Source organism: Physcomitrium patens, chromosome 4, assembly GCF_059467195.1.
Source record: "Physcomitrium patens ecotype Gransden chromosome 4, ASM5946719v1, whole genome shotgun sequence".
Taxonomy (NCBI): domain Eukaryota; kingdom Viridiplantae; phylum Streptophyta; class Bryopsida; order Funariales; family Funariaceae; genus Physcomitrium; species Physcomitrium patens.
This window is the reverse complement of record NC_143413.1, coordinates 11,944,790-12,016,759: the sequence shown is the minus strand read 5'-3', so window position 1 is coordinate 12,016,759 and position 71,970 is coordinate 11,944,790. Positions and strand designations below refer to the sequence as shown.

The 71,970-nt window shown below is 32.3% G+C and overlaps 7 protein-coding genes across 18 annotated transcripts; 4 read left to right on the top strand and 3 right to left on the bottom strand.

Moving 5' to 3' along the window:
• Positions 1-15,171: 15,171 nt before the first annotated feature.
• Positions 15,172-21,149, top strand: LOC112281285 (putative protein phosphatase 2C 11). 8 transcript variants are annotated; one of them, XM_090249778.1, is made up of 13 exons: positions 15,208-15,634; positions 16,233-16,380; positions 16,549-16,838; positions 17,061-17,181; positions 17,746-17,815; positions 18,112-18,220; positions 18,409-18,592; positions 19,059-19,184; positions 19,524-19,647; positions 19,794-19,870; positions 20,030-20,082; positions 20,359-20,413; positions 20,633-21,149. In XM_090249778.1, exons 3-13 carry the CDS (start codon positions 16,828-16,830, stop codon positions 20,777-20,779), a joined length of 1,077 nt encoding a protein of 358 aa, XP_090105904.1. In that variant the 5' UTR covers positions 15,208-15,634; positions 16,233-16,380; positions 16,549-16,827; the 3' UTR covers positions 20,780-21,149. The 8 variants fall into 8 exon arrangements, with proteins under 8 accessions (XP_090105905.1, XP_090105907.1, XP_090105904.1 ...); XM_090249782.1 differs by having other exon boundaries at positions 15,241-15,634; positions 16,692-16,838; positions 17,063-17,181; positions 18,409-18,491; positions 19,072-19,184; XM_090249777.1 differs by having other exon boundaries at positions 15,450-15,634; positions 16,692-16,838.
• Positions 21,150-25,063: 3,914 nt separating this feature from the next.
• LOC112281284 (E3 ubiquitin-protein ligase At1g12760) lies at positions 25,064-27,446 on the bottom strand. Its single transcript, XM_024517617.3, has one exon. The coding sequence runs from the start codon at positions 27,005-27,007 to the stop codon at positions 25,847-25,849; it is 1,161 nt and encodes a 386-aa protein (XP_024373385.1). The 5' UTR covers positions 27,008-27,446; the 3' UTR covers positions 25,064-25,846.
• Positions 27,447-46,447: 19,001 nt separating this feature from the next.
• Positions 46,448-51,229, top strand: LOC112281541 (outer dynein arm protein 1). The gene is made up of 9 exons (XM_024518192.3): positions 46,448-47,489; positions 47,806-47,955; positions 48,295-48,453; positions 48,563-48,784; positions 49,000-49,207; positions 49,426-49,589; positions 49,723-49,953; positions 50,118-50,256; positions 50,419-51,229. The coding sequence occupies exons 1-9, from the start codon at positions 47,301-47,303 to the stop codon at positions 50,646-50,648; spliced, it is 1,692 nt and encodes a 563-aa protein (XP_024373960.1). The 5' UTR covers positions 46,448-47,300; the 3' UTR covers positions 50,649-51,229.
• On the bottom strand, positions 51,044-54,093 carry LOC112281542 (putative glucuronosyltransferase Os03g0107900). Its single transcript, XM_024518193.3, has 4 exons — positions 53,391-54,093; positions 52,787-53,178; positions 52,349-52,599; positions 51,044-52,053 (listed from the first exon to the last, which is right to left on the bottom strand). Exons 1-4 carry the CDS (start codon positions 53,764-53,766, stop codon positions 51,603-51,605), a joined length of 1,470 nt encoding a protein of 489 aa, XP_024373961.1. The 5' UTR covers positions 53,767-54,093; the 3' UTR covers positions 51,044-51,602.
• Positions 54,094-58,096: 4,003 nt separating this feature from the next.
• Positions 58,097-58,942, top strand: LOC112281048 (uncharacterized). Its single transcript, XM_024517202.3, has 2 exons — positions 58,097-58,353; positions 58,478-58,942. Exons 1-2 carry the CDS (start codon positions 58,192-58,194, stop codon positions 58,691-58,693), a joined length of 378 nt encoding a protein of 125 aa, XP_024372970.1. The 5' UTR covers positions 58,097-58,191; the 3' UTR covers positions 58,694-58,942.
• A 3,973-nt stretch (positions 58,943-62,915) lies between these two features.
• Positions 62,916-66,752, bottom strand: LOC112281681 (plant UBX domain-containing protein 10). 5 transcript variants are annotated; one of them, XM_024518477.3, is made up of 7 exons: positions 66,582-66,713; positions 65,562-66,241; positions 64,980-65,425; positions 64,612-64,782; positions 64,077-64,280; positions 63,587-63,824; positions 62,916-63,204 (listed from the first exon to the last, which is right to left on the bottom strand). In XM_024518477.3, the coding sequence occupies exons 2-6, from the start codon at positions 66,091-66,093 to the stop codon at positions 63,591-63,593; spliced, it is 1,587 nt and encodes a 528-aa protein (XP_024374245.1). In that variant the 5' UTR covers positions 66,094-66,241; positions 66,582-66,713; the 3' UTR covers positions 62,916-63,204; positions 63,587-63,590. The 5 variants fall into 5 exon arrangements, with proteins under 5 accessions (XP_024374245.1, XP_090105897.1, XP_090105896.1 ...); XM_090249771.1 differs by having other exon boundaries at positions 65,562-66,152; positions 66,582-66,703; XM_090249770.1 differs by lacking the exon at positions 66,582-66,713 and having other exon boundaries at positions 65,562-66,524.
• A 2,026-nt stretch (positions 66,753-68,778) lies between these two features.
• Positions 68,779-70,297, top strand: LOC112281682 (plant UBX domain-containing protein 10-like). Its single transcript, XM_073533519.1, has 4 exons — positions 68,779-68,784; positions 69,086-69,238; positions 69,457-69,627; positions 69,915-70,297. The coding sequence occupies exons 1-4, from the start codon at positions 68,779-68,781 to the stop codon at positions 70,149-70,151; spliced, it is 567 nt and encodes a 188-aa protein (XP_073389620.1). The 3' UTR covers positions 70,152-70,297.
• The last annotated feature ends 1,673 nt before the right edge of the window (positions 70,298-71,970 follow it).

Sequence of the window (71,970 nt, the reverse complement as noted above, 5' to 3'; positions counted from 1 at the left end):
AGGAAAAAATACTCTTAGTTTATATGCATTTTTCATTTTATTTTATTATTATATAGGATTTAACAAATGCTTTGTTATTAATGAATTTTTTTTTTTAAAAGATGGTTTCTATCCTACAATTTTATGATAAAAAAATATATAGATTAGAAGTATTAATTTGAATATAATTTTTTTTTAACAAATCTAAAAAAGATTTAAAATTTAACTGTAAGATAATAGACAAGGAAAGCTATAAGACTGTAAGTATCTAATAACATATTATAAAAATGGTGTTTTTAGTAGCAATGCTATAATTAATAGTAAAAAATCATATCCATAATATATTTGATAATGAATCATTTAGTAGTTAGATATAAAGACTTCAAACTTATGCAAAGACAAGAACCACCAATTATTTATGGAAATGAATTTTACAACACCAAAACTAATTGTAGATAACAAATCATATAATTAAGTCTAATTTACAATTGAATTTCTTGTAGTTGTCAGATCAATCAAGTAATCTTTTGAAGGACTTGAATATAATTACAAATATTCTTATTTTAACATGAAAAAATTAAATAGGAATATTTTAGGTATATAATAAGTTTCATTTAGATAAATAAGAAAGAAAGATTAAAAAATTAAACATAATAAATATAATTAAAAAACATAATTATAATCTTAGATAAAATAAAAAATCTTAATAAAGTTGTGACTAATTTGACACCAAAGTTTTATAAGATGGAGTAGTAACTAACATAATTAATTTATTTTAATTAAAATTTAGAATAAATTTAAAAGAAATTAAAGAAAAAATTTATACATAAAAATATTTAAATATTTCTAAAAATATATTAAGGTAGAAATAGCATGAGAAGCTATTACTATAAAGAATTTTATCCAAAAGAAATAATAGAAATAATTCAATTAAATATATTTCTGTTTCAACAAAAAATAAATCTAAAATATTTTAGTAGTAGAAATAAATCAGTAATAAAGATTAAGCTATACATAAACAATTCTAGGACTTGTAATGTCGTCATGTCATGATTAATAGACATTGCTAAGCTGGTATATAGTTGCAATTGTCAACTTTTTTTTATCTAGCTAGAATAATTCAAGTTTTTAATATTAAAATTATATTAATGGTAAAAAGTAAAATTTTATTATATATATATATATATTTAAAGATGTAACTAGTTAAAATCAATATAAATGATAGAAGAGCATATACTAAATTACAATAAAAGAAGACATACATACTTAAAAGATTTTTTCTTCAACAATTGAAACAAATATAATAACTCTTACTAAAAATTAATTTTTTTCTTAAATATCTAAATTAAATGAGCTTCTTATTTTCATAAATTTTGATAAAATGTAAAAAAAGAGAGACATCTTCCATCATTGTAAGAAAATTAGGTCTCTAAAGAGACAATCACTAAAAGATTTAAGGTTTTTTAATATTTGACTTTTACATTGATGTGATTAAATATTATTTCTTATATTATTTTTAGATTAAATATTTAATCTAAAATATTCAAGTTCGAAAACTATATCCATAGTATTATTCATGAATGTAATATTTTACTTGAAAACAATATACACTCTATTATATTAAAATATAAGATTAAAAATTATTTTATAGAGCAATGTTGATTTTGAACATATGTAAAGTTGCATCTAGATATGTTAATAATCTTAATGTTATAAAAGAGAATAGAGTACATATTTAATTTTTATCCTATATTAAAAATTTAATAAATATTCTATGATTATTTTAATAAGATGATTTGAATCATGTTTAAAGAAATTTTAGAACTTTAGAATATGAAGACATAACAACTAAAACTAATTAGTTTCTATAATCTATATTTAAAACGTCTTTAAATATTTTGATAGATAACAACTGAAGATTATTTTAGTATAATCAATTAAATACTAGATAGAAGAAGATTTATGCTAAAAAAAGAAGAAATATAATCATTTTCTTCACAAGAGCATAAAAATAAGAGTGCTGGATAATTGGAGATTAATTATCTTATTTAATGTATTATATAAAATATATGGTAATACCATTTAAAAATGACTTTAATTGAAATTGATAGCATAAATATATAAGATAAATTCTATGTAAAATATTTATTAATTAATATTATATTGATTGAAAAAAATCTCCAATTTTTATCTTATTCTATTCTTTTTAAGTTAGATTTTCCTACAACATAGAAAAAATTCCTTAGAGTATTTTTCTTCTTTGTATTGAAAACTTGGAATTTTCATTACCAATTTTTTACACAATAAAGATCACATTTAATATAATATTTTATACTATATAAAGACTAGTTTTGAAATGAATCTAACTATATATATATATATATATATATAACTATCTTAAAACATAAAAAAAATTCTTCAACAATCTAATCTTTTTTGATTATCCTAAATATTGTATCTTATGAATTTTAGAACATAAATCGTTTCAAATTTTAAACCTTATTATTAAAAAATCTAGAAATTTTATAAAATACTAATTAGTACAATATAAATTGATACAAATTTGATTAGCCATTAGAATAGCTTCAATATTTATATAGTGTTATCTCTTTAAAATATTTATTTACTTACAAAATTTAATAATGATATCCAACCTAAAAATTAATAGTTATTGCAGTAAAACTCTCACTTGATTTTATTTAGCTTCGTACTCTTCATATGATAATGATTTCTAGTAATTAATTTTTCTATTTCAATCAATAATTTTTTTTCAAACTCAATATAAAATATTTTTGTAGTATTTTTTATCTATATTTAAAGTCTCAATTTTATCCAAAATTTTAATCTTTTAATATCTAAAAAATTACGAGTAATCTTTAAGTATTTAATATAATAATTTTTTATAAATATAAACATATATCTACCAATTTTAGAATAAAAAAACACAGAAATGAACTCAAAATTTATTCTTATCTTTATTACCTTTTAAACTTTGTTGTCTATTAAATCATAATTTAATTTTTTAACTAAAAAAATACAAAGAAATCATAATTTAACTTTAAAGAAATATATAAAATAAATAAATCCTAAAAAAATATTCAAAATAGAAATCCTAATTGATTCCTAATCAAATCTTAATCAAATCCTAAATTCTATTCTTGGACCAAATTCTAATAAAATCTTCAACCAATCCTAAAAAAATCCATTTTAAATCTTAATTCCTAATTCTAGACCTAATTCTAATAAAACTTAAAATCAACCTTAGTCATATCTTGATCAAATTTTAGTCAAATCCTAATCAATCTTAATCAAATCTTAATCAAATTCTAGTCAAATTCTAATCAAATCTTAATTGAATTTTATTTCAATCAAACTAGAAGATGTTGCAAGTTTGTAAAAACCATCATTGATTCTAAATTTCAATTATCTAAGATCATAATCTACAAAAACTTTCACAATCTTTAATTTAACTACTTGATTGATATCAAATTTTTCACACATTTACAACAATCACAATAAAAAATTGACAAATGTTTACCTATAAATATTATATGACACTTATAAAATCATTAAATTTGTGAACTTCTTTTCACTTCTTAATATCCAAATCCACTGAATACACCTTTTACTTTGAAAATCTCTCAAAACCTCAATATACCTTCAAATCACATAAAATCAAATTTTAAATCTTTTTATAAGTTTGCTCTCAAATCCTACTCTTTGATCAAATCAAAGAATCCCAAAATTGCTATAGGTGCATGGTTTTATATCTCAAGATCTGATATCAACTTTAATTCACAATTGGTCTTCTTTGGATATCAATTATTGATATTTTGAGATAAATTTTGCTAAAACCTATGCTTAATTTTATTCTAAAGATGCCTTTATTAATTATTTATTTCATTTATTTTGTTTTGGCTAATTTATTTTCTTTTAAAGTAAGGAGAAGTTTCTTCTAAAAGAAGGCAATATTAGCACTTATTAATTTTTACTACTTCCTTGTCTATTATCTATATTTTTAAAAATAATTTATTAAAATAATTTTATTTAAGCTCTTCTATAATAAAATATTTTCTTTCTTCTTTCACCTAATGGCTATGTTACTTTTCAATATTAAAAGACACAATAAGGTTGATAAATACTTAAGAGCCAAGAAAAAATACTTAAGAAATAGTCAAGAAATAACACAATATGTAGCCGATCTTGCACAATATCACCACAAGTCAAATTAGTATTAGCAAAAGGCTTTGTACTTTTTTAATTAAATAGTAAATTATCCCTTGTCTCTTTTTTGATCATTGTATGTATTGAGTCTAATTTCACAAGGTCATATTCCATGCTTGCTAGTAATCTTGAGAGTCCAAGCAACATTTGGCAATTATGTTGATAGTATTACATGACAAAACCTTAAGAGACCTAAAAAAGAATGAATATGTGATCTACAAGCAAAATGAGCAAAAGAACTAGAGCAAAAGGAGACAGATGAAGATTTTTTAATCAATTTAAGCTCACCAAGCCAAATCTTGGAAAAACCATTAATAATCTCAAAAGAGCTGGAGACTTACAAAGTTGATTATAACAATATACTATGACAATGGAAGATTGTATAAATATACTTTTATAAGAAATGTCGTAATATTACAAGGACCTTACATAATTAGTTTGGAATTCATAACTTGGGATCCAAACATCCTAAGTATGACAATCAAGTATAGAAATGGAAGAGAGCGACGGCCAAATTCCATAGAAAAATCCACTAAAAACATCTATTTTAACCTAGGTGATGGTAGTAAATTTGAAACAACTCAACGTCAAATATCTCATGTATGATTGTATAGGTGATCTCAATAAACACATCAAAGGACATTTAATGGTAGTGGAGATTAATAAGATCACATCATTAAAAATATTAAAATAAATATCTAGAATAATATTATGAGAAGTAGATATTAAGTGGTTTTTTATCTTTTATTTGTAGACATGCTGAGGCAATATAAAAGGAATTTAAACGTAACTTGGTGAAATGGTTTAGGTGCATGAAAACTAATGACAATATTGTATTGAGGTTGTCAAAAATTAGATAAGCCAACCACAAGATAATAGAAGATTATTTATATTTGTTCACCAATTGTGTGGAAAAACTTGATGTTATTTTTGGTAACTCTATTTAAACCTCATGGTTCAAATATGACTTATTAATGAACAACAAACAAGGCATGATGTACAAGAAATCCAAAAGCAAAGAAAAAATGTTCAAAGCTACTCTTAAGATTAGACATATATTATCATTTGTACAAGAACTCAAGCAAAAGAACTAGGGTGGAATGTTGACAATATATAAATGTTGCCACAAAATATACACTAATTATTCTTGATAGAATCCCTTGAATCCAAATACTTAGTTAAATAATATTCAAGAAAATTCAACATTACAACTATAGAATTGGAGGAGGGAATTGAATGCAAGACATTATATCCGCAATGCAATGAAAGACCAAGCAACCAGCCTTTGCAATTATGTCCATGTTTTAAATGTGGAAGAAATTACCAAATTAGTGATTGAACTCATGCATGTCAATAGTAGGCAAAATATCAAAATTAGCAAAATTTGTATTATGAAGAGGTAACCATCACCAATTACTTATCAAGACTTATTTGGCATCTATTATTGAAATTGTCAATATCTGCAACTCTTTGGTGATAAGTACTTAAGTTAATTAGTGCTAGCTTGAAGTATCTACAAAAATAGAACAAGAACCTTGTCTCTTATATATTATAGAGCATCGGACTTATTTGAAAAGATTTGCAAATACATACAATAAGATCTATGTATAAATAAGACCTCAAATTTAATTGATGCTACTATCAAAGAAATTGCAATAAGAAATATATTCAATAATATTGTAGTTATAAGTTTATTTATTTAGTTATTCAAATTAAACCTCAAGATACCAACATATTTAAAACGTAAAGTATAATCCAAACTATTGCCACAAGTGGTTGTAGACCTAAATGTTGCAATCATAGATCTTAATTTGGTAATTATTAAGCTTTGCATTGAAAAGCAAAAATTAACTAATGTACTCATGGAAGGAGGATTTGGCATTAATATCATAGAAAATCATATATGTAAGTTCATCAAACTTTCTATGTTAAAAAACTACATCAATTATACTCTACATGGCATACTAGGATTAGGTACTTTGAAATATTATAGAACATAATTATTGCCACCTAATCTATTTTCATATTAATTATCCTTTTAATAATTAGGATGCTTGACAAGAGTCATTTTTTGGTCATTTTAAGGAAATTGTAGTTACGAAATATGAATGTGTTTCACAATTGATTTGGTTATTAGCAAGTCACTAGATATATAGCTTCATCAACTATTTCTTGAGATATTACTAAGTCGCTATGGTATTAGAGAATAATAACAAAATTACTTTTTCTAAATAATAGAAATCATTTTAGTTTGAATAAATGTTGTTTGGTGAAAAAAATTCATCCATGATATTTCAAATTTTTATGAAATTTTCATTTAAACCATATCTCTAGAAATTCTTACAAATGTATTTCAATAATGGAACCATCTACAAGCTCAAGATTAAATACATCCAATATCTACAACAAATCTTTGAAGCTTATCAAAAGTACAATATCAGCCTCAACACAGATAAATACATGTTTTTATTCTTTTTCATACTCATACTTAGATATATTATTTTTCATTTGAATAAGCTACCAAATCTCAGGAAAATCAAATAAATATAGAATATGTTGTGATCAAAAGGTCATACAAAGACTTCTCAATATTGGATAATTCAATAAATTATTTATAAAAAAAACTTGATATGCTTAAATTCATACATATTTAAATTCAACAAATTCAAATATAAATATAAGCTATATTGATATACAACAATTATTAAAGCTTTTGAAAATTAATTAATAACTTTTATTTTATATATACACAAACACATTAAACATTATCATTGAAATAATGCTTGTATAGAATCAATAAGAAAAAATAGATCAATCCATATTTTATGTTAGTCAAAGATTAAACTTAGCAAAATAAAATTATTTCACCAAAAAATGCAAGACCCTAGTAATGGTCTATATTGTGAAAAAAAACAAGAATTATTAGTTTAGAAATAGATTTCAATTTGTTATTGATCATCACACATTATTTCACTTAGTAAATAAATTTTTGATTATTGGCCATATAGCTTGATGAATAATGCTATTCATAGAATATGACTTCAAAATTGTGCATATCTCAAGAAATAAAATGTGATTCTCAATTACTTCTTGAGAGCCCTCCATATGATACTAGACTTGGATATCAATGAATCAATTTTGGATCTATACTTATACAATATTGATATAAATATAATCTTGCTTGCATAAAATTAAATACATGATATTATTGCATATCTAATTATCAAATATACCTTGTATATATTCACAAGATTGCATTGACTCAATTTTGATTGTTGAGCATTATTCTATATGTATGTTAATGATAAGCTATATATACTTGGAATGCATTATATTACTTGATTACATGTTCTAGCAACATAACATGAGTTGATGTAAGTATTCTATGATGGTTCGACATGAGGACACTAAGTAGTTGACACCAATATTAAGAAACTTCTTACTACACATTATTGGTGGCCTATCCTACATAAAGACATGTATAAGTGTACTTCTTTGTGCTATTCATATTAAATTATCAAATTGAGATTTGTACAACTAAAGCAAGTTTTATTACAATCCATATCTTTACTTTTACCATTTATGCATTAAAAACTATACATTATCAAATCCATTAAACTTCTTGTATGACAATAAAATAGATGTACATTTGTAACAACTAATTATGTTATTAAATGGTATAAAGTATAAGGACTAAAAACCAATATCACCTCAATTACTACCAAATTCTTTTATAAAAATATCATTATCCAATTTGGATACTCAATTGAAATAATCTTGGATTAAAGCATGCATTTTGTAAACAAGGTAATCAAACAACTTGTAGACACATTCATCATCAAGTATTTCACATCTACAATTTATTGTTTCTAAAGTAATAGTTTAGCCAAATCCACCAACAAAACTATTATTAATATGTTATATCACTTTATACACAAGAACAAGGCCGATTAAGATGAATAATTATCAATTGCTTTTTAGACCCATTGCATGGTTATAAAACTATAATAGACCATTTCTTGTTTGAACCTGAATTTGATATTCAGCCCTCATCATTCATAGAGTAAATTCTATCCCATGTTTGATAAACTTGCACCTTCATAAGACTTAGCTATTAAAGTACTTATGATTATCATAGACATATATATTTATTTTAATAATAAATAAAAATAGATTAATTTAATGATATGATATCTTTTTGATAGGCTTCTTAAAAGCTTTAAAGATATGATTTTACCTTTATACATGATTATAAGTGATTGATAGATTAAAAACATGGCCAACAAGTTAGCCATATGTTGTATATATTAATAGCTTGTAGTACAAGCTTATAATATGGTGCACATATAAGAAACTTGCCTTACAAGTTAAGGCATGTATCTTGTAAATTGAATACAAGAGAAAATTAAAAGAATTAATATTTTTTGTGCTTCAATTCAATTTATCACCATAAAAAGTAATAAGATTGGCAAGAAATAAAGATATAGAGATAATTAGAGCTGCTTCAACATCTACAACAATTCATTTTATTTCTTATATAGAAGAACACCATTCAAGCATTAAAGAACTAAGAATTTCCTTGCCTAAGAAGTTTAATGGTATAAGATCAAAATTTTGAAGATTTATTAATCAAGTATAATTAGTGATTTAACTTTAATTCTAAAGCTATCCAATTTTAAGATCACAAGTTAAGTTTATTAAAATACTACTTTCACAATCTATGATATCATAATTTTCATCTTTTTTTAAATAACATGATCAAATATTATATGATTTTGAGGGTTTTTTTGGCAAAGTTTCAATCCTCATATAGAAAATATAATACAAATTATATTTCAACCAACAAAATCCATATTTTGTATCAAAAAAATTAATTTGTAACATTATATGTTTCATAATTTTGACAACTTGCAACTAATATTGATTAGAATGATATTGCATTCATTAGCCAATTTCTCTAAAAATTATAATTTGAGATAAAAAAATTGATGCTCATCTTATTTGATCCTCAAATATCAAATAAAGCAACTGACTATGTTGTAAAGTATGACAACTAGATTTTTCAATTTTGATTTGAGAGTTGCATAAGTAGGTCCCAATTTTATTATAATTCAATGAAAATATTAACATCTTCTCAATATATACATTCAAAAATATAGGATATCTAAATTAATGTGATATCTTTCAAATTATTTATTGAGCAAAAAAAGACTTGTTGTAGTGAAGAAGGATTGTACTTATATTATGGAGAACCTAAATACACTACTTAATATTATCCAAAGAAAAAATGCAACCACAAAATAAGAAATGTGTTTGTGTAGCTATAATGATTTGTCTAGCTATAATATGAATTGTGCAACTAGAACCTTATACAATACCTAGTAAAGGTCTTATTCTTTCTTCAAGTTTTTTTCCTTGTTTTATAATAGATGTTAGTTTAGGACCTAAATATTACAAAGCCTCTACTTTGTTAAATTCACAAGTTTCATTTTTTTTCTTAAATGAAGAATTTATTAAAAAATATAACATACTTCTAATAAAAAAAAACTATATCTATTTATGTAGAAGTCATAGATGATTATTTATTATCTTTTGGAGATGTTATTAATAAAACTTTTCTTATAGAAATAATAACTAATAATCATAATAGCTTTGTGATATTTAATATAATTAGATTTTTTTCTAATCTAATAATTTTAAATTTATTATGGCTAAAAATAAATAATCTTCAAATAAATTAGATTTTTCATAGTCTTGATTCTTTTTAAAATATAATTGAGAGTTTTGACAACCAAGTAGAAAGTTAAAAGAGTAATACAACCAAACCCATATTTGTAGGTGCAAGTATTTTTTTACATGATCCAAAAAAAAGATTGCCTTATCTTATATATGCCACACTTATTTCTAATCATAGAAATACTTTGAATAGTATTCCAAGCCAATATTAAAATTCTTAAAATATCCTTGAGAAGAAAAATGCAGATACTTGTTTGGATTATAATCCCTATGATTACATAATTGATCTTCAAGAAGGAAATCAATTGCTATTTTGACTAATCTATAGTTTATTAAAAAATAAATTGATTAAAATCAAGAAATATATTAAGAAAAATCATACAAAGAATTTCATATACCATCAAAAATTTCCAATAGAAGCTTATATTTTGTTTGTGAAGAAAAAAGATGGATTATTATGGATGTGTATGGATTATTGAAGAATAAACCAAATGATCATCAAAAATATGTATCTTCTAACTTTGATATTCAAAATTATTGATCAATTAAATCAAGCAAAAATTTATATAAAAAAAAATCTATAGAAAGCATATAATCTAGTATATACCAAAGAAGGAGATGAATTGAAGATTGCATTTCAAATCAAGTATGGACATTTTGAATATAATATCATACCTTTTGGACTCATAAATATATTCGTAGCTTTTTAGTATCTAATAAATAATATCTTTTGAGAGTTTTTAGATAGTTTTATTATTTGTTATATAGATAATATTTTAATCTATTCTAAAAATATAAAAAATATGAATTTCATGTTTATTTTGTATTACAAAAAGTAAAAGATATAAGAGCCTATACCAAGATAGAAAAGTGTGTATTTCATACTACTCAAGTTGACTTCTTAAGAAACATCATTTCAAATGATGGACTTATGATGGATCCTAAAAAAATTCAAACTATTATGAATTGAAAGATCTCAAAAATAATAAGAGATATTCAATAATTTTTGAGATTTGATAATTATTATTAGACCTTCATCAAGATTGTTTTTCAAATTTCAACTTCACTTATACATTTGACTTATAAAGACAAACTTAAGTGGAATCAAGAACCAAAAGAAATACTTAAAGCTTTGAAGTCAATTTTTATTTTTGTATTAATCTTCTATTATATTGACTTCTTTAATCTATTCTTTATAGAAATAGATGCTATGGACTTTACTTTAAATGCTATATTATTACAAATAAGAGCAGATAATAAACTTCTTCTAGTATCTTTTTATTTGAGAAATTTTTAAGTAATTCAATTCAACTACAAAATTTATAATAAAGAAATTTTTATAATTGTAAATTTATTTTTAAAATAGCATCATTATTTTAAAATCATTTTCAAGCCAAACACCATATATTCAGATCATAAGAAACTTAAATAATTCATGGAAACATATCCTTTGAATCATTGCCAAGTATATTGGATCATGTTTTTATCAAGATTTGATTTTAAGATGACTTATTGACTACAAAAACAACAAGGTTTGTTAGATATCTTTCTAAAAAATCTTATCTTATATACAAAGAAGGACACATACCTTTTGATTATTAAAAAATTATTATTTTAAAATTAAAACAATTTCAACTTTGAGCAATGAAATTAATATTAATTATTGATTCAATTTTTTAAAATAAATTATATCAAGTATATGCTTTGATCTTCTTATTTGTGATATTAATTTATTTTTTAAAAAATTTCATGATACTTTTAAGTTCAAATTTAAGAATAATCTATTCTATTTCAAAAGGCACTTATATGTTCCTAAAGATGAAGCACAATCACATATTCTTCAAACTTGACATAGCTTCCAATAATATGAAATTTTGGATATAACAAGACTTAGGAGCTAATATGTAGAGATTTATGGTGGCTTCAAATATAAAAGGTTGTTAAAGACTTTGTAAAATCATGTTATGTTTGTTCAAAATCAAAAACTCCTCATCATCAATCTAATGGACTTCTTTAGCTATTACCTATTCTAAAATAACTATGATCTTATGTATATATGGATTTATTATAGACATTCTAATTTCAAGTTCTTATGCTTTTATATTTATGATAGTAAATTATTTCATCTAGATATAGTATTATATATATATATATATATATATATATAATAATTTAGCTTCTTATATATCATTAATCTTATGATCTGAGCTGCTATTATATGCACTGTCATTGCTGAGCCCACACTTTATAGCTAGCTTCATAAGTTATATTCTATTTCCTATTATTAATATCAAGCAATAGAATCATGCGACGAGTATATCAAATTTGTGGTCCGACATATTATCGAGGACTTATAATTAATCTTTACAATTGATCATGTGTGTGGATGATGCATAAGGTGAATTTTTACCTTCATTTGTTTGCTCAAGTTGTAGGATTGTCAATGCATCAAATACCATACATTCTTTTATCATTACTAGATCGGTCTAGGTCAAGATGGGTGTATCTTGATCTTAATTCACTTATAGGAGTAGATCTTCTTTATATACTATCTTTATTCTCTATACCATGCCTTTGAGATGCTCTTGCATTTTGCTAAATATGAATGCTACTATTGCTTGAGCATCTTGGAGCATAGTGTTGTGAACTTTTAGTTTTTTGACTTGCACTTAGATAACATTTTTTAGGGCCTTAAGAATATCCTATTTTTGTTGTGCTGTATGAATTTTGTCCCATAGTTCTTGTAACTAGTCCTTTGTGGTGGTATAATTATATTTAAATACCTCAAGTTTATCATATTGTTGGCAAATCATGCAATCTTCTTCTTTAAGTTGGGACTATAAGCTTTCTATCTTCTTCTTTAAGTGGGGCATTGTATGTGGATATTGATAGAACATTGCATTACTATGCCATATCTTGGTTCAACTACTTGTTGTGTAGTTGTAAAACCATCTTAAATTCATAATACTCATAAATCATATCTTGAGTATATTATTCATGACATTGTGACCTTGTGGTTGTTTCATTTGTAATTGCTACCAATGAGATAGTCAAGAATGGGCATAATACATAGGAGGACTTGTGCAATAGTACCACTAGTCAAATTAGTGGTTGGCTAGAGATCATATAATTTTTCAACTTAGTAGTAAACTATCTCTTATTTCTTTTTTGATCATTATATATATCAAGTCCAATCTTGCAAGGTCATGTTCCATGCTTCCCGGTAATCTTAAGAGTTTAAGCAACACATATCATTAGTCATTTAAAGAAGGTATTATAACTTATATTATTTAATCATAATAAAATCATTTATACAATAATCAAAATTTGAAATTTATTAAAAATCAATTAGAAAAATTTTATTCTTTTATTTAGTTTTTAATTTGAAAGACATTTGATTTAGTCCAACTTAATAAAATATGTCAAGTTTAAAAGAAGATTAGTTAGAATAAGATGGAATAACAACTTGATAACCATAGAATTTTTTAAATAAATGAAATAAATCATGAATATTTAAAAATATATTAGAGGTGAAAATAGGCATGACTATTGAATGAAAGCTAAGATTTTACCAAATGATTTTATCATTTATGAGATGATAAAATAGTTTCAAGTTTGTTGGTAAATTTGGTGGTTGGAACAATAATATCTATAAATATGTACATATATAAATAAAAACTATTTATCTTGCTCTTAAATTGGTTGTACCTAAGAGGTTTTAGGACATAAGTAGCCATGGTCTCATATAATGTTTTTTTAAAAATACTTATATAATCAAAGCATCAAATACATCCTATTTTATGTCAAATATATATATATATATATATATATATATCCACATTTTTAGTCCTTGCCCTAACTTTCTTTCTCCATCTTTTAAGTTAAGCAGGAGTCAAAAAAGCACAAGGTGGTGCCTTTTCAGATGCAGATTGGAGCCCAGATAGATTTCTGGACAATTTTTGACATCCTTTCCAATGGGTTCATCAATCTGGATCATCATGTTGGCTTCAATGTGGTAAAAGTTTTTGTTTTGTTGTGTGTATGTGTGTGTTTTATTTTTATTTTTTATTTTTTACTATCATTATTCTTTTTTATATAAAAGAATAAAGATGTGAAGAGCAGTTATTTGATGCCTAAAGTTTGGATACATCATTATTGTTATTATTATTATAGATCCACAGAAATTAGGGTGACAATGTGAGTACCAGATGACTTTTTGCCTGAGTTTCATTTTAATGGTGTCATGTGGTCCACAGCTCTGCTGCAAAAGCTATAAATGTATACTTGCACATTGAAGAGATTTGAGAAGGACTTTCTTTGTCACACAGAGTTATAATTATTATTTTCCTCCAAAATCAAAATTAGCAAAGCTTGCATTCCCTTCTGTTTTTAATGGACATATCTTGTATATGTGCAAGAGTGATATTTGTGGACACATGCTAAAGTGCCATGAATAAAAAACACAATCTCTCACTGTTTTGTGATTGTCACATAGTGCAACCATAGTAACAAGAAAATATTTCAACCAACTGCATCACATGGGGAGGGGAAAAATGATCCCCATGGTTCATAAGTATTTTGCACTGTTCTTATTTATTTATGTATTTTATTTATGTTTTGGCATGTGGGGGGGGGGGGTATGTGAATGGGCCACATTAATATTGGGAGTACAGATTAAAGTACAGTGTCAAACATGGGGGAGGGGCAGAGGAAGGAAGGACAATAATTTTACGAGAATATAACAAATGTGCTGGCCATACAGTACCATATCTATCTATCTATCTATCTATCTATCTAGCCTCATGACAAAACAAATGTCAACCTTTGAACACAACCTGGAATGCTATATAATAATAAAAACAATAGAAATTGTCACCATTAAAAAAGCATTATAAAACGAAGAAAATAGAAGAAAATAGAAGAAAATTAAGAACAAGAGCATCCGCTTGTGCATGACATTCCCTGTCTCTGCTGCTGACCTGGACTCCAATCCCCCACTCACATTCCAACACCTCTGCACGATACTGACCACACCGAACGAACCAACCAACGAATCCTTGGCATGTGCCGATTCCTGCTCGTTCCTTCGTTCGCTCGTTTCGATATCGTTCGTCCATTGAATGCTACGTCGACGTCGGGAGACTTCACATCCCCTTTTCTGCTCTGCCAAACGAACCTGGAATTGTCGTCATCGTCGACTGATGACTGTAGTCGTCGTCGTCTTCACACAGTGAGTGAGTGAGTGAGATGCTCTTCCTCCAAAGGGGAGGAGGAGCCCCCATTCCATTGCTCTCTGTTGCTGTTTCATGTTGTTGTTCGAGCTTATCTCTCTCGATATTTGCAATAATCCACTGATCGAAGGGACTGTTCGTAATGCTGTCGCATACAATCATTATAATAATTCGTCGTCGCCGTCGTCGTCATCGTCTCGGCTTTTGACTTCAGGCCACTGTTGCGGATTCCTGTCCCTTTGTGCGGCTTCGTGGGATTCCTGCCGCATTTTGTAAAATTGTATTCCAGTAGTCGCTTGTTGTCATGGGCGCCGAGTTCAGACTTGGTCCTCCTCATGGTAGTAGCGTTACTGTGGGGCCTCGTCCCCCGGAAGAGCATGTTAGCTGGGGTTAGAGAGCTAGGGCAGTGAGTGCCGATCATTTTTGCGTCACGCGTATCGATTTGCAAGGGCGAAGTGCACAAGGTATGTTTCGTTACTGTGTGATTTGGTCTGGAGGAAACAAAAGCAATTCATGGAGATGCGGTTTACCTTCTGTGATTATGCAGGAATTTGCCCATCTTGGAGATGGAATCAGTTAAGGTTTGCGAGTCTTAGTTGATATGTTCAAAATTGAGTTGAAGCTTGTGTTGAGGGCCGAAGTTTTGCTACAATTGCGAGGGTGAGATGTGGATATGTTCAGTGGTGGCTTTGTGAATCGTTGTTTATCTGAGTCGGGTGAGCTCTAGTTTGCGATCTATTGTGTCGACAGTGTATAGAAACTCAATATACGACAGTATAGAAACTCGATTCGTGTGTTGGAGTTGTGGTGGTCGTCAGGGTTTAATTGCACCATATTCGAGGGTGAGTCCGCTGTGAACTCAATGACATGAACCGAGATCTTCGACTTTCATGTTTGTTGAATTCATTGAGCATGGCGAAGGGATAGGTCGATGAAGTCTTAAAGGACATGTCCATCTCAAAGTAAATGTTGCAAGATTGAACGTTGTGCAACGTGATGTTGGTCATTGTGTTGGCGAATGCTCATTTTTCGTTTTGTTACAGTTTGGTTTTTGTGGTATAGTTCTGTGGAAGTGATGCAGACAGACTACACACATTTTAGGCCCATGCAGAAGCGTGATTTTAAGAGTTGCTTCAGTGGATTCGCGTGATGAAATGGCACTGTTTAAATAACTCGTGTTTCAATTACTTGCTGAGATTACATCCTTGAGGTATACCAATTACTATTTCTCGCCATTGTTGATGGGCACTCCGATGCTCTGAAATTCCTAGTTGTTCTTCTTCCTCCTATCGTTAACCCAGCCGAAGTATTCATAATTGGACAGGAGAATCGGTTTTAAATATCATACAAACAAAGTACATATGGGTTTGACAAACAGGAGACGTACCTACAGTTTTCCAATTATGCAATTCCGACCCAGTTTCATGTATCGCGTGCAAATTTAGGCGTGCAATTTGAAGAACCTGCGCTTATTGCAAGACAGATAACTACAGTGTACTTTTCAAAAAATGTATCCATCAGGACAATTGAATTTGTGCCCACTTTTACCTCCACAACCATGCAATGTTATAATCAACGGCATCACGACGTGTAGTTAATAATTCAAGTCGCAATTTTTGTCTTCTTCGCTGTCGATTATACACCAGGCACCTATTTTATGTTTGGCGGGTAAGAATGAAACTGTTGAACGGTGCGGGGGGCTGGTAGAGCTGGTGTTTGACGAGACTAAATTTTTGATTTGCTTACAATCTACCCATTCACGGCAGAGAGTGGTACATGAATGTCAAATTGTAAGTAGGCTGTCCTGAGTGTTGTTAGATTAAAAACGATCTTGGGTTGGATCATTGTCTTTCTAATATAGTTACCGCTCACCTCTATCGTTGTATGTAGAGGGATGGGAATTTATCTTTGCTCTCCAAAGACTGACAAGACATCCGAAGATGATGAGAATGCCGAGTTACGCTATGGTTTATCAGCCATGCAAGGGTGGCGCGATAGCATGGAGGATGCAGTAAGTACCTATTCAATTTTATGAGCAAATGCTTTGCAGAATTTTTTTTATTTTAATATCGGCCACTGCTTTGGATTTTTATCACGAGGCATTTATGCTACATTAAAATTGGTTGCTTTCACGGTCTTCTCGTACCGTGTTTGACAAACCTTCTGGTTTTGCCTCATTGTCTCCTTCAGCACTAGTCATAATGTTGTACGATTATTAATGCTGGTCACTCTCCACTGTTAAGGCTTAGTTGTCATTTCTGTTGTGGTAAAATATTACTTAAGGCGTTTAGAGCAAAGAGTGTCATGCGTAAATAGGTTGGGTCGCCGTGGATGATGCCCGTTTACGATATAAGAGTTGACTATGTGAATCTACATGCAGATTTTCAATAACTGTATCTTTGTCTCAAAGGTGCTTCTACCTTTTTGTCTCAAGTTTTGATAATCAATGTCATCAATAAATGCTTCCCATCAAAGAAATCCAGTAACCCTCCAATCGGTAGATGATGAAGTTAGTACTGGCCAGGTGGGACATGTCAAAAAGATCTTATCATTGTGTCTCTGCTTTTGTTTGCAGCACAAAGCTATCTTAAACGTTGATAAGAACACGTCAACATCAATATTTGGCATCTTTGATGGTCACGGAGGTGCGAAACGGGGACCGATGTTTACTTAGCAGTAGGTGTAGAACATGTAAATTTAGCAGGGTATCCTAAGGCAGACTTCGCATTTCCTATAAATCTGGGGTTTAGGCATACCGTCGGATCTTTTGTGAGGTCATTCCATTTAGAGCACAATTCCTGCTGTTTTGGTGGCAGTGGTCTTCTGCTACTTGGTATTTTCCTTCACTTCATCACTTGCTCTTATTTTGGGTGTATTCAACGAAGTTGCGCACCTTCATTGATTGCCCCAAAATCCTGAAAAAGCATTCATCTCTTTGCAGGTAAATTGGTGGCAAAATTTTGTGCAAAGCACTTACACCAAGAGGTTCTGAAGTCTGAAGCGTACGCTAAAGGTGACTTAAAAGCAAGTTTGGAATATTCCTTTTTACGGTGAATACTTTCCCCTCCTTTGTTCTGTATTCTTATCCTCCTTTTTCAGGTATGTGCTCCAAACAATTGTTTGTGAAGCAATTTTCCTCACAGAGCCAATCATTGTAATTCAATCATGCCGGGTCTTGTGTAATCGTGTGGAATATGTTGCAGGAGATCTAATCACAACCCGTTTCTTGTATGGCCAGGATGGATGAGATGATGAAGGGAGCAAGTGGGTGGAAAGAGCTTCAAAGTTTGGAGGAAACAAGTAGTCAGCTTGATAAACTCGGTAATGGAAATAGCTCCTCTAATGCGAGGGAGGATGACGAAAGTGATTATTCCTATGCTGTGCTAACTGAAAGCAATGATAGTAACTTGGCCACTAAAAAGGTGTGAGTTTCCGGACCGTTGAATCCTAATCTGTGTTCGAATTCGAGTTTAGTACCGAATTTCATTAGCTTGGGCAATATGGTTAGTGAAATGTGAATAATTTGTTGGTCCCACTTCCGTAACACTTTTTCTTTTTTTTCTTTTTTTTCTTTTTTTTTTCTTTTTTTTTCTTTTTTTTCTTTTTTTTTTAAATCTCGAAGAAAAGTTACTATTTTATTAACAGCACCAGTCTCAACTCGATAATGCTGTTTACCCATCAAATCGTGTTTGTGCAATTTAGTGGGTATACTTAATCGTGAAGATTATGAACAGAAGTTTTATTGTTGGGAGTCGTAGTACCTTTGCATTACTTGGTATAATTCATTTTGTATATATCTTGAGTTGGGACGTGGTTCTTTGTACATGTATTCTCCGGTTTTGTAACGTCTACGGGTGGATTTCTCACGAAGTTTGGTGGTTGATGTAGCATAAATATTCAGATTTCCAGGGTCCCATTTATGGGAGTACTGCAGTGGTGGCTCTGATTCGTGGCAATAAACTGTTCGTCGCAAACGCTGGAGACTCTCGCTGCATAATGTCTCGACGTGGCGAGGTTGTCATTATCCCCACCTTGAATTGTGCTAAGAATTGTGTGGAAGGTGAAGGTTTAAATTCAGAAAAAAATACGGGTTTTATCACAGATCACATTTATCTGATAGCGCTTTTTATGTGCCTAGTCCTACCTACGACTTTCAAATTTTATTTGAAGTCGTCTGATGATATCAGCAATGTCTCATGCTTGTGTAGTATGTGGAATCACAATCTAGGTCTTTCACTCGTTTGCAAACTGTACATTTACCCGTTCAAAAGTTCATATATAAGTTGCATTTCCCCGGTTACTGGGCATCTCTAACTTAACACGAACCTTCTGTTGTATGTTTTAACCACACAGGCTGTAAATCTCTCGATTGATCACAAACCCAACCTAGAGCATGAGAGGAAAAGGATAGAGAGTGCTGGAGGCTTCGTCCATGGTGGTCGTGTTAACGGTAGTCTAAATCTTACAAGAGCAATAGGTATAACTTTTGAACCATGGGAAAGGTTGTGTTTTTGCTATACTCAAGATGTCCTGCTCATTATAGTTCTGGCCTTGAAGCCATTTGGTTTCTCTTTTGAATCTAAATACTATTTCTTCTTGAAAATTAATAATTCGCATTTGCAGGGGACATGGAATTCAAGGGTCGACCTGATTTGCCACCTGACAAGCAAGTAGTGACGTGCTGTCCCGATGTTGTCGAAGTGAGTTCCATCCTGTCTTGCAGCCGGAATTCATCCATCACCAACCAACTTCTTTTTACTGTCTCCATTTATGTCTTGGATACAATATGCATTTTAAATCGGTTAATTGTGTGCGCCCATATTCATACACAGCTAATGTATTTTCTTTGGTTATCACAGGTTGACCTTGGACCCGGGGATGAATTTATCGTGCTGGCCTGTGATGGAATATGGTATGAACTAGATTTGTGTTATCTGTATATATTATAGAGTGATTGACTCGTACTCCCCAATGCTCATCCTGACAGGGAGGGTACCGATCTGGGTGGAATTAGTTTATGTGACGTAGTTTGTTGCACTTCATAGGTTTATCTAGCAAGGTCTCGATGAAGAGCTCTATTGGTTTCTCGATAAATATCATTTCAAGTATACAGAGTGAATGTGTGCCCAGCATTGACATGAAAAATCTGACCAGGGTATAAACTCATCGGTGATGGATTTGTGCGCAGGGATGTTATGTCTAGTCAAGCTGTCGTGGACTTCGTTAAATCAAGATTACCTACCGTATGCGCTCCCACCATTGTAACCATCATTTTATCACAAGTGTGTTTATCTGAGTTGCCTAACTGCCATGTTTCTTGCATCATCCTAAATGTGTTCGTTTAAAAGCTTTGTGTTTCCTTTCTTTATTAAGCCTACGTAGATGTTTTTCTTTCATTAATCTTACACACCGATGCGAGTGTACTGCTAACTTGATTGTATTCTTGTGTTTACTTGAGCTAGACCAAAACTCTATCATCTTTGTGTGAGGAGATACTGGATTACTGCTTGTCCCCAACCACCCGCCAGCAAGAAGGATGTGATAACATGAGCATCATTATAGTCCAACCAAAGCAATCGGGAGTTGCAGCATCTTCTTCCACAGATTGACGTTGATGACCTTCGTCGGACGCTGGAGCTCAAAACTCATTGTGGACTTCAACTTCTGAGTTCAAAGTTCCTTGTAGACTTCTTGTCATGTCCAACTTCTACCTAATTTCGAATTTCAAAAGACTTAAATATAAACCTAGATATAGGCTGATCATAAAATTTCGGGTCAAAGGCGTTATGGTCTTCTATTCAAATATAAGGTGAATTAATGCTAAAACTGGGAGTTGCCTTCTGCCTTCGATAAAAGTTGGCAACATAAATATGTAATCTGTGAGCGAGGTAGGAGCTATTCCTTTATCTAACCCTTAAACTTTGTTCGATTCTCAAGATCTTTCATTATCATATTACCAACGTCAAGTTCAATCTTCAATTAGTCATTGTGTTTTCAAAATTGGAACTCTTCAATTGAATGATGGATTCATTGGACTTTCTCAAAAGCCATTAGAACCTAATTCAAAATTTGAAATTATTAACAGAACAGAGAATGTGCCAAATGAGGAAAGGTCAGATTTATATTTGATTTACTTGGTTGTTTATTTTTCTCTCCAGTGCATTGTACTAATAAATGATGGATGATTGCTAGATTACTTCAAAGTTTGAAAATTGAACTTTAAAATCTTTTTATATCAGTTAATTTTTTGGTTTTAAAGTAATAACATTTTTTTATAAAGTGTGCATTTATAGTTTCCAATAAGGCTCATGCTACAAGTACATTCCAAATTGTTATACGCCCACTTGTCATGTCTATATTGACACCCAATGTTTTTGATTGGCTAATCTAAATCCTTTTTATTTTGTCTCAGCATGGGTCCTAGACCTCCTCCCTCTTCCTTGTTCTAACACAAGTCCTAGTCTCCTCCTTTCCTCTTCTTTGTCATGTAGGTCTCAATTCTCTTCCTTGTCCTAGCATGGGTCCAGTTCCTATCCTCCGCTTCTTCCTTGTTCCAATGCAAGTCCTAGATCTCCTCTCCTTCTTCCTTGTCTTGGTATAGGTCCTAAACCTCTTCCCTCTCTCTGTTCCTCCATTGTGGATTCCAGTGTCTTCTTCTTTTTTTCTCTTGACCTAGAGGAAATACTTGTGTTAGGACAAATCAGAGAGAGGATGTCCGAGATCCATATTGGAATTAAAAAAAAAAAAAAAGAAGGTCTAGATTCACCAATTAGGTGTATATAAACATAATGGGTGTATGTATAGCAATTTGGGGTGTGTTTGTAGCTTAAGCCTTCTAATATATATATATATATATATATATCTATATATCTTGTTGATTTTTAATTTGCACAAAGATCTTAAATGTTATATTATATTATTTTATCATATTTTTTGTATATTTTGTTAACATATATCAATAAATTTTACATTATTACTAGATCATATTGTATATAATATTTGTACAATTTTCTTAATATTAAGTATGATAATATCAATAATATTTTGGAGATAATACCAAAATTTTATGCATTAAAAAATGTTCATGTTTTTACAAATTAAGGGCTAAGACTTTAAACCAATAATTCTTTTATAATATTTAATATATATGCATTTTTTAAAATCAAAAATATATATAAAGATTAAAAATTCAAATAAAAAAATTGCCATAAATAATATTGTACCGATAGATTTTAAAATCTAAAATTATTTTGAACATTTAAACAAAAATAAAATTTTGTAATAGCTAACATGTTTTTTATTTTATTTATTGAAACATTATATATCTAAAAAATATTTAAAAGAAGAATTAAAAATTTAGAATTTCTTTTTGAAGATTTTTTTAGTTTTTGAGTTAGAGCCTCTTTTTGCTTAGGATATTCACAACTTGTGATTGATTTTATTGTAGCTACAATATTCACAACTTGTGATTGATTGAGGTTAAAAATTCTCTCTTGGTTGATTTCATTATAAGAAAAATCAACTTAGAAGCAATGAGAAGAGATGATGATTTTTTATTTTTTTATTTTATTTTTATTTTTTTTACATAGCATGAATAATATGGTCCCTTAGAATTTGTGATAAAACTATCTTAAGAAACAATTTTTACAAAATTTTGAGAAATTGAGTAAGCATTAACAACACATTATATATATATATATCATAATTTAAAAAATTAAAGTATAAGTTTTTGTATATGGAATAATAATTTATAAAATATTAATTTTATTCAAATCATTTCTTCTTTTCAATTTGTATTATCTCCAAATATCAAGGTTTCCAAAGAAAAACATTTTTTCACCAACTAAAGAACTTTTTATTACTTTTGGACTATGACTAGTCAAAATAAGCTTTTAATTATAAAACACCTCCTTATGATTATCAAATATGTAGTAATTTTTATAAATTATATTATTAAATAAAAATTATTAAAATGTAAAAGAAATCATATTTTATTCTAAATTCTTACATAAAATTTAGAATCATATCAAAATAAGAAAATATAAAAGTTACAAATCCTAATTGAATATACATTCTATATAGCATTATTTTTGTTAATTAATATTATATGTTACAATAAAAATTATTAATAATAAAGGTTTGTAATCATCAAAGGTTGCACGTTGAAAGAAAAATAGGAATTATTGTTGCTAGGGTCCTACAATTTCGGTTACTTGCTTTTATTTTAATAGTTACATGGCCCTTTTTTTTGTCCAATCATGTATAGCCATGTAGCCATGCTTGCTATGTCGCCTTGCCTCTCCCACTCATGTATAGCCATGTGGCCCTATTAGCCACTTGACTTTTATTGATTACCTCTATTAGTCAATAAAAATCAATTAAATATTAAAAATGAAAGATTATTAATTATATATAACAAATAAGAAATTTGTGCTCAAAATTTTAATTAGTTATTAGAGATTGTTAATTTTGGGAGATCATTTAATAAGAAAAATACTATAGATAGATAGATAGATAGATAGATAGATAGATAGATAGATAGAAAGAAAGAAAGAAAGAAAGAGAGCGAGAAAGTTTTAATTTATAATCATTTTTATTAAAATCCAATAAAATGAAAGCATTATGATTTTTATTATTATTATTATTATTATTATTTTAAAATCTTACATAAATTTTGAGATAAAAATTATATAAACATTACAAGTTTGAAAATGATTTTTTAAGTATGGTTATATTAATATTTTACAAATCTAATAGATTATCAAATAATATAAAATTTTATTAAATCATTCTTGAACTTTTAATAATTTCTTAGAAGCTTTAAAATCAATACATGTCACTCAAACTTATAAAATACATGTGAAAAATTTATTCAAATATAAACACTATGCCTTTAAACAAAAAAAAAAAAAAAAAAAAAAAAAAAAAATTCTATCAAGCTAAAATATGCCATAATCAACATTACATTACTTCTAATTATATTTTAAAAGAACTAATTTATTTAATTTATGAAACTCTAATACATGTATACTAAATAAATATTCTTTAATGTGTATTTTTTAATTTTTAAATGTGAGCTATTGTTTAAGTATAGTAAAAAAATATCTAAAATGAATCAGATTATCTTAACAATTGTCTTCTAAATTCCTTACAAACCATATTTGTATAATTGAGTTTTAAAATAACAACACATAATTATATAGCCAAAATTTATACAAAATTTGATAAGCATTATGATCAAGATTTTATTCTATCTACACAAAAATATGTATGTATATACATATATAAATATTTAGTCTATAAATTTTAGTATTATATGTTTTTGGATTTCAACATATTAAATCTAACTAAAAATACATATCTATGTACCAAATACTTGACAATGTATATTTTAGTTTAAGAAAATAATAAAGAATGCGTTTATTTTTATTTTTATTGATAGTTGTGCAAACCTCAATTAATAACCTAAACTCTAACACAAATGCATCTCAACTACTAACATATATATTAAATAAAGATAATCTACTTAATCTACTATGTTTTTTTACTTTATGATTTTTTCCATAATCAATAATGAAAACACTTGGCTCTGCTTCACAGCAATACCTGGTCATTAATATGGTAGATTTTACGTTGTATCTGACACTTTCATAAGCTCCTCATTCCCACTTACCAGGTCGGAGACCCTGATAGTTCCTGCTACAAAACGCTTGCGACGATGTGTGGGAATAGCAATGAGAACCACAGACAATCCATCTTCACACAACAAAACATCAACCTCACTAATAAGAGCATAACGGCCGCTTCAGAGAAGACTCTGTTGAAATCAGCAAAATAGGAAATACGATAAGCATCAAATCGTCCAAATGCAAAGCGTCCAAAGCAAAAAAGAGTACTTCTAATTGTAAGTGACCTTAGCTGCAATCCTGGTGATTGTACATCAAAATGACAAATCAACCAAATACATAGTTGTTAGTCACCAGATTCAAAACTAACGTCGAAGGGCAAGGCGCGCGTCCCTATTGTCTGAACACTACAAAGAAGCTATGAGCCAGTCTACTTCCTCGGATGTAGACGGCCTCTTTTCCCTGGGAAAGAGCTAAGTTCTAATGCTGCCACCCTAAGATATTAATTCAAGTGGGTCACAAATACAGAACAAATTTGGTTCAAATTCTTAGCGATGGCACATTTGATGCAATACTTCTGGTCAACATCAATTGGTGTCTAAGGTATCCGTTCAGCTCACCTCAACTGAAGCTTTTGAGAAACCAAATCAAACCAGACGATTGTCTCAAAGGTCATCCTTCCTAGCACCAAAAGGTGTGCAGACGTCATGATTTCTAACAGAGGATTGTGTGCAGGTCAATGTATTATGCGATTATAATCACAAAATCTGGTTGCACATAAAGTAAATTAAGGAAACCCCAAGCCCTATTTCAGAAGATAACTAAGTGAGGACTCCATTCAAGGGCCAAGTCTGAATCCCACGCATCCAGAGCGCTCTTCCTGTGACGGTACCATCGAAGGGCATTGGTGAGGTGCTGCATAATAAATTTCTATAGCATCTAATATTTACACATGATCACATACAGTTTGCTAGAATGTACACAAACTGCATGTGTGTACGATGTCGATCCAATGAACGCCAAGTTAAATAATTTGTGTCGTCATTGTCACTAAACCGACTCTGTTCTGTTTCTGTTGCCGTGTACGATGTTGAATTTGCAGAGAGGACAAGTAGCGTTGATGCGGAGCCATTTGATGATACAAGTACTGTGGAAGTGATGAGAACATGGAAGATCGCGCAACTCCACGCCATCCTCGTACGATGAAAGACATATGCAACATTCTGCATCGTCTTCAAACAATGAGCGTTCCGTCAAGTTCTCGGAAGCACCGACAAATGTCATCACGCCTGCGAGCGCCCTCTCATAGTTTGCTGTTATTTTCCCGTCGCTGCTGATTTTTCGAAACTTCGCTGTAGGTAAATTGTTAATATCTTCTTCAGAAGCGCCTTCTTGATCTGCCACTGCATATAGAATGGCAATGATGCAGGGAAGGCAGCAGCAAACTGCTATGCCAATGACACATGCTAGTGCCACACAAAAGACGACGAAGAATACGTCGAATGTCAGAAATAATACACATAGCCAGTAGACATAAGGAGCATCAACTGCAAGCGACTGTCCCCCTGCGGTAATCCAATAGAAGCCGACAACCCACCATACGAATGAAAACATCGTGTTTGCAGATTCCAGACGCTTAGCCCAGCTTGCTTCGTTGGACAACCCATCATCGTCAAACCCTGAATCCACATCGTTTTCTCCGTTGTTGATAGGAGCATAGGTCGAATTTGACGAAGACACTGAAGAAGGATTCGCGTTCACCTGCTGTTGCCGACGAAGATATTCACAACAAACACATAGCATGTGCACGACGCACTGGAGCGCGTAGCCTATAATCCATATCCGCAACTCGTTGCAATTTGTTTCCTTCTTGCTCAACACTAACACTGCCAATGACACCTGAACGAAGGCCAAATTCCAAATCAGATCCAGTACAACCACGGGTTTCGAATACGCCCAGTCGCTCTGCCGAACCTCTAGCTGCTCCGCAGCTGACTCGCGCACCAACATCGACGGCTCCCGCATCAACCGCCGGCTCCCTGCCCGTCGCAGAAACCGTGCCGCGCCCTGCACCCTGCTCCTGTTACCCCGCTGGGACCCTCCCTCGCTCCCACTCCCACTGCTTGAACTCCCATTCCCATTCTGAATCAACGGAACTGCGATGTCGGACTCCGTCGTCGACGACGAAAACGAAACCCTATTCCTGTCCATTTTCCTACCCCTCCTCCTCCTCGTTTCCCACGATTCCGTGCCCTTCACCTCCTCGCGATCGCAACAATCCTCGCTAATTCTCTCTTATCCCCACTCCCAAAGAAAAATCACCATATTCTTTCCATCTCATCCACCATTCCCCACATACCTGACGAATCCCCAAACCCTAGCACGTACTCCGTTGCAGAACAACAACCAGCACTTCGGAAACTTTCCATCAAACAACCCTCTCTCACCTCTTGTGCAGCAGCAAGCACGCCGCTCCACGCCGCGCCACAAATGGTGTTGTCTCCTCAAAATCCCGACACGCTGCCCAGTCCATCTCCTGACATGAAGGATAGAGGTTCAAGCTCAAATCACTGGGGCATTCATTCCCCGAAAACCTACTCCCCCCATTCACTCACTCGTGAGTCCCAAGGCTGCAGGGAAGGGAGCACGGGAGCATGCACCACGATCCCAGCGCGGGAGGGACGGGCGGGATAGTCCACGTCACAGGGGTATAGTAATGACGTGGCACTCGCGGGAAGCGGAATGGGGGAGGGGGGACTGCCAGCTTGGATTGGGTTGGATTGATTGATTGATTGTCTGTCTGTTATGGGATGGATGGATCATGGGATCTAAGCTTGGAGACAAACATACAAACATCAGAAATCTCTTATTCTTCTTGTTCTTCTTCTTCAAGGAGAACTTCTTTCTTCTTCTTTTTTATTTTTATTATTATCATCGTTATTACTATTATTATCACCACCATATGTATTTTATTCTTGTTAATAACTAATTATTGTTATTGTCACAACCACATGTATTTTATTCTTGTTCATAACTAATGGTGATTGGATATAAATTTGAGTAGAACAATGGAAGTATCAACCTAAGAGAATTGATGGATGGGGAGTTCTTAGAAAAATAGAATACTAATAATATAGCATTACTATGACATCCGCTATATGATATAACTGGTATAATGTGAAGGAGGAAAATAAAGTATAATTAGTAGAGACACTTAATTGAAGCCTATTGAATTGCACAATGCAAACTCTAATCTTTTCATAGTTTCTAAACATATAACTTGTTGAATGTATTTATATATATTAGCAAAATCAATTTTCTTTTGTTAAATTAATTAGCTCATTTAGTTTATTTATTTTTACAATACTTTTATATTTTAGATGATTATTTATTTTTTTATAATAATTTAATAAAAAATTATAAATAACTTTAAATTTAATTATAAATATTTTTATATCTTCATATTGACTTTTCTTTTTATTTATCAAAGTTATTTATTTTTTTATTAATTGATATTTATCCTTTATTATGGATTTATAATTTTATTTGCTTCTAACATTCTATATTTCTAATGATGTAGCATCTTTTGAATTAAAATATTGAAGTAAATTATTTATTATTTATTAAATTAGAACTTTAAAGCTTTGAATAATCATAATATTGAATTTGAATTCTAATAAATTCAAAATTTTAATTTCAAACCACAAGTACTTATATAATACAATTGTCCAAGAATTAGACATTTTTATTCGAATTTCCATAATTTTCTTCTTATATCCCAAGTAAACCATCTTTAAAAATTTGCTTTGTTTGTTTCAAAATATTTTATTAGCATTGCTTTTTGCAACCAGATCAAATTCAAAAATTAGCCTATGATCTTGTTTATAATGAATACCACAATATGTTAATCAAACAAGTGTACTTATAGCTACATGACAAATAGAGATCCATCATGTATTTTCAAGCTTTCAAGATGTTATATTGCTTCAAATGTGAAGACATATCCTGCATTAAGGAACCTCTTGATTTTGTCATTCTCTACAATAGCAATCGTTCAATTGTGATCTTTGTAAATGTACTTAAATAAATATGTTTTACATAGATTAAAAAATATAATTCAATATTAATATGGATATTAAATTTTGTAGTCAAGTATAAATTGTAATGAATAATCTATTGATTATTTTTATACATATATATATATATATATATATATATATATATATTTATCTAAAAAAATAATATTAGATAGAAGATATATATAGATAGATTTGATAATATCTTATGAATAAGCTTCTTAGAAGCTTGATAGGTACAAATTTGACTTTAGATGTGTTTATAGTTGATTGGCATATTAAAAACTTAGTCAACAAATTAGCCAATCATTACATGTGTTAGTAGTTTGTCGTATAAGCTAATTATGTGGCGCCTATATAAAAAACTTATCTTATAAATTGGATACATGTTGGAGATCCTACAAAATATTGCTATATAGCTCTAAATTAGATAGTATATATGGAAGCAAGAGTGAAGTCTTTTTCACTCTTGTCAACACCTTTCTTGTTCTTAGTCTTATTTCAAGAGACTCTAGTTTTATTGTCTTTAGTAATAGCTATTCTAATTTAATATTATATCATCTTTGAGTAATTATCCATTCTTTTTTAGTGACACTAAAGCATATTGATCTTTTGGTTTTTTAAAATTTATATCTTTGATAGTTTGACAAAAATGCTAATTCATTGTTATTATATTGTTTTAGAAGTGAGTGGATTATTTTACTTCTATTATTACATTTTAAAGGTTGTAAATTGTCTACCTTTAAAATAACATTTAAAATTTTTAATACTAATTTTTTTCTTTAAAAAAAATAAATTATCTTCTTTTGTAGAAATTTTCATTTGATATTAGAAATTACACATTATTTTCTTTTAATTTGACTTGTAGATTTGTTTGAATTATCTATAGAAAAAAAATTATAGATGCCATCCTTGACAGAAGTAAGAATAAGTTTGCAACTATTGTAAATCTTCATAAGCTTGCAAACACTTTTAGAATAGAAATTTTACATATTTTTAATATCAATTATAGAGGTACTATTCCTATGCATATGGATGAAGTCAATAATAAGTTTTAAAGTCTACAACAAAAAGTTGTGGAATTGAGAGAAGCAAGTAAATCAAATTCATGATTGAATCCAAGAATTCTTACTACTATAAGTATAAGGGAAGGAAAAATAAGTGTATTAGAGAAATTTGATGGAATAAGATCAAAGTTTCAAGGATTCTTGTAATAAATAAAGTTTTATCTAAGATTTCATTCAATCCAATATTTTGATGGATTTGCTCAAGTTGGATTTATAAGTGCAATTTTATCTAGGAATGCTCTCTCTTGATTTATACCTTTGGTGGAAAATAATTTAAAACTATTCTATGATCTGAATTCATTCTTAGAAGTATTTATGGCCACATTTAGAGAAATTGATCAAAAAATGGTAGTAAAGAATAAAATCCTATTTTTACAAAAAAGATCACATTTAGCTATTGTATATACTAAAAAATTCTAAAATCTTATTTGCAAAGTGAATTGAAATAACAAAATATTTATCAATCAATTTTGATATAGATTGAAAGATAATGTCAAAGATTTATTATTGACAATGCCAAAAGCAAACTCATTGAAAAAATATATTGCTTAAGTCTATATATATAACAATCAACTCATTGAAAGATATCAAGAATAAAAATTTGATTGAAGAAGTACATGTCAAGTCATATCAACAACTTCTAAGTTTTTAGAAGCTAATTCATTAAGGCTAGAATTTATGCAAATTGATATGATATGTGTCAAACTTCTTAGTAAGTAAGAAAATAATTAATGTTGTTAAAAAGGTTTGTGCTAATATAATAGAGAACCTAAGAACATTGGTCAACATTGTCTAAAGAAGTAACATAACTACAAAAAGAAGAATATGGTTGCCAAAAAGAACAATATATTGCAAAATGAGTTTTTATAGTTGCAATAAGAACTATGTAACAAGAATCTTATATAACACCTAGTAAAGGTCGTATTTTTTTCTTAGATCCTTCACCTTATTTTATAATACAAGTTTGATTAGGATCAAAAAATTACAAAGTCTTTTCCTTGTTAGATTCAAGAGCCTTAACTTATTTTATAGAAAAAGATTTTGTTAAAAAAGAATAATAAATCTATACATATAAAAGTCATAGATAATTGTTTATTATATTTAAAAAAGGTTCTTCATGAAAATATTCTTTTAAATATAATAATTAAAGATTATAATACTATAGTAATATTTAATGTGATTAGATCTTCTTTCAATCTAATTATTTTAGAATTATTATAACTAAAGAAGTATAATCTTTAAATAGACTAAATTTCTTATAATCTTAATTTTTTTGTAGTTTAATTTAAAATTTTGTTAATTAAGTAAAAATTCTTAAATCTAATATAACCAAATTTTTATTAATAGATGCAAGAACTTTCATGCTTGTTGCAAAAAAAAAATCACCTTTTATTATATATACAACATCCATTTCTAATAGTAAAAAGTCTTCAAGTAGCATTTCAAATGAATATCAAGATTATTAAGATTTTTTTAAGAAAAAGAATGCAAATATTCTTCCAAAGCATCATACCTATGATTGTTCAATTGATCTTCAAGAAAGAGCTCAATCATCATTTATACCAATCTATAGCTTATTGCAAAAAAAATTGACTACATTTAAGGAGTACATTGACAAAAATTTTGACTAAGAACTTCATATACCATTCTAAATTTCTAATAGGAGATCCTATCTTATTTGTGAAGAAAAAAACAGATCTTTGCAAGTATATATAGACTACCAAGAATTCAATAAGATCACCATTAAGAATAGATATCTTTTACCTTTAATTTTAGGACTTTTTAATCAACTCAATTAAGCAAAGATTCATACAAAAATAAATCTAAAAAGAATATATAATCAAGTCTATATCAAAAAAAGAGATAAATGGAAGACTATATTTTAAAGTAGATATGAGTATTTTGAATATAATAGTATTTTTTTTGGACTCACAAATATGCTAGATGTATTTCAACTTCTAATGAATGATTTTTTTTGTGAATTTTTTAATGATTCTAGCATTTATTATTTAGATCTTTTAATCTACTTTAGGAATATAAAAGAACATCAACTTCATATCTGTCATGTGTTATAGAAACTTAAAGATACAAGATTATATGCCAAAATAACAAATCATATATTTTACATTATTTAAGTTGACTTCTTCAAATACATCATTTCAAATGATGGCTTTATTATGGATCTTAAGAAGGTCCAAGCTATCATAAATTGGAAGATTTAAGAATAATAAGAGATATGCAATGTTTTTTTTTTTTAATTAATTATTATCAAATTTTTATTTAAAAAAAATTCAAATTATAGCTCTACTTACTCATTTGACTTATAAAGACAAACTTGAGTGGAATAAAGAAGTTGTAGCATTGTTTGAAGCTTTAAAGATAACATATGTTTTGCATCAATCTTGTATTATATAAACTTCTCTAAGTTATTTTTTTATAAAAATAGATGTATTAGACTTCTTTTAGATATAATATTATCAAAAATAGAAGAAAATGACAAATTCTATTCTATAGCTTTTTATTCTAAGATATTTTTAGTAGTAAAGATCAACTACAAGATCTACAACAAAGAGCTTCTTGGAATTATAGATTCATTTTAAGAATGACATCATTATCTAGAATGCACTTCTAGTTCAATCATTGTATATACAAATTATTAGAACCTTAAGTATTCATGTTATTACGTGTGTTGAATCATTGCCAAGCTTGTTGAAGCATGTCTTTATTAAGATTTGATTTTTAGATCACTTTTCCATTAAAATAATAATAAGGTTTGTTAGACATCTGTTTTAGATATTCTTATCTTGTACTAAAAGAAGAAAATGCAACTTTTTATTAATAAAAAAATATTCTTTTTGAAGTTAGAATAATTTTATCTTTAATCAATGAAATCAACATTGATTATTAATTCAATATTTTTCAAATAAATTCAATTAAGTATGTTCTTTGATCTTCTTAATCATGATATTAAGAATTATTCTTCAAAGTCTTATATTATTTCTAAAATTAGGTTTTATAAAATCTATTTTATTTTAATGATTATTTATATTTTTTAAAAGATAAAATATAATTACGTACTTTTTAAGTTTGTTATAATTTTCTACTAATATGAAATTTTGGATACAACAAAATTTTAGACATAATATTTATAGATTTTTGGTGGCCTCAAGTATAGAAGATAATAAAAGACTTTGTATAATCACATAATATTTGTTCAAGATGAAAAACTCTATGTCATTGATTTTATAGACTTCTTTAACTATTATTAATATTTAAATAACTATGGTCTTTTGTTTCTATAAATTTTATCAAAAATCTTTCAATTTCAAATTTATATCATTTTATATTCATGATTGTAGATTATTTCATCAAAATAGCATATTTTGTACCATATACAAAATCTATCATTTTTGAAGAAACAACTAAACATTTCTTTGATAATATCTTTTGTTATCATAGATTGTCAAAAGATATTATATTAAATAGAGGAATTCAATTAGTATTAAGATTTTGGAGAATTCTTTTTAAAATATTAAAGATAGATATAAAATTATTTTTTATTTTTATATTTTTATATTAATAGATAAATGTAATAGATAAATCAAATTTTGGAACAATATTTATAATGTAGCATCAACTACCATCAAGATAATAAGATAATTTTTTTGCAATTGGATTTTGTTTATAATATCATAATATATTATTTTATATAATTTTATTTTACGCTTATTATAATTAACATCCATGACTTAATATTTTTAATTTTTTAAAATTTAATAATCTTGCAGCAAAAGACTTAATAAATCAAATCTCAAAACTACATGCAATAATAAAGGCACAACTAAAAAAGATTCAAGAATAACAAAAAAAAAATACAATTGTCTATTACAAAAAAAAACCTAAATTTTAAGTTAACAACAAGATATGATTACTTTTTTATAATATTAAAATTATTTACTTTTATAAAAAATTAGATTTTTATAGATTTGAACCATGTTGTGTGTGTAAATAAATCAATTCAGTTGCTTATCAATTACATTTATTGGAGTCTATGAAAATTTATTTTATATTTTAAATGTCTTTTTTTAAATCATATAAAATAATAAATATACTGTAAAAAATATAAATTCCATTTTTATCTAAAAATAGACAATAATGAAGAATTTGAAATCAAAAAAGTGTTAGACTCAAGGCGGCGCTAAAATAGATTGACACCAATATGATATTAATGAATGCACATAGAAGCTAACCAAGAATCTTATAAATATAATTAAGAATTTTGATACTTTTTATTGATGATATTTATCAAAATAAAGATGAAGAATATAAAATATTGCTAAAAAAGAAACAAAGTTTAATGAAGATTGCATTCAATCTTCTATTTTTGTTTGTAATTTTTATATATTTGTAGCACTAAGAAAATGGAGAATCAAAAATCAACAAATTCAACTTAAGAGCTATTTTTTGCTAAGTTATCAAATAAGATGTTGCGATTGTCATAACTTTCAAGATTATGTAACAAAGATGAAGATCCTCAAGAATGACCTGTTTTTCTTCAAGTAGATGGTGAAATATAATATCATTATATTAGAAAATAGTATAGTATATAAAAATAAGATAAGATATTATAAAAATTTGATATATAATAAAAAAATAAAAATAAAATAAAAAATAGTTATAAATATTTATATGAGTTGGTATGGACTTGAGATGGAGTGGTATGGTACTAAGAAAAAGAAATATGGAATAAAGTGGATTAATATGAACTTGTGTTGACTTTTAAAACCCTCTCTTCTCTTTCTTTCTTTGGGCTTTCTCTTCTTAGATATAACTAGCCATTCTTTAATGGTTTTTCAAGAGTGTTTTTAGTATTTTGTTTAGAAATTTTGAAAAGAGATTCTTCTTTCTATTATTTTTTTAAGAAGCTCTTAGTTGCTTCAAGAAGAGTGAGCATGATGATAAAATGTGTTTTAGAATGAAAAAAGAAGTAGTTCCTTTTCAAGGTCTTCTTTAGGATTTTTTTGGCAATTTTCCTAGAGTGATTTTAGTATATTGTTTAAAAATTTTGAAGCGTGGTTTTTCTCTTATTTAGCTTTTTGAAAAGCTCTTGTTCATTCTAAGAAGAATAAGCATGAAAAAAATATATATTATTCTTTAGGATCTTTTTTAGAGTTTCTTTCATTGATTTTTTTAGAATATTTTTAGTATATTATTTGAAAAATTTAAAGAATGATTCATTTTTTTGTTAGTATTTTAAAATGCTCTTGTTTTCTTTAAAAAGAATTAGCATAAAGATGGAGTATATTTTAGAATAAGGTGTAATGGACATATTTTTACAGTAATTGTTACTTAGGTGATATGAATAGGTAGAAGTAGATAAAAGTAGATTAATTTCATAATATCTTTTAGACAAGCTTCCTAGAAGCTTCATAAACTCTACTTTGATTTTACAAGTGTTTATACTTGATTGGTAGGTTAGAAACTTGGTCAACAAATTAACCATGTGCCACATATATTAGTAGCTTGCAGAACAAGCTAACTATGTGGCACCTACATGGAAAACTTGCCTTACAAGTTAAGATACGTGTTGTGCAAAGTCAACATATTTTTGAAGGTCCTATAGAACGTCGCCACGTAGCTCCTAGGTAGATAGTATATATAGAGGTAAGAGTGAAGCCTTCTTCATTCTTGTCAACTCTTTTCTTGCTTCTAGTTTAGTTTCAAGGGTCTTTAGTTTTCTTATCTTTTGGCAATAGCCATTCCAGTTTCTTTCTTAATATACATATCAAGTTATTTCTATTTTTTCATCTTTCTTTGAGAAAAGTTTCACTTATTTTTTTTATTTTTATCAAGTTCTTATCCTTGACAGATTGATAAGAGTGCACTTGTAATATCAGAGCTTTGTCTAATCTTCATTAAGAGTGGATTATCTCTTTGTATTGATAAGATATAAGCGTATTAGAAGTTGTGGATTACCTTCTTCTAAACTAATATTGTTCTTAGTATTTTCTGTATTCTCAAGTCCTTTCTTCTATTTGACTTGAGCAATATTAGACATCTTCTCTTTTTTAAGTGTTATCATGGCAGAACTTGCTGAAATAAAGAGTGCACTGGCACAAATGCAAGAGCATTTGAAGGAGTTAATGCTTGCAATGCATCAACTCAATTTACCACCACAAGAAGTAACAAGATTGGCAGGAAGTGAAGATATAGAAATGATTAGAGCTGCTTCAACATCTACACCAAATCATGTCCCTTCTCCTATAGTGAAACACCCTTCCAGTGTTAGAGAACCAAGAATTGTCCTACTCGAGAAGTTTGATGGCACCAAATCAAAGTTTGGAGGATTTATCAATCAAATATAACTTTTGATTGAACTTCAACCCCAAAGTTATCCAACTCCAGGATCGCAAGTTAGATTCATTGGTATGCTTCTTTCAAGTTCAACATTATCATGGTTTTCATCTTTTTTTGAACGCGAGATTCAATATTGGATAATCTGGAGGATTTTTTGGCAGAGTTTTGATCAATGTATAGAGAACATGATACAATTCATGTTGCAATCAACAAGATCCGTATTTTGTGACAAGGCAATTGATTAGTAACATTGTATACTTCTTAGTTTCGACAACTTGCAACTGATATTAAGTGAAATGATGCTGCATTTGTTAGCCAATTTCTCTACGGATTACAATATGAGATAAAAAAATTAATGCTCAACTTACCTGATCTTCAAACATTGAGTCAAGCAATTGACATTGTTGTGAAGTGCAAAAATTATTTTTTTAAATTTTGATTTGAGAACCATACAAGTAGACCTCAATATTACTATAATTCAACGGCAACACCAATATCTCTTCAACACATACATTTGGAAGTAGATGATATACAAATTGATGTGGTATGTTTCAAACCTCTTACTGAGCAAGAAAAGACTCGTTGTTGTTAGGAAGGATTATGCTTATACTATAGAAGATCTAAGCACACTACTCAACATTGTCCAAAGAAGTGACGCAACCATAAAATGAGGAGTATGGCTATCAAAGAAGATAGTATGTCAAAAAACGAGTTTGTCCAGCTACAATAGGGACCTTGCGATTAGAACCTTGTACAACACCTAGTAAAGGTCCTATTCTTTCCTCAGAACCCTCTCCTTGTTTTATGATAAATATTATTTTAGGACCTAAACATCACAAAGTCTCTGCCTTGTTAGATTCAGGAGCCTCAGCATGTTTCTTAGATGAAGAATTTACTAAAAGATATAGCATATTTTTAGTGAAGAAAACTAAACTTGTTCATGTAGAAGTCATAAATGGTCATCCGTTGTCTTTAAGAAATATTACTCATGAAATCCTTCCTATAGAAGTAGTAACTAATGGTCATAGTAGCTTTGTAATATTTAATATCATTAAATCTTCTTCTAATGCAATTATTTTAGGTTTATCATGGTTAAAAAAATATAATCTTAAAATAGATTGGACTTTTTGTAGTCTTAATTTTTGTGAAAGTATAACTAAGAGCATAGTTTATCAAATAAAAAATCATAAGTATAGTATAATTAAACTTGTATTTGTAGGTACAAGAGCTTTCTTACATGCTGCAAAAGAAGGATCACCTTGTGTCATTTATGTTGCACTTGTTTCTACTGGTAGAAAGACTTCAAGTGGCATTCCAAGCCAATATCAAGATTTTTAAGATGTATTTGAAAAGAAGAATGTGGATACTCTTTCGAAACATCGTTCCTATAACTATTCAATTGACCTTCAAGAAAGAGGACAACTACCATTTGGACCAATCTATAATTTATCACAATATGAGTTGGTTGAACTTAAGAAGTATATTAAAGAAAATTTGGCCAAAAACTTCATACGCCATTTCAAATCTCTAACAGGAGCTCTAATTTTATTTGTAAAGAAAAAAGATGGATCATTACGGATGTGTTTCGATTATCAAGGACTTAATAAAATCACCATCAAGAATAGGTATCCACTACTTTTGATATCTAGCCTCCTTGATCAGTTAAATCAAAGTAAGATCTATACAAAAATAGATCTATGAAGAGCATACAATCTGGTATGCATCATAGAAGGAGATGAATGGAAGACTGCATTTCAAATAAGGTATAGACATTTCGAATACAATATCATGTCTTTTGGACTTATAAATACACCAATAGCATTCCAACATCTAATAAATGATGTCTTTTGGGAGTTTTTAGATGATATTATTGTCTGTTACGTAGATGACATCTTAATCTATTCTAAGAACACAGAAGAACATGAACTTCATGTTCAAGGTGTATTACAAAAATTAAAAGATGCTAAACTCTATGCCCAGATAGAAAAGTGTATATTTCACACAATTCAATTCGACTTCCTAGGATACATCATTTCAAATGATGAACTTATAATGGATCCTAAAAAAATTCAAGCTATTATAGATTGGAAGATTCCAAAAATGGTAGGAGATGTCTAATACTTTTTGGGATTTACCAACTATTATTGGATCTTCATCAAATACTTCTGTCAAGTTGCAACTCCACTTACACGTTTGATTTGTAAAGATAAACTTCAATGAAATCAAGAAGTGGAAGTAGCATTTGAAGCTTTGAAGATAACATTTGTTTTTACACCAATCTTGTATCATGTCGATTTTTCTAAGCCATTTTTTATGGAAACAGACGCATCAAATTTTACTTTGGATGTTGTATTGTCACAAATGGAAACAAATGATAAACTTCATCTAGAAGCTTTTCATTCCAAAAAAAGTTTAGTAGTCGAGATCAACTATGAGATCTATGACAAAAAACTTCTTACAATCATGGATTCATTTCAAAAATGGTGCCATTATCTAGAATGTGCTCCTAGTCCAATTACCGTATATATAAATCACAAGAACCTTGAATATTTTATGTCACCACGTATTTTGAATCATTGTCAAGCCTGTTAGAATACGTCTTTGTCAAGATTTGAATTCAAGATCACTTATTGACCAGAAAAATAATAAGATTTGTCAAATTCACTCTCTAGAAGATCTTACCTTGTACCAAAGGAAAGAGATGTTGTTTTTGATTAGCAATAGAAAATTCTCTTGAAGTTAGAGCATCCTCATCTTCAAGCAATGAAATCAACACTAATTGTTGATTCAACTTTCATTAAGCAAGTTTACTCAAATACATCTTCTCATTCTCTTATTCGTGATATTAAATGAAATCCTTCAAAGTCTCATATTACTTCCAAGTTTGAATTCAAGAACAACCTACTATATTTTGAAGAACGCCTATATGTTTGAGAAAGTGAAGCTCGATTACGTGTTCTTCAAGCTTGTCATGACTTTCTAACAATAGGATATTTTGGATACAATAAAACTTTGGAACAAATATCTAGGGATTTTTGGTGGTTCCAAATATAGAAGGAAGTCAAAGATTTTATATAATCTTGTGATGTTTGTTCGAGATCAAAAACTCCTCATCATCAACCTTACAAACTTCTTTAGTAGTTACATATTCCATAACAACCATGGTCTTTTGTTTCTATGGATTTCATCACAGATCTTTCAATCTCAAGTTCTTATGATTCTATATTCGTGATACTAGATCATTTTATCAAGATGGTACATTTTGTACCATGTACAAAATCTATCACAAGTGAAGAAACAACTAAGCTCTTTTTTGGCAATATCTATCGCTATCATGGATTACTCAAGGATATTATATCAAATAGGGGAATCCAGTTTGTATCAAGATTTTGGCATACTCTTTTCAAGATTCTAAAAGTAGATATAAAACTATCTTCGACATTCCATCATCAAATTGATGGACAAATGGAGTGTGTTAATTAAATTTTGGAGAAATATTTAAGATGTACTATCATTCAAGATGATTGGACAACTCTTTTGCCATTGGTAGAGTTTGCTTATAATAATACGGTACATTCTTCTATAAAATAAATACCTTTCTTTGCCAATTATAGTTATCATCCTTGACTTGATACTTTTGACTTTTCAAAAGATAATAATCGTGCGACAAAAGATTTGGCAAATCATTTATCAAAGCTACATACAACAATGAAGGTGTAATTAAGAGAAGCTCAAGAACAATAAAAGATCAATACGGATGTTTATCAAAAAAAACAACTACTATTCCACATTGGTGATAAGGTATGGTTACTTTATCGTAATATCAAGACCACTTGTGCTTGTGACAAGTTGGACTATTGAAGGTTTGGACCATTTTTTATTTCTGCACAAATTAATCCAATTACATATTGTTTATACCTACCAGAGTCAATGAAAATCCATCTAATATTTCACATGTCTCTTATTGAATCATACAAGATAGTGGACATATAAAAAAGAAGACAACCTCCACCTCCTCCTATAGAAGTGGATAATAATGAAGAATTCAAAGTAGAAGAAGTCCTAGATTTATGGGAGCACCAAAATAAATTGAAATAACTTGTCCATTGGTGTGGATATGATATTAGTGAATGCATATGGAAGCTAGTAAAGAATCTTGTAAATGCAAAAAAAGTAGTAGAGGATTTTCATTGATGACATCCATCAAAATAAAGATGAAAGCCTTTCTTATAAAAAAAACTAGATCTAAGCAAGATAACATTCTACTTTCAAACTTTGTTTGTAGCTTCTTTGTAGTTGTGACGTTGAGAAGATGGAGAATCAACAACCACTGGATTCAACTCAAGAGCCTTTATTTGCTGACCTATTAGATGAGACATTACGATTGTCACAACCTTCAAGACGACGCAATCGAGATGAAGATCCTTAAGAACGACATGTTTTTTCTCGAATAGATGGCAAGATACAACACGTTTGGTATCACGACCTTGGAAGGGACTCCAAATATTTGGTGATTTTACTAGAAGTAGGAACAACTCCTGATGGTGTTCCAAATATTTTATTTAAAAGAAGTTATGAAGGCCTTAACAAGGATCAAATAATTTGGTGGTCTTTCTGCATAGATATAGAACATTATCGATGGTTGAAAGGCCCTATCAATCATCTTCGAAAAGAACAAAGATCAGAATATGTAACAAATATAATTCGTCATATCTTAGACTTTCTCAACATGTGATCACCACTCCTCGTAGAACTCGTCCCTAAAAGAGGGAATAATGTCACAAACATATATTTACTGTAACTATTACTTATGTAATATGAATAGGTAGAAGTAGATAAAAGTAGATTAATTTCATAATATCTTCTAGACAAGCTTCCTAGAAGCTTCATAAACTCTATTTTGATTTTACAAGTGTTTATACTTGATTGGTAGGTTAGAAACTTGATCAATAAATTAACCATGTGCCACACATATTGGTAGCTTGCAGAACAAGCTAATTATGTGGTACCTACATAGAAAACTTGCCTTACAAGTTAAGATACGTGTTGTGCAAAGTCAACATATTTTTGAAGGTCCTATAGAACGTCGCCACATAGCTCCTAGGTAGATAGTATATATAGAGGCAAGAGTGAAGCCTTCTTTATTCTTGTCAACTCTTTTCTTGCTTCTAGTTTAGTTTCAAGGGTCTTTAGTTTTCTTGTCTTTTGGCAATAGCCATTCCAATTTCTTTCTTAATATACATATCAAGTTATTTCTATTTTTTCATCTTTCTTTGAAAAAAGTTTCACTTATTTTTTTTGTTTTTATCAAGTTCTTGTCCTTGACATAAAGAGAATATTAATCGTTCTTCTAAGTCTTTTATATGGTTTTTTTTGGCATGTTTTTAAGAATAATTTTGATATTTTTCTTGAAGATTTTGAAAACTGGTTCTTTTTTTTTTATTAGCTTTTCAAAAAGCTTTCACTTGCTCCAAGAAGAATTAGCATGAAGACAGAGTGTGTTTTAGAATAAAAAGAGAGCTAATTACTTCTTAAGATTTTTTTTTAAGATTTACTTTGGTATTTTTATTAGAGTGTTTTTAATATGTTATTAAAAAAAATTAAGAGTGATTTCTTTCTTTGTTAGCTTTTTAAAAAGCTCTCACTTGCTCTGAAAAGAATTAGCATGAAGATAGAGTTTGTTTTAGAATAAAAAGAGAGATGGCCACTTTTCAGGAGGTTCTTTAGGATTTTCTTTGGCATTTTTTTGAGATTTTTTTAGTATTTTAATTAGAGGTTTTAAGAAGTGACTCTTTTCTTTTTAAGCTTTTCAAAAAGCTCTCACTTTCTTTGAGAAGAGTTGGTATGAAAATGGGGTATATTTTAGAACAAAAAGAGAGCTAGCTATTATTCAAGGCCTTTTTTAAGTTTTCTTTGGCGGTTTTCTTACTATATTTTTAGTATATTATTTGAAAAATTTGAAAAAAAAAATCTTTCTTTGTTAATTTTTTAAAAATATTTCATTTATTCTAAAAAGAATTAGCATGAAGATGGAGTATGTTTTAGAATAAAAAAAAAGCTACTGGCTCTTCAAGGTCTTTTTTAGGGTTTTTTTTCGTAGTTTTTTAAGAATAATTTTAAATTTTTGTTTGAAAATTTTGAAAAGTATTATTTTTCTTTATTAGCTTTTCAAAAATCATTCATTTTTTCCAAGAAGAGTTAACATGAAGACGGAGTATATTTTAGAATAAAATATAAATTAATTACTTTTTAAGGTCTTTTTAAGGATTTTATTAGCAAGTTTTTTAGAATATTTTTAGTATATTATTTGAAAATTTTGAAAATTAGTTACCCTCTTTGGTAGCTTTTCAAAAAGCTCTTATATGCTCCAAGAAGAGTTAACATGAAGATGGAGTGTGTTTTAGAATAAAAAGAGAGCTAGTTGCTCTTTAGAGGGTTCTTTAGGATTTTCTTTGGTAGTTTTTTGAGAGAGTTTTTAGTATTTTGTTTGGAGATTCTGAAAAGTGGTTCTCTTTTTTGTTTTCTTTTAAAAACTCTCACTTTCGCCAAGAAGAGTTAGCATGAAGATGGACTGTATTTTAGAGTAAATGGAGAGCTAGCCACTCTTTAAGGTCTTCTTTAGTATTTTTTTGGCAATTTTCATAGTTTTTTTTAGTATATTGTTAAAAATTTTAAGATGTGATTTTTTTCTTTTTTTAGCTTTTTGAAAAGCCCTCAATGGCTCAAATTAGAGTTATTATGAAGACAAAGTATATTTTAGAATAAAAAGAGAGTTAGCTGGTCTTCAAAAAATTCTTTAAGATTTTTGTTGGCAATTTTGTGAGTCTTTATGATGTTTTATTTGAAAATTTTGAAAGGTAATTTTTCTCTTTTTTAGTTTCTTAAAAATCTTTCACTTGCCCTAAGAAGAATTATCATGAAGGTGAAGTATATTTTAGAATAAAAAATGAGCTAACTACTCTTTATAATCTTCTTTTGTAGATTTTTCATAGTATTTTTAGTATTTTGTTTGGAGATTTTGAAGAGTAGTTCTTTTCATCATTAGCTTTTTAAAAAGCTTTTATTTTCTCCAAGAAGAATTAATATGAAGATGGAGTGAGTTTTTAAATAAAGAAAAGTCAACTATCTTATGTTAATATAATCATTAGGTTTGTTTGTTCATAAAATATGTTATAGAGAAATTTAAGAATTAGAATTTAATCTATATATATATATATATATATATATATATATAGACTAAATAGCTCTTCAAAGAATGATGACATGCTCAAACCTATAGAGCTATGGCACCTAATTGAGTGGAGAAGAGATGACAACTCATATATATTATTAAAAATATAAAGTAGTAAAGTTCATTTGAATGAAAGGTATTTTTTGACCATATCTAGTGACAACTATAAGTTGCCTATTTTTTTAAAGCAAACACTCTTATACCAACAATGTCTCTAGTATTATGACCTTGGAAGAGACTTCTAATGTTAGGTGATAGTGTCAAAGATAGATTCTATCTTTAATGGTATTTCAAATGTTTTATTTGAAGAAAGTTATCGAAACCTCAATAATCATCAAATATTAGGGTGGTCGTCTTACCTTTATATGAAATACTATCAATGGCTTAAAGGACCTATCAACCATCTTTAAAAGAAATATAGATCAAAATATATAATAAATACAATTTGCCTCATCTTGAACTTTCTCAATGTATGACTACTATTCTTCATAGAACTTATCATTAAAAAGAAGAAGAAAAAGGAGAGAAGAGAGGAGGGAGATAATTTCATAAATATATCTATATATATATATATATATATATATTTATTTAAATAAAGAGTATTAAATAGATGATAAATATAGATAGATTAGATAATATCTTATGAAAAAGTTTTTTAGAAGCTAGATAGATACGAATTTGGCTTTATATACATTTATAGTTGATTGGCATATTAGAATTTTTTTTTCAACAAATTAGCCATAAATCACACTTGTTAGTATCTTGTGATATAAGCTAATCATTTGGCTTACATATAAGAAACTTGACTTATAAGTTAGACATGTATTTAACAAGTTAGATACATATTAGAGGACCTATAGAACGTCGCTACATAGCTCTTAGTTAGATAATATATATGGAGGCAAGAGTGAAGCCCTCTTCACTCTTGTCAATACTTGTCTTCTTTTTAGTCTTGTTTTAAGAGACTTTAGTTTTATTGTCTTTGGTAATAGCCATTTTAGTTCAATATTATACCATCTTTGAGTTATTATCTATTCTTTTTGGCTCACATAAGAATATATTAATCTTTTGATTCTCTAAATTTTATATCCTTGATAGTTGTCTATTATACATCTATTTTTTGCAATATAGATTCTTCTTTCATCTTGGCATCAATAAATTAGATATCCATCTTCATAGCATCATGTTTTTATATTTAATGCTCATGGATATTGCTTATTACATCTTCCATTAATTATACATGGGACATTTGTTTTTTTAATACCACATGATCTATACACCATATAGCTTATTACAATTTCAAATATTTTTTGATACTAAAAGAGGATCTAGTAATTTAATTTACACCAAAGATTCAAAGTCTTTAGTTGTTTTTAATTGTAATATTCTTTTAATGTGATCAAAATGTGTGCATATAAAAGACCTTCTTTTTGAAACTCAATCATCTATAACTTAGCCACAACTTCACCAAATATTCTTTCATCTATATCTTTTAAGAAAGCATTAAATTGTTATTAAAAGATCCAATTAAAAAAGTCAAATTGATTTTTAACGGTTTAGTTGTCTAAGACTTTTGCTTCAATTTTGAGCTACTTTGGATTACATATGAAAGTGGAAAATATATTTGATTTTTCAAATGTGTGCATTTTATCCATTGTATCTTAATAAAATTGTACAAATTAATATAGCTTGCTTACAAAAAAAGAAGATAAAATGAACTTGCTACTGATCTAAGTTATACCTATATCACCAACATTGACAACATCTTTGAATCTATATATTGCAAGCAATATTCTTAAAATTACTTGGTATTTTAAATAAATAGAATATATATATATATATAATTTTAATTTTAAAATATTTAATAAATTAAATAATATATTTTTATTTCTTATTTTTTAATATACATTATAATAGCATAATAATATAAATGAATTATTTTTAAAAAGAATAATTATTACATCATTTTGTAATATAAGTTAAATAACACCTCTGTAATTTTTAAATGTTTAGTATTTTGATAATTCTTAAACATACATAATGTTTGGTGATTATAGTAAAATAGAGATAAATAAATTATAAGTTAGATTATTTACATCTTTATTCTTATATTTATTATTATTATTATTATTATTTTGTGATAGTTCTTATATAATATTAAAATATTTTATAGTTTTTAATATACTTACTATATATATAGGATATAATACTAAACATATATTATATATAATATAATATAATTAAAATATAAAATACTAATGCTAATATTTCTTATATATAATAAATTTAAAAAAAAATAAATAATTATACTATATAAAACATACTAATTAGATTAGAATTATTCATAGACTCAGTAATTGAATTGCAAAAGTTCATTAGTTTTCTTATATTCTTTAGGATTTTTTAAATTTAATTTAATTATTTTAACAAATTATAAATTAAATAATTTTTATATATTCAAATGATATGTAATAAATTTGCTTTTAAACTTTTTTCTTATAGTATTTAAATTAAAAGATAATATTATATGATATTTAAATTAAAACTATAAATATATTTTGTTCTTATAAATTATAATTTTTTATATAATTATAATTATTTTTTGATTTTTTAATAGTTAATTAATAATTCATTTTATTATCATATTAATTATCTTATATTAAAATAGTCTTGTAACACTACAATTCAAAAAAAAATTAAGATTGATTTTTCTTTTAAGAGATAAAATATGACTTGAATATATTAATTATAATTCATATTCTATCTTAATAATCTTTCATATATATATATATATATATATATATATATAATACTTAATAACAATTATATACAAATCTCTAAGATATCTTATTTAAATAAAACTCCAAAAAGAAGAAATAAATGTAAATATAGATGGATGATTGATGTTGATTCGGTGTATCAACAAAAACCATGAGACTTACTTCTATAGTAGACCTAAAATCATTTTGTAAATACATTTTTTAATTTAGATTTAAGAAAATCTCAAGTCAATTCAACTACCTTATTACATTTTTTTAAAATTACTCTTAGCTATAAACATCAGTAGTTTTGATTACAAAACATAAGTTGTAAAATGAATTATTATCTGATATAATCGTTTCGTTTGCCATCCACAGTTTCCAAATGTATAGGGTGTTTATCTGTTTATTTTATTTTATTTTATTCCCTTGAACAATAGTGTGTGTAAAATCACCGAAAGCAGGATTCCTACCCCGGACTTAAATTTCGAGAATGCGATGCAGAGAAATAGAAGAAACAGGGGCGTGAGACTTACATTCGAGTCATTCTAGTGGACGGAAGGACATCGTCGATGATTCTTCTTCTTCAAGTGAACCTAACTGCTCTCCGTTCGCGCTTCAGGTTATGAATCGAAAGGATCTCGAATCCTGAGAGGATTCGCCTTACGCTATTCCACATGAATCTCGGCTCCACGATATCTGCTTGAAAAGAAATCCTCACTCCGAAGAAATATCACTTGAATGTTGTCAGGACGGACACGATGTCCGTTCGGCAACAGAGTTTGGCAGACGCCCTGAATGCATTCAAGTCACGGAAGGTCATCGTTATGAATGGCGCGACTGGATCCGGGAAATCCATAACTGCATGCGATGTGCATTGGCTGCCTTCGAATCTCAACCGAGGAAGTTCAAATCACCAAGAATCTCCAAAAGTTCAAAGCTGCGCCAGATGTGATTGGCAATTAAGGTGTCTAAATCGTTTTTTCAAGGAGGTATGACAAGAATGAGCAATGCATGTGGTTCGGGCACGAAATTGAACCTGGTGCAACGTATCCTCGTTCCATATCAAGACAGTGCTGCATTTTGCCAATAGCCACACGGAACGGTTTTAGACTCCATCAGGCGGCTGCCAGAAGAATTTTACCACCGAATCCGAGTTTCTATAGAGCAGCTTGCACAATGAACAACATATTCAATTTTAAGGCACGCTTTAACACTTCCCTCAATTTCCACCATCACCTGACCTGCGTTCTGTAACGTTATAATTCGGAAACACGACACATGCCAACAGAATCGACTGATAGAAAAAGTAAAGCAATGTTCACTTGCCACGTGATCCACTCACTCTCGCCGCATTCTTTCTGAAAACTCCAGAGAAATAGTCGAGCGAGCTTCACACCAGGCCGCATGGTCTCAGAGGCTTGCTCTCACTCGCGCTTGCTCCTCACATCATGAAATCCTCCTCGCACCCTTGACGCTGCCAGTTCAATGAAGAATGTTGAGCTTTGGATGTGTGCAGTGGTGCCGCGCGGTGAGCGTCGTGCCGACGTTCAAGGACCCGATCCCGGAGGCACCTGCGAAGCCGGCGAAGCCAAAACATGTCATAATCCCGTGGGGCAAGGTCCCGATCATTTCCAAAGGCCTCGAGAAGAAGACCATCGAGCAAGAGGTTGTTGGCTTTCTCTTCCTTTCCTTTTTCACAGCGTATGTCTTTCTATATCTTTTCAAACACTAGCTTCCTTAGTACTTTTGTGTACACTTCCATTCACTATAATCAGGTGGAAGGGTTTGCCTATCCTTTTCGAAATCACCTCGAGTTTTATGGGACTTAATCTCCCAAACATTTCTAATGAGAGTTTCTCTATTTCTCTTTCTACCACAGGAAAACTCCGAACTCATTTTCAGTACTCTTCCTCATTGTTGTAGTTGAAAAACTAGTTGATTTAATTACATTACACGTACAAAGGCGAATTGCAATACTATTCTAAGAAGTTCCACTTTGATACAGATGATGAAATTACACTATATCTTTCGAAAGATGGAAGCGAGCCAACGTCTCTTTCATGATGAAAGTGAATTAGTGTTGCAACGGCAAAAATCCATGTTGGATAGTCTTCAATTTGATAATAAAGTTACACAAGATAAACTTGATATCTTTTATCCAGAGGTACTTGATACTTGAGAAGCTTAACCTATGCTATGAATCATTAACTATTTTTATTGCTATCACTTGTTTTTATTAAGATCATTTTTCAACTGAAGTATATGATCATTAGGATTATGCGGAAGAAATGAGCAAGTTAAATGCAGAATGCAAGATGTGGATGGACAAAATTGAATTGGAAGTCAAGCGTGTCGAAGAGCTGGAAGGAGCGACGTTTACTTTGTATGATGATGAATATAGATCTAGAAAGGTTATGGGAGGTGTAAATGCTGCTAGAGAACATGGTCATGCAACCCAAATCCACATTCATATCTTGGAGAAGCGAGTTTTTAAAGTATATACACACACTAAACATATTTCTATGATTATTATTATTGTTGTTGTTGTTATCAATATCATATCTGGATCATTCAGATTGCACAGCATTTCAATAACTTCTACAACACGATTCTTGTAGTGGATAATAAAAAAAGTAAACCACGAGTACCTTGATTTCTGTACGAAGTAGAATAATCATGTAAAGGAATACATAAATTGAGATGTATGCAGGCAATGCAAGGCCTCACCGTAATCCAATGGCACAACAAGTTAATGCAAGATGAAATGAACAGCTTACGGACAGAGCATGAGCTCTTCGAAGAGTTGCATGCCAAAATGGAAATTGAACTTCAAGAGTGCATGGAACAAATCGATGCGAGCATCAATAAAAGCTATGAATTGTATGATGAACGGCATGACTATCAGAAACTCATTTCAGGTTTTTTATTTTTTATTTTTTTTGAACTGATGATGTGCATGAGTCGATTGAAAATATGTGTTTAGGAAAAGAGTTGTAGATGTTTCACGACTGCTGTGTTGAAAGCATGTCTAAGGTTTGTGTAACAGGAAGAAGCGAAGTGAATGTGTGTGTGTGCGCACTTTGATAAAACCATTGCTAAGGCCAATTTGGAATGGGTTTCCTGAGGTGGGCACCAGAGATTCTGGAGATGATGGAAGAAGGCGACGCCTACACGCGGTGGCAGCAATACGGCACTTGGATCGGTCTCGACGGAAGGCCTCTCGCGGAGACCGCGCTGTCCAGTGAGAAGGAGCGCACCGAGCGCATGAAAAACAAGCGGCCCACTCTTGCTCTCGTGAATGTAATGCTCTCCACGCATACTCTTCCAGGCAATCGAAATCCATAGAATCTGGTTGTAAAAACTGTTGACGTGTTGTTGGCGGGGGTACTGTTCTGAGCGGGGGCGAGGGGCTGTCTGGACCATGGTTTTGTAGGAAAACGATATGAAGAAGATGTTCGTGATTGAGGGTGCCGAGGCTCGCTTGAAGTTTAGGTCCAAGCCCCACACTAAGAAATACGAACGTTTAATTGAGATCAAGGCGTTCATGAACTGTCAACAGGTGTTGGGCCTTAGAATGGATCAGGCCGACGAGGTGTTGCCCGAGTTAATAGCTGCTCGCGACCGCCACGCACAGCTTGTCCAAGATGTTCAAGACCTCAACAACGTATATGTTTCTTTCGATCTATGTAATACTGCATAATTCTTCTTCGATGGACTCATCGGCGATTTTCACCTAATGTGTCTCTGCATCCTCTGTGTTTTTTTAAAGAACTTGGTTTACTTTTACCGAGTCCAGAAAAAACATTCCCGTTTTGGGTGATGTCACAGGAAATAGAGGAAGCCATCCGTTTCAAATTGGGAAGGTTTGCAGACGAAGATGCGGAATGGGATCTGTCAGATACCAACGACTTCCTAGATATCATTCGTGAATTAAAGCGCCAGATCTTTTTGGTCTTTGAAGAAGCTGGTACGTGAGCACATCAAAGCGGTTGCGACGTGCCAAAACTTTTGAACCAGTCAGCAAAGTAGGGCTAGAGTTGTGTCTTGGCACATGGAACAAGTTGCATCACGTATGAAACACATGCGTGGTTGACAGGCAGGTATGGGGTTGGTGTTGTCGTTGGTGCAGGGTGCTTGGGCTGGGATCCCAACCTGGAATCCAAAATCAGAGAAGACAAAATCGACGAAGAAACTTCGATAGAAGAATCCATTTCCAAGCTGTTCGTCAAGACAGAGGACTTCATCTCTGAATTGTCTCAACCTGTCGGCTTTGGACGTATCAAGCCACCACAATCTTCTGCAAATCCAGCGTCAACACAATCAACAACGCCTGGGTCCCCTTCAGAATCGTCACAGTAGAATAGAGTGCGAAGCCTGGTTTGATTATGCACATTGTTACGATCACAAGAATCTTAATGGATTAAGAAAAAGAGGGACACGCCCTCTCACAGAATCAGCCTTCAACAATAGAAAGCCATGGAAGACCAGTTTTCAAGACCCACGTACAGAAGTGGCCCAACATCTTGCTGGAGCCATTAAATCAGACACAGCTTGGGAGGGTGATGGAAGCTTACGAGCGTTCCAAAGAAAAACCAACGAAAACGAACAAGGACAACTCGCAATCGCTCACCAACACAAGAGGGGTTCAGGGGTGGCATTCAGCCCAAATCGCCCACATAGCTGCAACCAGTGGGACTTCCAGATAGTGGTTCGATGTCCATCCATTAGACAGTAGTTTCATCAACTCCTTCATGGGTGTTATCAATTGCTCCGTCCTATTGCATTCTTCCCACATGTATTGCTCTGTGGAGGTTGTTAATCTATACATGGAATCGCTCTGGTATGAAGCGAAAGTCCTAAGTAAAAAATTGTGGTTGACCGCACTATACACTCGAAAATTCCAGGTTTGAACCTGACAGGGCAATTGTTTTCCTGAATCACTCACGAACCCAAATGGCCCAGCTAAATCTCTTTCTGATTTCTACAAAAGTTCATCTTTTTCCACTATCATACATAACTTCAGGAGTTGATCTCATGAAATGAATTGTGTTTCGTTTCTGTACACCAGGACTTTGAGCACATCCCAGAATTTGGGACTCTCATTTTCACGTCCGCGTGCAGGGGTGACTTCCTCGACTGTGATGAAAAATGTCTGCGTAGCAATGCTCAGGGTCTCGAGGCTTCCGCTGGTTAATACCCATCACCTGTGTACGCATCACTTGCACTTCCTCAATTTGACTATCTCTGAAAAGGGTCCTCTAGCTATTATCACAGATATACCAGATTTCCTTCTTTGCAATTCCTGTAGTTACTTCAGTGCTTGATAAACGATCTTTCAAGTTTCGTTGACAAGCGATCAAAAACATGCCATGTTGCATCCCCTTTCACAAGCGGATCTGTGAAGAGCAATGCGCGCCTGTTTTCCTCCTTCCATAGGTTGTGCTGTATGGTGGATAAATTCGTGGCGGCTACATTGAGAAGGATTTTATCAAGTTTAGGTACATCATGCTCACGAACACTCAGTGAGATGCCGGTCCAATCGATGGCATGTGAATATGGGAGAGAAATGTTGTCTGCGATGATTACAGGAACACAGCCATGGACGACAGCTTCAACAATGCGAGGACTCCATGGTGCCCATCCCACGGGGCACAGGCAAAATGTGGAGCGAAGCATCTCAAGTTGATAATTGTCAGTTCGATGCCGCTTCAAGAGAAAACGCCTATTATGTGAAAACTTTTTGTATAAAACTGTCCTCACGCCCCTACAAAAACGAGATAACCCAATTAGGAAAACTCATGCATTTCATATCTTGATGAAACAGATAACTAGTTTAGGCCAACGAAAAGAACTAAAAGTTGTGACTGAGCAGCCGAGCTAAAAACTGCACCAGGCGGATGATGAGTGACATAAACAGAAGAACCTTTGCTCTCAAGGGATGTAAATGTTCTCAAAGAAAACGAATTGGTAACCTAGATTTTTGAGGGGCATTTCCTGTGAAAGAATCGCATCATACAAAGACGAAACATCCGACACAGAACATTGATATTGATGCACACCTGCTGTAAACCAAGCCACTGACGTTCTTAGGATTTATCTCCATTTTCCCTCTGAAGAAGGCGAATATATTTCTCTTTTGTCGCTCTGGCGGATCTTTGATGTAAGATGCGGCGACAGAGGGCGAGACGTATGGAGGGATCTGTATGTGTTCTGCTGCTTGACAAGGATGGAAGTCTTGCACTCCAAAAGTCTGAAGAATTAAAGATTTTCGCATAAATTCTGGTATTCCATGCGCGATTGCCTCTGTCTCCTGTATCCACAATGTCCAAAAAAGTACCCTAGTCAGTATGATAAATTATCAGTTATCGAACTTGTTGGTCGAAACCGGACACTTGTCCATGCATAAACAAGAAATAAACGGATATAAACTACAAACGTATAGGATATACTATCCTAAAAATTTGAAACTACTTGAGGAATCAGATTCCAATGCTCACCAGGGTATGAAAACAGGCACCGTAGTCATGTGAAGCGACGAAAATGTGATCCCTTCCACCACTGCGATTCCAAAACTCCATCCTCGTCGACACATGATTCACAGCTGCTTCCATGAATTTACGCGCCTGTCCGAGCCAGGGAAAGCCAGTCTTCGGGGTAAACTTGCACGAGACATACACAGGTATGAAGAAAAAATCGGCTTCGCAGGGATCCAAAGTCCTGATGGGACTCGTCATGAGAACTTTGTGAATGGCGACTTCGGCGGCAAATAAATGGTTGGAACAGCGTTCGTCAGCTAGCCAATCTTCGTTGAACTTTGCCGGCAGGTCGTAGACATAGATTCGAATTCCATTGGTGAGGTTCAACGGATTGAATGGAGTAGTAAGTAAACCTATGACACACAAGGTCCGCAATCAGTGAACTACATCCCCTACTGAAGATATGCCAAACTTCAACAACCTAGGCAAAACTTGAGCAATTTCCGGATGCAACTTCCTGAGTTACAAAATAAAGAATCAAATCCAAGGAAATCCTTGAGAGACCAACGATTCTACTATTAAAAAACGTACCGAGACAGGGCTTAGGTAGGTCATAGAAACTTACTCGAAGTATTGAACAAGGTGAAATGATCAGGCTTGAGTCGCCACTCTTTATTTTTACTTTCTTCGCCTATTTCCTCACTTAGCGCATTGGTGGTTTCCTCGGTTTGCAATCCGCGCAAGTTCTTTCTAAGCAATCCTTGATGACCAGGTTCCGAATTTCCCACCGTAAACTCCATGGAAGCTGGAAGGATGAAGAAGCAGAGGGCGAAGACAGAAAATAGGATGCAAATTCCCAACACCAGATAACGTGGCTTCTCCCAGTAGGAGTGCGAAGCAACGGGTGCTTCATGTTTATTCTTCGAGAAGGAAGTAAACGAGCTATAGCTTGGAATTTCTCTGTGCCCGTTACTCTTCAGCACTACCGAAACGCGATGCATCGCTATTTCGGAAAGAAGATTTTTAAATTGGCCCAATTCAACAATCAAAATGTTTCACCGGCCGAGAAAGGATTTGAAGTGCTCTTGCTTTGAAGCAACGACAAAGAAAGTAAAGAAAAACGATCAACAACAGCGCCCCTTACTATCTACACCACTCAATTGCGTATTTTTGTCTTGAAGAGTTCTGAGCAATCACAAAACAGTGAAGCCCGCAGCTCACCAATCTTTTTTGATCAGAATCATCATGAAGAATTGAGAGAAAGCAGCTATTCAGTGGAAATGAAGACCCCAAATTCCCTCCGACGAAAGCTCTTCTTCTCCCACCTCCGTCCACTCAATAACCAATTCCCTGCGCGTGACTCTGATATCCATATGCAATCCTCCGCGTGCTGAGAACAATGACCCCTCAACTTCTTCTGCTTCACAATTGCGTACTATCGGTGGAAGCAAAATAACGTGTCATCAGTATCCGACCCAAGCCAGCGTCGCGGGATGGAGGAGCCCTTCACGTCTCAGCGGTCTTCCTTTGACAAACCTCGTAGCACCGTGGTAGGTGTGCTGCGACAAAACGTTCAATACCTAGTGAAATGGCAAACGGGGTACCTGAATATTTTTTTCGTTTTTTATCCCCCTCTCTGAGCCTGTCTGTCCTTTTCGTGGACACGAAGCCAGGTTGGACGAATTAGCTGTTGATCGTAAAACTACCTATGCTCGTAGTAAACATGACATGTGTACGTATCGATTAAAGCTTCATCAGGAGGTCGGGCCACAGCTGGCTCCTGGTCAGCCCACTCGCAAAACCACTGCACCAGCACACATCTACGAGGCCTTCTCAGCAATTTTATCTGCTGATCAAAGGTCCCTCAGCAATATGAATTTTAACCTTATGTTACATCATCTTTCCAACAGCTAAATGATTCGAATGCTCTGAAGTCGAATTCAAAGCAAAACGTGACGACTCTTGCCGTTGCAGCTTCTCGCAACACAAAAACTAAGCTCACAAATTCTTTATAACTTCTTTTTCTTTTTCTTTCACCCGCGAGACTTGTCCACAAAGCGAAAGTAAGCGAACATCCATAAAACAACGATGTGGCATCTACGTCCCCGCGTGCCCGCAAAATCTAACAGGGAAGTTTCGACGACAGAAGATAGGACGGAAAGCCAGAGGATTATTCGATGCCACGCGGCAATACAGCGTCACACACACAGTCACTGAGAACTAACGCCAAGCTCCGCGAAGTTCACAAGAGCGCGATAGCGGAAATTCCAGTCAACACTCGTGTACAGCCTGTAACCAGGAAAGCATCAAAACAGACGAGGCAATGTGGTTCTGAAGCTCAAGAACCTTCCACTTGCACCACGCTCCCTACATTGTTCATCATTGACTTTGTAACTCCATCCAGGCCAAATGTGCCGCGTGGTCACACTACCGCAAAAGATATCACCTCCGACTTTCTGAGGATGATCGTCATCTCTCCTTTTTCCACTTCAACAACAGAACCTTACGTCACTGCAATTTGGCCCAGAGTTCGACTCATCCCTCCCCAGACACGACACATGAACCTAGCAGCACGAGGAGAGCTCCGACATAGTCAAAAAAGGCAGGAATCCTTGCGTGCCCCGAGGCACTGTTGAACTCTCATTCCTAAGACTTATCAAATTGTTTTTAGCGGACACCAGTTAGCCATTCCTCTACCCTAATTTAGAAGACCCTACATAGAGAACAGCTCCAGACTCCGTGTCGAGGAGGCCAAATCCTCCCCACGAGTCTGCTGCGGCATTCATTGTCTACGAGTGAAGTTCCTTGACTTCCACGGTGAAAGGGATCCGATTGCTAGCGCATCCAATGGTTCTCCTTGTGCTGAGCTGGAATTTTTCTTAGCTGGCGCCATGAAATAACTAGGTGGCAAATCTCCGTGGGTTTGCTGCTGAGTCAGCTGTGTTTACTAGTCCAACTCAGCAAGAGCCAAAACCCCGGAGCTGCGAGAATCGTGTCCGTTTCAGTTCGTCGAAGTTTTTGAACTTCATTCGGCAAATGTCGAATATACCTCAAAACTTAAGCTCACATGATTTCTGTTTTGTTTCCACGTCTTGAAGCACAGCCGCGGAAGTGCTGCCAGTTCTGATGCCCAATGGGAGTGCATCGCTCGGCCAAACTAGGTCCGCTGTTGAGTTTTGTAGCCTAGGTGGTTGAGAGTGTGCACCCCGAATTTGGTAGCGGATGCTTCAGGTTGATTCTCAGCATCGTCCGCGAGAATCGAAATTGTAACAGATTATTCTTACGTGAGTACATCAAGGATAGGCACTCTGAAATTGTTTGGTAAAACACAATGAAACATGGTGAAATAGGTGGTCTGGATTTTTGTATGAAATAATACGATTCTTGTACTTATCTGATGCAATTGTCAAGGATAGATGAACTGCGACTCGGTCGGAGTGAATTCATCGAACATATGTTTGTTTTTATTGATGTGTGTCTTCGAGTGAGTGCAGCAACTAGGGAATTGTTTTCCTTATTTGAGCTTCGAACATGATGTTGCAACATTAGTCACAATTTTATTTTTTATCTAGGAGCTCCATGGAACTTCTGAGTCGGAGATGACTTCACGTTATTCACTTTAAAATTATAAGGAAGATGCTTGTAGTCGATTCAATTGTTTCTTCCAAAATTTTAATTTAATTACATTTTATTCAGCTGAATTTTTAGGGATTTTTTAAACACATTTAGTGGAGAATGTAAGAGATCACAAATTTAAAGTTCTTTGATTGGGTAAAGTTTACTAGTCTCACTCTGATTATATATTTTAAAAAAGTCAATCCAAAAGTTAGTTAGAGGACAAGATAAAGTTGATTACATTTTTTTTTTTTTTTTACAGGGCATGAATAGTGTTGTCTCTTGGAATTAGTAATAGGTCCAACTTAAAGAATTTATTTTTCAAACTTAAAAAAGCTGTTTAAAATGTTGCTGAAACAAATCCACCATTTGATTTTTTTAAATAGTTGTCAGAATGAAGATGTGATTTGACATATTTAGAATTGTAATTTAAAAAAATATTTGCTATATCTCATGGCTTCTTTTTTGTTTTATGCTATCTTCAAAGACCAAGATTTCTGAGCAATAACAATCTAAACTACATATAGGATTTGTGCAAGACTTTTACAACAATAACTTGTTAGGTTAGGATTTTGTGTATAAAGAATCTCTTATTACTTAATTTTCTCTTCTATTATCATACACTAATGCTTTTTTGGTGGCAAGAATATGCAAGCACTCATATTGTCATTTGTCTTATTTGATTTTTCTAATTCTTTAAATTCTTTTAATGATTTTTTTTCATAAAAAGCAGGGTTTTTCAAAAGTAACATTTGACTATATAGCTTCTATTGTAAAATTCAATCTCTAAGCCTTTTTGATTTAAAATGTTTTGGTATATTTAAAGATTATTATTATTATTATTTTATTTATCAAAATCATCAAAATTAATAGCTTTTGATAAACATAATTATTTGTCATAAATTACCATATGGTTTTAATATAGTTATTTAATCAACTATTATTTTGTACTATCTGATAAAAAATTAAAATGTTATAAAATTTATTTTTTTCATGGTTCATTTTGTTTGCACAAAATAGTCTAAAATAACATTAAAATAATATAAAGTAAATTTCCATTCTTTTTAATTTGAATTGTGTTATAAAACATCTTAATGATTGAAAATTACATAATATATTATAAATAAGATATACATATTATAACCTACATATATATATGAGATCTAGAAAATGTCATAAAAATACCCTTCAGAAATAAACATTTTATGAAAAAAAGGCAATTCCAATTGTCTAAAAAAATGTGGTTAAAAGAGATCTAAGGTGTTGGGTGCACTCCTAATGAGGAAGGTTCTCAACAAACGATTTCTTTGTACCAGAACAAGAAAAGGATAGGGTATCCACAATGCCTCATTTCTTACTTGTAATACACTTGTGAAACACACATGAGCTAACAAGTATGGCAAATAAATGCAAGATGCTTGAATCGACAAGTAATGCTTCATCCTTGAGAAAATACCCACATCCTTGCAACTAACTTTCAAACAAACATGACTTCCACTTTGCCCCTTTGTCACACACTTCCCTTACCCTTACTTGGGGGAGGTGTATTTCGTGGTGGATGAGGTCAAGGATGAAGAGAAAATACATCCATCTACCATCACTCCTTAATTCTTTCATCAATATTATTCATCCATCCACTACATTCGGGCTGTGGGGGGATTAGGGAGTTAGGGTTTTAATTCGGGTTGCAGAGAGAGGGAGATCATGGCCTGGGGTTGAAGAAGGGGTTTATGAGGTTGGGGGTTTAGGAGAGCTTGCTGTTGCAGCAGCAGCAGGCGTACCAGCAGGAGCATCGTGTCGAGGAAGAAGCCATGTTTGCCACCGCCGTCTTGTGGGCCAGAAAGCTAGGCCCTCGCCCCATCAAGGTCCAGAACTTGGGCGAGCAGGTGCATCTTGCGTCCCAGACGCTTCACAAGATTCTTGAGGAGCACGGGCCGATAACTGTCTCCGAGTGCTGGAACCATGCTTCTCAGGTATAATTGGCTCCCTTTTATTTCCCTCTCACTGGTGCTGCTTTTGTCTTCTCGTACTTTTGAGTTTGTGTTTGGGAGGAATACCCTGGATTGAGCGAGTAAGACTTGGGTGAGGGAATTGTAGATGCAGAATCACGGGTTGAAGAGCAAGCGGCATATGAAGATGATGTTGAGGTGGATGAGAGAGAGGCGGACAGTGAAGATCGTTGTTAAACACGGTGAAGACGGAAAGTCGACAAATCCTAATGACAGGGAGTTCTTGTTCTCTGTAGTTCAACCCAAGGTGGATGCGATGCAATCGAAGATTAATCCAGGCGATTCTTCTCTTCCGGCTGAGTAAAACTGCCTTGAACATTCATCGGATCCTCATTTGGAATCCTGACCTTAAATTTTGATGACGAAGGACATTGAGACTCAGATGTTTTTCTGTGAGCATGCGCTGGTGAGATTGCTAATTTAGGGTTTATTCACAGTTCAATCTCAATGTCTATCTTAGGAGTTTCTTCACAAGTGATTATCCTGTACAGTCTTGTTACTTCTTTAATGCAGAACTTTTAATGCAGAACTCCAGTTCTGGGATGAGTCAAAAGTGATCCTCGTCTGATTTTCCTGTCGGTCCTCTTTGTATGACAGTTGTTCGAATGTCATTTTAATGTTTCAAGGGGTAGTTCATGCATTGTTTATGTACATACAATCGCAGTGTGGATTCAAGCTTTTCTTGTAACGTGATGTGTACATTAACCATCTTTAAAATGATGCTGTGCTTTGGTTTTTACGAAGTCTTACTTTCCAGGCTAGCATAGTTTGAGTTCCACTTAGTGATGTATGTTCACATTTCGAGAGTCATGCCTCGCATGCTTCTGTAAGGTGGGGAAGATCCGTTTGCTGTGAATTTCCGCATTCTATTCCGACTGCGCTCTTTCTCATGTGGGATGGCAATTGCCTACTATCGAGGACAGTCAGTGTTACAAATTTTACGATTTGTGTAAGTCTTCGGAAAGCTCAACGGAGAAGAGGAGTATACTGGTTTTATTTCTAGAGCTTAATGCAGAAATACATTCAGGATTGAGTGTTTCTTGATGAAGTATCAGCCGGTGAGGTCTCAAAGAAAGTTCGCATTCTGGATTGAATGCTTTGCAACAGATTGTTTCCGCATGAAATTACTGTGAGACACACACACACACACACAAATATATATATATATATATAGCCACTTGAACATGGTGATTTGATTATTGTATTCTGGATTTGTACGTTATATTTCAATAAATTGTGTCAGGAGGTTTCGTAGGAGGAGACTAGTAGGTTAATGGAGTTCAGAAGTCTATTAAGTTGTACCTTAGAAGTTGCAAAACATCAAGAAAGTTGCTTCTTAACTATTTAATTGCATGGACCAGGAGTAAATAATCCCTTTGAAATCAGATAATAAGATTATTATTATTATTATTATTATTATTATTTCAATATTCTTGTGTTTTCTTGTCTCACAATCAAAGAGTTTATGTGTTGCCACTTATTTGCTCAAAATCAAAATGGGTGCTAACACCCATTTCATTTTTGTTGCCTTAATAATGACGATTCAATATTTGAATTGTTTTGAATCAATGTCGTGAAGTCTGAAAGCGTAATGGGAAAGAATGGTTAGCTTACCTGCCCTTTGAATAATTGATTGTAAAAAGAGAGAATATGTATTACATCAATGTTCTTCTAGTTAGAGTATTTGTATTTTATATTTTACACAAATAGTAAATTCAATATCAATAAAGTTGTAAGAAATATTTTTATAAAGAATTTATAAAATCTACACCAATAGCTTTGATATGGTATAAATATTTTGAAAGATATATATATATATATATATATATATACATTATGTCTTATTTTTAAAAATGAAGTTCTAAATAAAATATTGTTCACATATGCAGAATAAGTACTTCATTTGTAATTCAATGTCAAAAAGGCCATTAAAATACCATTGGTATTTCAATTTTTCAACACCATTGACTATTTTGTTTTGTTTTTGTTTTTTATAAATAGCTTGTACAAATATATATTTTTAATGTCTATAAATATAATTTAAATACATACATGCACTATTGCACTTTATTATCTCATTATAGATGGCGGTGCAACAATTTTAATATTCTTCTTTTACAATATTTGATGACAGCTTTTTCACTATCTTCTGATTATTTCTAATTTGACATAGAGAATACAAATAAATTTTATTATTGGTTTTACTTATTGGTAATACTAACTTAAAATATTTGCATGTAAGCATCAATACTCTACCATTTGATAAGCATGTTAAATTTATAGATAGTAGAATGGATTATTTAACTCTATTCTTTGACCATTATAGATACTTTATAGTAGTACATGGAAGTAAAGAAAAAATGAAAAAGAAAAACCACTAAATATATATATACACACACAAAATCTTTGTATTTAAAAATATATATATCTTTTAAAAAGTTCAGTCTTTTCTTTTATACATAATACAGAAATCTCTACTATATATATATATATATATATATATAAAGGACTAGCAACATCAATTAGGATCTTCTAAAAATATTTTTAAATAATATTTTTTTATTGAGATTCTAAATACAATTTGTGTTTTTGGACTAATTTTTAAAAATTAATTTAGTGAAATATTGAGCAATTGATTTTTTTTTAAAATTAACTTCTAAAAATATATACCAGTCACATCACTCTCTCTCTCTCTCTCTCTATCTTCCTATATATATATATATATATATATATATATATAATATTTTTGTAAAAATTTAATTTATAAATTACTATTCATATAAAAAAGACTATATTTTTTTAATATTTGTATGTATTGTAGTATTACAAGTCTTAAATATTACTAGAATGTCCTATAAATCATACAAGAACTAATTGACAAAACTCTTTCATGACTTCTTTACTATTACATTTATAAAATAATTTATTATTTATTACTTTTACAATGATATTAAAATAAGATACTTTGTTCTTATAATTATTCTGTATATAACTATTTACAAGCTTAATTAATTGAAGTTCAATAAATTAATTAAATCTTATTAATTTTATTGAAATAATTAGATCATATCAAATCTTTTATTTATACATTTAAAAACTTTACTCTAGCACTCCTAAAATCTAGCAAAAATTATATTTTTTTAAATTACATGTATTAAATAGATTAATTAATAAGTTGATTGTTACAGGAGTTTTAAAATTTAAACACCATCTAAATTATTTAGGACTAAATATAAGCATATATAAGTAAATTTAAGGTAATGTAATATTATTAGCTAATCTTTAAAAATTACATCTTTATAAAAGTGTATATCTATATATATATATATATATATATATATGTATATATATATATTTTAAAGATCACTTTCAAGACACATCATAAATATCTATATTATTTTTTATGTTTTTGATATTTTTTGTGATTTAAGGACATTATGCTTAATACCACAATTACTTTACAAAATTTGGTATTTTAACTAGTTTATAAAAAAATTAAATTGTTTATGTATATATACATATACATATATACATATTCTATCTAATATTAGTTTAGCTTTTGCAATGCTAAAAAGTTTTGTATACTATTAAATAAATATAATTTAGAATAGAAGTTGATCAAGTAAAAATATGTCCTCTACCATGATACTTTGAATATTATTTTTATATATATTTCAAAAATATTTATTTTTAAACTAAAAAAACTATATGTAAAAAAGTGATAGAAAGAGTATAAGCAAGATTGAGCATTGAACTTACATAATTTTTTTTTTTTTTTTTTTTTTTTTTTTTTTACAATATAAGATTGCATATTTTGCATATGTAATATAATAAGTATACTTAGTTATATATATTTTTAATATTAGAAACACAATTATAATTTAGTACAAAATAGACTATTTAAGTTTGAGTTATTTTTGTATCTTTAATTTTGTAGTTAAATTCAGAGCTTGTTTAATTAATTAGTACATACTTTAGGTTTCACAAAGTAAAGTGAGGTGTTTTTTCTTAATAAAAATGAACTAATAAATAAACATGTATTATTGCTTATCAGAGGCTTTTTTATATGTTAATTAATCTTTACATAACTCTATTAAATAAAACAATTTTTTATATTACCAAATCAATGCCATCTTGAAAATCAATTCAAATGAACATTTACTTGATATTTTCTTAATGTCTTGAAGTATTTATGTGTATTGAATTATTTTCTAGTTAACTTATATTATTATATATTTGATACAGTTGACTAATTTAAAGAACATATAAATATTGACAATCCTACAAAAGAATAAATAGCTTCATTAACTTTTCCTAAATTACAAAAACAAAATCATCATTTCTCTTGTGGCTCCGTCAGGTTCATTTTGGACCGGCCTTTCAGGGTTCTCAAGACAAACATGTAAGAATGTTATTGGGTCCAGAGCTATAAACGATATAGAATTGATAAAGGTACCTTTTATGCTTCAACACCCACTTTAATTGTTGTGCAACAATTCGATTTGCTCTATTAGAAAACATTCTAATGAAGAATCAAAATTTTAATTGTTATTTATTAATTACTTGGTGGCAATGAAACTGTATCTTCTCTAAAATCATCTAGGATCAATGTTTAGTACACCTTCACATACTACAACTGAGGTGCAATTAAGTTAGCTACTTTATGTCGGCACGCTTTTTACATAATCAGCAGAGGACCTACTACATAATTATATGACTACCAATGGTGTTGTAATTGTTACAGAAGTGTCAAGGAGTCGGTCTCTAATAAAAATATCAAGCACCTTCAATGCGCTCCCAGTTCAGAAGCAAGCCCTGAAATAAAACACAACGATTCTTTTTATGTAGATTGCTTCCACCTCTACATGCAATACATACATTTTTTAGGGAACGACACATGTCAGTAATGCAATCAGTTACTAAATAGAGATCTTTTGAGCGACAAACTAGACTTCACAAACTTTTTTTTTGAGACCACAAGGGAGATGTATAAAACAGTGCTTCACCAGTGGTTGTGTTACAAGGTGAATACTATTGCTCAAAAATTGTATCCTCAAAGTGGGTTTGTTCTGGTCCTAATGTACATGTAAATCACTCAACTCAAGAAACAACCCCTTTTAGTATGATTACTAGCTAAGCAAACAGGAAAAACCATGTGCTCCTGCAGAAAACTGAAGTACAGGATTAGAAGTTTCACCTAGTTAAGACTCTTGCACCTGTACAAAGAGGCTCGCGCTAGGGTGAAGCCCTGCATCGTTCAGTGTTAATTCGAACTTGTCGGGGCCATACACTACACGAGGAAAATTTGAAATGAGAAGGAAAGTCACAGATTCAAAGCTATGTAATGATTCTATGTAATCGTACAAAGCCTTCACTTTAGTGGTATTCATGAACCTCCGTTCTTTTCGTTCTCCTGATGGCAAACGCACCGCCACCTGCAGATAATAAATAGAAGAAAACAGATTATCAGTATAGTTTCTTTTTAAATAATAGGGAGAAAAAAGAAGAAAAAACACAGAGAATTCAGATGGTTCAAGGTAGATAAGGCAAGCATAAGGAAACCATAAAAAATAATCAGTCAGGAACACCCATACAATGGCATATTCACAATAACAAGAGGCGACATAGTGACCGAAATTTTTGTTACGCTGCTTGTTTGATAAAGAAACAAAAATATCTACACATACATGAGTGACATCTGCTCCTTTCTCTGGCTCTGGTCCAAGTTTAAAAGCTAAGTCCTGCCGATGGCGTGCTAAGTTGGCTTCTTTTTGAAATGAAATTTGAGCGGCTTGAGCTGCCTCTTTCTCATCCTGTATTTTCTTTTGGTCTGCATCAAACTTTTCTCTGGCAGCTCGGTCCACCTCGATTTGTTCTCTTCGTTCCCTTTCCTGTATCGATTTGTTCCAGTGAAAACAGATGATACACTGATCTTAAGAATACCGGCAGTTGACAGAAACACATGAGAAAGCGACAGTACTAACGCCAACTGAAACTAAATGGGAGGTCTACAAGATGCAGACAGTTCAAATTTAAAATGTGCCATAAATATTCGGCAAAACGTGCGTCCCTATCCCCAGGTTATAGTCCATTGGAGAACCCGAATTCTCGTGAAAGCTTTGAGGTATTAGTACAAGAACACGAGAACCAAGTACTCAAAAAGGATCACACGGCTAAACTTCCTCAGTGTCCAAACAGACGAAATGAAGTACAAGACCGAACCTGGTCAGCCTGAAGGCCTATTCTGTAGGCCTCATCTTGCTCTTCACGCAAACGGCAGTTCAAGTCACGTGCTTCTTGCTCTTGTCGACTGGCATTCAAAGACGCACTTTCTTCTTCTACTACATTCTCTAATATTGTAAGTAACTCTCCTGCAGTCCGGTATCCTTCCACCTGGTATCCATAAAATCTGAACACATTAATAACTATCTCTAACAAATAACAGGAAATAGCCGTACGGCCGACTCAAGGGCAGCACAAAAAATCAATTTCCACGATTTAATAGTTGGTGAATTCGAATACGAAAGTCCCATGAGAAGCGGTTAGCTTTTGGCTGAGATCATTGATCTCAATCACTCATGCAGCTGTACCTGACAGACAACCGCAATGCGTTGGTTGGAGGAGCCAGCAATCACAGCACAAAATGGAAACGTAGAAGCATTCAGACTATTGCTCATTTGATATCCCTCAGTATTGCGAACATCCGCACCCCACGAAATGAAATTTTCATTGATGAGATCCACGACAGCTTCGTTACGAAGAGTGGTCTCGCAAAAGACTGGAGTATTGACGTGCTGCGGGGCGTGCAGGTACACAAAGAGGAACTTATATTCCTGGCCAGCTCTTCGTAAGGCTTCCATGAAGCTGACGGCTTGAAACTCTGGATGATAGTCACCATAGCGCCTCTCAAATGATCTTAAGAAATTTGACGCCTCGGATGCCCCTGATGGTACTGAAACAATGGGAGCAATATTTGGCTGAGACCCGCCCGCAGTAGCAGGGGTCTGGTTAGGAGCCTCAGTCAACCGCAAAGAACCTGAATATGATAGAGGATATTTGTCAGTGTTCGAAAGCTCTAAGACATGCCATAGCCATAGACATTGAATAAAGCGAAACCTTAGACAATCAAGGGACATAATCAGCAGTGACACAAGGATTATTTGAATGCATACCTACACCAGTGCTGAAAAGCCCTCTTGCCATCCAAATACCTATGCCAAAGGCGCCATATATGATATTATAACTCCCACGTAAGATAGTGAACGGTAGTGTCACTACCCTCCAAACAAACGTTGTACCATCGGAACTCTCCACTCCTGCAGAAGGCCCTTGAAAGTGCTCCCCATCACCGATTCGTTCGAATAACGATCTGTCGTCTACAAAACTCTGTTCAGTGACTTGAATTCCACCAGGCGAGGGATTGTGGGACGGGGGTGACAAACTGGTGGACACTATTCCAAGACTTGTATCTGCAGTATTAGCTTGCACAACTGTTTGTGGGTCGGAATTGGTACTAGCAGACACACGCATACTCTCTTCGTACTCAGGGATTACGTTCGTCGTTTTGTCCACCATGGCCTGTATTGCGGAATCGAGGTCCCAGCCATACGCATCTAAGATTTGGTGCGAGAGAGACGAGTCTTTCACGCCCGTGATTTCTTGGAAGTATGCTAATTTCTGTTGGTCCATGTCGTTGTCCGCCATGGAAGAACCAAAGAGATGAGCACTTAGCTTGATTTCAAATAGCTACACGCTTGGCGAACCTGTTCACAACACTTCTTCCATCAAATTTCTTGAACCTGTTGATACAATAATACAAAATCTCCAATGCACGCGTTCTTGATACCCGATCCTGAAAGTGAGTTGAAGTCCGGGGTATTAGTTTAATTGCAACAATGAACCCCTGTGAGACAGACTACAACCAACGTCCTGTTCTTTTTCCTAATTCCCGCGAAAAACCCCTAATACATAGAAGACAGTGGGTTGTTTCAAGTTTCTCATAAAAATTGAAGCAATCAAGAACACCCAGTTCTTTTATTCAAACCCACACGCCCATCCCTGATCGCACCGACTCAAAGTGCACACATCCGAGGGCCACTCCACAGCAACCACCACAAAACCCTATTCCCAAATCAAACTGCCTTTGAGAGGGAACATCACAAATGTCGAAATTTTGAGCACGCAAAACTCACCAGAGATAGCACAGGAGGCTAACGCAGCAAGGGCATAAGAGCTTCAAGGCAGCTTCGCCTAAACCAGCAAGAAGCGAGAACTGAAGGAAGTGGAGGGAAGAAGTGTAATGGAGCCGGACTGCGCGTAAGAGCATGCGTAGAATCATAGAGTTCCCCTTGGCCCACTCATGCACGATACTTTTATCACACGGTTTTTCACTAACCCTTTTGGTATATTTTTTCCGACGAAAAGTGCATAAAAATATTCATCGCTTGAGTAGAAATATCCTCTAGATTCTATCATTGGAAGAAACTTTGATTCCCGGTTTTCCGCATGGTCTCAAACCAAGCTTGACGCATGATCTTCTCCAAACTAGGTTCCTATTCAGTTGCTCTGCAGAGCTCAATGTATTGTGCACCTCTGCATTCCGATGTGGCCACAAAACCCTTCCTCACTCCGCTTGTGGATCAGGAACACAACTTGAATGTGGGAGCTGTAGAGATTGGGGAGCCTGGGATTCCAGGTTGTGGTGTTTTTGCCGAGATTACACAAGATATCTCAACCTTTTTGGAGGGTTTCTTTGATAACGATTGTGAAAATTCCCGGCGACTTGATGCACTGAGAGCTATATCTGTGGTAAAGAATTATGCGAGGGCAAAGTTGTAGCTGAAAATAACATTAGGTTTATCCTGGCTCCGTCAAGCACCCGAGTTTGCCGCTGACGCAAACGCTTGTGAAGGTCAGCACAATCAGAATGTGTTCAAGGCGAAGCAATGAGATGTGTAGATGTGGCAGACGTTTTGAGTTGGGCGGCATGGCTAACCGTGAATTGAACAGACCAAATCCAGGATTTTTTGGAATCAGTCTGCTGACATCGTAACAATGCAGAAAACAATCCGCAGCTGGGTGACTCAGAATGTAAGGGCAAAATGACTCATTATTCACGTTTCTTCGAATCCAAATACCAAATGATGGCCTGACTTGTTCAGTCTTCTCAAGACGATGAACTCCCCGTTCTATTGGTCCGATGAGGAGTTGGCAACGAAACCCACCTTCTGGGACCCGTTCTTGGTCATGTCGAATTTCTCGAGGATGATTATGACAAATTGATGGGTAAGGCCTCGGAAAAGGAAGGCTGAAATTTTTGATCCTGGTGTTTACTCCCTCTGATGCAGTATTTTTGGGTTTCTGAAGATCTGTCGGACGCGCTAAATTGCTCCCCAATGAGTGACGACCTTGCCGTCGGCTTGTGGAGTAGATGTCGGCAATGGTGCCCAGAGTGATTTGAAGAAGAAAATGGTCAAATCTGAAATAAAGGGGAATGCACAGGAACCCACTTGCAGATTCAGCTGCAGCAAATTTAAAATCTAGACAGTAGGTTCTGATTCGTTATAGAGGAGCTAAGAATGACGCAGATCTTGCACACGATTGCGAATTTGTTGAGCAGAGAGAAACCCTCGATTTGTTGGAAAAATGGAACGAGACTCCTCGGCAATGAGGGTGGTGAAGAGCGTTGGATGGTACACTACCACTGTAGAAGAGGATGTGGAGCTTTAGAAAAAGCGAAATCTTAGTCTAAGTCATGAAGTGGCCGTGGTTGTGAGACCAAGAGAGGAGAAGTTGCAAACATGGTTTGAGACGAGGTGGGAGAAGTTGGATATTTTAGAATATGTTGCTGCGCTTGAGCTTAGAAATCTTAGCCTCGGGGACACGAGTGCCTACACGATTTCTCGGGTGTTGAATGACTGAAGCCCTCGGTTATGTGCTCAAACCGCTTTCGTGCTTTGCATTTACTTGCCACATTTAGAGACCAGTGCATCAGATCTGATTGACATGCTTTACGGTATTGGCTTCGCCGTAGCTCGTAAGGCATTAATGAAGCAGGCAAATGTCTGTCTGAGTGATCTTCAACTTTAAGCCATGGAAGGTTGAAGCACTTGGCAGGATTTGAGAGGGCTAGTCTGAAAGGGTAAAGGATTTGAGTGTGTTTCCGCAAGCTCAATCTGGATGAATGGCGCTGGATCAGTAACATGCAAAACCGCTTGATGAGATATGAGGAGTAGCGAGTGGAGCTTTCATCAGTCCTGGGCTCGTCCCTGGCTGACTCTGCGTCTTCATGAGGCATCACAGGTTACTAATGTCTCGTGCTGCACTGAAGACGGGGTTATTTTGTGATTAATTGTACCTGTATGTAACAACGTTAGGGATACATTACACATGGAGGCATCCTTTCGACAAAACTGATGCCCGTAGAGTCTCTTCAATTGTTCTTCATGACGAGGAGGCCCTTTGAACACTTGCGATAAATTCATACTGCCAAAATGCTTTCCCTGCTTGAAAGCTAAAGGAAATGCTAGCATGTTGTGCATGTGTTTTCGACCTTGATATCTTGATCTTTCATTATGTCTCCATTGTTGAAATTGTGGTGAACTCATGCCCTAGAGTGCAATAGGGTGACAAGGTTCTTGAAAGTGTGCGTTTCAAGACTGGAACTAGTAGAGTATGAAAAACCGGTTGTGCCCAGTACAAAATCGTTTGTTATTTCGAAGTCATCGTGGACGAAAGGGATCAGAATGGAGTGGCTTCACAAGAAGCTGAGGAGGAGCGGGCCCGTGCTCGGCGTAGGCTAAGAGCAGATCAGGATGCCGAGTATCAGGCTGCACTTCTCCAGGATCAGGTTTTTACCTCCGGCGTTGTTAAGGAACTAGGTTGGATTGTGAAATACATCTCGATGAACGTTGTGCTTTGATGAGCAATCCCTTCGGTGCATACAAACAAATTGATTGATTGATATCGTTATTTTTCGGCAAAAAATTACTACGCCAGCATGAGTAAAACAATGAACTTATCGGGGCGTTTGATGATAAGAGAGGTCTAATTTTACTTTGTATACAGGAGAGAGAGGATCGAAGGCGGCAGAAGGCGTTGCGGGCAGCACGAAAGAAGAGGGAAGTGGAAGAAGCAGCTGCCGCAGCAGCGAAGAAGGAAGTTGCTCTTGATGCCCGTCGCCGCCGAAAGGGAGATGTTCTGGAGACTGAGCCCGAGCCTGGCCCGGATGTAATCAGAGTATGATATACCTCCTCGGTGTATCATTCGCTTGTATAAATCCATCTTAGAAATTATGCATTCATAACATGCTATTGCATGTTGAACTTGAAGCAACCCCATGAATTTCTATTATGGAATTGGTAAAAAAACATAAATAAAAACAGTTATCAGATTAACATCAGTATTTCAGTGAAAGATTCATTTGTTCCGTCTTTCAGGCGCAGTCAGTGCAGAAGTGTTGAGTTTCCAGCTAATTGGTTTCATACTATTGGGTGTTTTTTGACAAGTCACTTGATATGTGACAGGTACGTATACGACTGCCAAATGGAGAGCTATGTGAACGCACGTTTCTGAACACTTCGACTGTGCAGGTTGTGTATGACTACGTCGACACACTGATGTGCTTCGATGTGCTTTCATACACTCTCTTCTCCAGTTTTCCACGAGTTGTCTACGACTCAGGAAACCGAGACAAGACTTTGAAAGCTGCAGGATTCGATTCTCGGGTCACGCTGTTTGTCCAGATTGATGAAGATAAGTAGACAACAGGTAATAATGTCCACGGCACGATCCGTTCTGGTTCGTGGGTTGCCGTAGAATTCTCTAAGACTACATTGAATTGCCGTCCAAAAAACCCTCACTCGAATAAATGCCGTGTAATTACTGTGCCGGCCGAATTGTCCGACAACTCCGAAGAGATATTTTTCGACTCTGCGGTGCGCTCATGTAATTGACTCGAAAACCTATTCTGTCCTTGTGGCCTCAATCCTAAGTAATTGAACATTCACGTTCTGCGATGACATTGTGGGCTCCTCGAGAAGACAAGAAAAATCCTCCCAGCCTCACACCTCGCCATCGACAACTTCACCCGCCTCAACAAGCACGCACATCATGCCCCTTCGAACCGAATCTCGGCACCCTGCTCCTGGAAATTCCGAGACACATAGACAGACCCAGATCCCGTTGCGGCGAAGCTTTCGACGAAAAGACCACCTAACTGCACTAAACCACTATTCAATACCTTCTGCACGCCGTGCCGTCATGCAGCGCTTGGAGACGCAAATTGTCAAACAGTGACCTCGACCACTGCGAACGTGCCCATGAAGAATCACCAGCACCCTATAGTCATGCAAGTCACTAGTATAAATCCAGCTTCTACTGGCACGGAAGCTAGCAGATCGATCGCAGTTGTGCAGTGCGTATCAAATTCCTCAGCCATACCGCCACATCTGATATCCAGCTTTGCGTGCTCCAGTGTCCTTGAGTTAGGTCAACCCTGCTACTTGGCATTTGTAAGCAACTTGCTTAGTACACTGACAACATAGGATAGGTTGAGTTTGGTGTGGGTAATGAAGATTAAACTTCCTACCGAACTTTGGTATACGTCGACATCTGCTGGTTAAGAATCCATGCTGAAATGTAGCTGGGTTGACTCCTCCATTGGTGTTGTACAATGGTTACATCGTTGTAGGCAGAACTTCTTGATTAGGTTTGCAATGTACATGTGTTTAGGTGCGTGGACAAATTGTAGTCCTACATAAAGTTTTATTTGGCCTAAATTCAACATTTTGTACCTCTTTTCTAGTGCTTCTTTGGTTTTTTGGATATCTATGGTATCATCTCCTATAAACATTATGTCATCTACATAAAGAATCAATAATGTGCAGGATTTGGATGTGGATACATTAATGTACAAGTTATAATTAATATTGCTTTGATGGAATGGTTGTGATGTAAGTATCAATTTTAATGTAGTATATGTGTCCAAATTGCTACAAGCCATAGATGGCACACCTCAACCCTCATACAAAACTTCTTCAATTATTATCTTCATAGCCTTTGGGTTGTGTCATGTAGACTTCATTGATCAAAATCTTGTTTAAGCATGCAACTTTCACATCAAGGTGTAAAATCTCCCATTGTTTTCATGCTACCATTGTGATTATGATTTGAATTGTAATCCATTTTACAATTGATAAAAACATTGTTGATAAGTTGAAAAGAATCCATAAGGTAATTGCAGAGCTATGACCAATCTAATTTGAAATAGTATTGAAATAATTTTTTGAATGTGATGTTTAATTTTTAGATTCTATAAATTACTTAATATTACAAAATTCTATCATCATTAGATTTACTATAATAATATTATTACTAATCTAATGACATCATTAATACTTATTAATAGCTATAAAAGTACCATTCTTAATCACAATTCCTAGCTCAGATATATTCTAAATTATAACATTCTAGGATCTTTTAGAATTATTTGCAAATTTCTATAACCTTTTAGATACTTGTAGAATCTTCTATAATCTTTTAGAAAGTTTCATAGACTTCTAGAAGCCTCGTTAGACTCTA

Coding starts and splice junctions, on each gene's coding strand:
- LOC112281048 (XM_024517202.3), top strand. CDS start 58,192: ATGTTTGCCACCGCCGTCTTGTGGGCCAGAAAGCTAGGCCCTCGCCCC. Junction 58,354..58,477: donor GCTGGAACCATGCTTCTCAG/GTATAATTGGCT, acceptor AGGGAATTGTAG/ATGCAGAATCACGGGTTGAA.
- LOC112281542 (XM_024518193.3), bottom strand. CDS start 53,766: ATGCATCGCGTTTCGGTAGTGCTGAAGAGTAACGGGCACAGAGAAATT. Junction 53,179..53,390: donor CACCTTGTTCAATACTTCGA/GTAAGTTTCTAT, acceptor TGTGTGTCATAG/GTTTACTTACTACTCCATTC. Junction 52,054..52,348: donor AGTGGCTTGGTTTACAGCAG/GTGTGCATCAAT, acceptor TCGTTTTTGTAG/GGGCGTGAGGACAGTTTTAT.
- LOC112281285 (XM_090249778.1), top strand. Junction 17,182..17,745: donor GCGATAGCATGGAGGATGCA/GTAAGTACCTAT, acceptor TTTTGTTTGCAG/CACAAAGCTATCTTAAACGT. Junction 20,414..20,632: donor TTAAATCAAGATTACCTACC/GTATGCGCTCCC, acceptor TACTTGAGCTAG/ACCAAAACTCTATCATCTTT.
- LOC112281541 (XM_024518192.3), top strand. CDS start 47,301: ATGTGGTTCGGGCACGAAATTGAACCTGGTGCAACGTATCCTCGTTCC. Junction 48,454..48,562: donor TTGATATCTTTTATCCAGAG/GTACTTGATACT, acceptor TATGATCATTAG/GATTATGCGGAAGAAATGAG. Junction 49,954..50,117: donor ATGTTCAAGACCTCAACAAC/GTATATGTTTCT, acceptor GTGATGTCACAG/GAAATAGAGGAAGCCATCCG.
- LOC112281681 (XM_024518476.3), bottom strand. CDS start 66,093: ATGGCGGACAACGACATGGACCAACAGAAATTAGCATACTTCCAAGAA. Junction 64,783..64,979: donor GCATTGCGGTTGTCTGTCAG/GTACAGCTGCAT, acceptor TATGGATACCAG/GTGGAAGGATACCGGACTGC. Junction 63,825..64,076: donor AAGGAGCAGATGTCACTCAT/GTATGTGTAGAT, acceptor TATTATCTGCAG/GTGGCGGTGCGTTTGCCATC.
- LOC112281682 (XM_073533519.1), top strand. Junction 69,239..69,456: donor CTGCACTTCTCCAGGATCAG/GTTTTTACCTCC, acceptor CTTTGTATACAG/GAGAGAGAGGATCGAAGGCG. Junction 69,628..69,914: donor CTGGCCCGGATGTAATCAGA/GTATGATATACC, acceptor GATATGTGACAG/GTACGTATACGACTGCCAAA.
- LOC112281284 (XM_024517617.3), bottom strand. CDS start 27,007: ATGGACAGGAATAGGGTTTCGTTTTCGTCGTCGACGACGGAGTCCGAC.